The following is a 70984-nucleotide window of genomic DNA, read 5'->3' as shown; positions in this document are numbered from 1 at the left end:
ATCACCACAAGGGCCACATGAGTACATTGGCCCAAGGGCCGCATCACAAACCTTTTCATACGATACAAAAGTATTGTCAAAAATGAAAAAAATGAAGAGTAATACAGTATGCTATTAAAAGTCAATGTATTAACTTTTTTAAAACTGTAATGCGAAAAGTCAGTGCTAATTTTGACATCATTTCATTTTTGGCCACTTAGCTGGCAGCGTTTTGCATCAACCAGAGCATCAATATTTGGTTTCCTCTCAGGGTATCAAACCTATCTCAGTGTTGCTTACAAATCGTACCACATTCCATACAAAAAACGACACTAAGGCCTGGTCTACACTAACCCCCAAATTCGAACTAAGGTACGCAACTTCAGCTACGTGAATAACGTAGCTGAAGTCGACATACCTTAGTTCGAACTTACCGCGGTTCAGACGCGGTCCACACGCGGCAGGCAGGCTCCCCGTCGAGTCCGCGGTACTCCTCTCGCTGAGCTGGAGTACCGCAGTCGACGGCGAGCGCTTCCGGGATCGATTTAGCGCGTCCAGACCAGACGCGATAAATCGAACACGGAAGTTCGATTGCCAGCTGTCGAACTACCGTGGTAGTGTAGACCTGGCCTAAGAGAATGTTAAGACTGCACAGTTAAGCACACGTGCCAAAATCAGGGTTGCACACACAACTTTTTCTCCGCCCCTTTGAGACTATATGTTATCACGTAATCTTTTAATTACAGGGTCACATACTGTTTCTCATATAATATATACACCTCTACTCCGATATAACGCGACCCGATATAACATGAATTCGGATATAACATGAATTCGGATATAACATGAATTCGGATATAACACAGCAGCGCTCCGGGGGGGGGCGGGGCTGCGCACTCCGGCGGATCAAAGCAAGTTCAATATAACGCAGTTTCACCTATAATGCGGTAAGATTTTTTGGCTCCCGAGGACAGCGTTATATCGGGGTAGAGGTGTACCTTTTTTCTACACCCTTAAATTGTATAACATCTTACAGTGATTTTTCTACTGACTTTTATTGCGTTGTGGCCCAATATATGCTTACTAGCAAAGGACTTGCCACTTAGCCACTCAAGTTTATGGTAAGTATGAGTGAGGGTGGGCAAATGTGTGTTGTGATGGGAAGCTGTGTTGATTTGTGCCTGCAAAGCCCCCATTCCACCCCTTCCATGAGGCTCCGCCCCTGCCCCACCTCTTCCCACCCCTTCCCCGCCCCCATTCCAACTCCTTCCCCAAAGCCCCCGCCCCAACTCCGCGCCCTCCCTGCCCCTATTCCAACCCCTTAACCAAATCCCTGCCCTGGCCCCGCCTCTTCCCCTGAGCGCACCGCATCCCCGCTCCTCACCCCTACCTCCTGGAAAGTCCTAAGTGCCGCCAAACAGCTGTTTGGCAGCTGGAAGTGCTGGGAGGAGCGGGCACGCGGCGTGCTCGGGGGCGGGGGGAGCTTGGCAGGCTGCAGGAAATAACTCCGCGGGCCGCATCGCGTGTTTGAGACCCCTGCTCTAATAAGAGAAATTTATTACAGCTAACAGGCCTTCAAAAGAGCTGATTTCAAGTGCTGAAGGAAATATTCCATAACCTTTGTTTGAAGAGTCAGAAATGAGTCACTTGTGTTTTCAACTGCTATGAAATTACTCATCGATGTCTTAAGTTAAAAAGCACTTGGGTTGAGAAACAAATATAAATAGGAATCTGTCGACAAGATAAAGACACAGATGTGGGACTCGAGAGGAAAGCAGTCCTCTACAAAGGAAACTATTCTGTTGACTTGTCTCTCTCAAGAAGATGAATACTTCAAAGAGGCATCATCTTCATGGGCTAGTACCAATTTGCAGGGCATAAATGAGCCGCACAAGTACATTCTTCCCCTCTACATGCTCATGTGTTCCTAGGTAGTATTAATGGAAGTTTCCTGGGTGCCTAGAGATGACACCCCCTGGCCAGTATGTATCTGGGTCAGACTGTGCTGGTCAGACTGGGTTTTGAGCCTGTCTGAGTTGTGTTGCACATTTCTCAATAACTCCCAATAAACAGGGAACACGTTCCAATCACTCCCCAAAGAAGGGCTCTTCACAGGTGGAGTCAGCCACTGATATGGATAGCCCAGCGTCTAGGCTGCTGCAGAAATACATTTTCCACCTTGAAGCCCAGCAACTAAGAGAAAAAAAAAACTAAAAACCTGTTATGTACCTTTCCGAACTGCCGTAACAGCTGTATGAAGGCTCCTTTGCCAAAGGGATTTGTGAGACTGGCGTGGAAAGCAAGTGTCGGATAATCCTGGGAGAGGACTGCAACCCAGCGTTTCTAGAGAGAAAGCACACTGCTGAGCGAGGCGGTTCATGCTACAGACCCAGAAAAACAAGTGCAGCGACTTAGCCTGATCACAGGACTGGGTTTCAAACAATTGATTTGCTAAGGAAACTGCAAATTCAAAGATCTTTGAATTGTTTCTCAAACCCTACAGTAAATGCTTTGTCTTCCATTTTATACATGCAAGACAATTCCCCAAAAATGTTTCATTGCTAGCTAAACCCAATTAGCTGAACAATATAAAACAGGCTAGCTCTTAAGAGGACTAACACTTAGCATACTCGCAAGAAAAAAGCTGAACTGTTACAACCAGCCAGAGGAAGTAGAGAGTTTGTGGCTGGTGACTGTTGATCAGCTAAGCAAAACTTGGAGGCATTTGCAGTGTAACTGCTACTCTGATGGCAGGAAATCCTAGAGGAGCTCCCACTGATCAGTTACATTGTGCCCTGTAGCATGAGGACTGACACTTGCACCAGAGCATAGGCTACAATACCCCCAAAGAAAACCCAAAGCACTGCAGGAAGGACAGTACTTACGGTGGCCCAAGTAGGGACAAGGTCACATTTGTTCAGGACGAAAATGAGATGTTTCCACGGTTTCTCCTTTTTGAGGTAAGATTCGACATGTGGGGAACGAGTCCCGACAGGATCTCTAGCATCAAGAACTTGCACAATAACATCAGACGAATCAATCACCTGAAAATCCATGGAGAGAGAGGAGTTTGGACCCTCAGGCTGAAAGCTAATGCAGCACTTTTAAGGGGAAATGGGCAAGCTAAAAACACTTATATTTTCCCACGCTCCGTGTGCAACTCGCACTATCCCTTCGGTTAGTCAAACCAACTAACATCCAAGGGGTTTACTTTTCCCACTGAAGCCGTGGCGGACAGTGAAGTTACTCTGTGTATATAGACGGTCACTGGCTTCCTGTGTGCAAGGATGATGCTGTGACAGTTTGGTTGCAAACACTCCAGGGAAAGGCTCTAATTAATCACCTTAATAGACAGAATTAAAATGACTCTGCATAAACTAGTAGAGAGTCACTTTGATTTTGTAAAACTCTACACCTAAATGTGGAGCCTACGCCACCTGATCGTGTTCCTTTACTGGCACTGTTTCCAGCAATCAAGTTGAAGAGCAATCGTTTCACAGCAAAAACAACGAGGAGTCCTTGTGGCACCTTCGAGACTAACAAATTTATTTGGGCATAAGCTTTTATGGGCTAGAACTCACTTCATCAGATGCATGAAGCGAAAAATACAGGAGCAGGTATAAATACATGAAAGGATGGGGGTTACTTTACCAAGTGTGAGGTCAGTCTAATGAGATAAATCAATTAACAGCAGGATACCAAGGGAGGAAAAATAACTTTTGAAGTGGTAAGAGAGTGACCCATTACAGACAGTTGACAAGAAGGTGAGAGTAACAGTAGGGAGGCACTAGTAAAACCTTGAATGGAGTACAAACGCACTTCTAGCAGGCAAATTCCAAAATCACTACCACCATTTTATAGGTGATCATGATGCAAAAAATGTTTCTTGAATCAATATTAACACGCAAGAAACAAGGGGGAACGTGCAGTCAGTCAGCTAACCACCTGCAACAGGGAGCAGTCATTATATGGCTTGATTCAGGGCCAAGTGAATTTGTTTCATATCTATTTCTTGCATTTTTGGCACCCATTTAATTGAAATCTGTTCAGGTTGCCTTATCGTTCTCAGCACTTTTACAAGGTCTCTAAGTGGAGAGGTGGCTGTACAGGTTATAAGCTACATTCAGAAACTCAGAGCAAGAAGCAGAAGAGCAACATCACGTTAGTCTAGCAGTAACTAAGAGGATGCACATCTGGTCCTGTTACCGCTATAACCTTGGCTCTTTCCCATTCCTCTAGCAGTCGATGTGACTCAGAGGGAGCTGAAGGTCAGAGCCTTCCAGAGGAAACCCTGCCAAAATACCGGAATTTGATGTTTTAGCCTAAACAACCTTGACATCACTACAGATAAACCATTCAGATGAAGACCCGGGGAAGGTTTGTGCCTTAACCCTGACAGTCACCCACTAGGTTGTATGCTTATGAGATCTCTGTCCCCTTAAGGTAGGGGTTCAAGGTCAGTCTGAGTGAAGACTGTGGGAATCTCTATCCTTTTACACCTTTCTTCTCCCATGTTCCAATTGCTGTTGCACGGTGGTACCCAGACCTCGTGGTTAAGAGAGGTCAAGTTTCAAATTAGACTCTTGAACAGGCTGACGAGAGAACAGGCAGGCAAGCAAAATACCTGCCACCCTTCCTTATAAGGGAAACCATCACCTACTGTATGGTTCCAGTGAGCTTTAACCATAGGAATGCTGGGGGATATGGATCAACGTTCATGTCACGCTCCCCATCAGTGCCCGGGCCGGGGAAGTTAATGATCCAACCTGCGGACCAAGTTTGGTGATAAATTCTAGTCACGTGCCACCTGAGGCATGTTGTACATATGCTAAGAAGAAGAAGGGAATGCTGCTACACCCACACTTGGTTTTTACAGTCCAGCTCCATCAACAAAGGGTCTTCACAGAGCCATCCCAATCACTGTTCTATGGAGTGACTAGTTTGTGCAGGCTGGTGTGCTGCTGCATTTGGCTGAGTGATCACCAATTTCAAATCACCTCCCATGAGCAAGTCGTGGGAATTCAAATGTATGAATCTCTCTCAACCTCTGCATGATTACACTTACTTTGTAAAGCTCACCCCAGATTCGTTTGGACTGTCCCTTCTTGTAGATCTCCTCTCGTGCTTCATCCCTAAGAAGTGGATTATCAAACACATGTCAGCAGCTGAAAGACCTGGAGGATGCATTCTCTGACGCCATCTGCACACACAGGAGATGAGGCCAAAGTGACAAATACTTGGGTTTTACAGTCCTTATCAGCCTAGGAATATGCAGAAGGAATACCCATAAAGCGGTTCCAACAAGATATACCTTTTCATGTGCCTGTATTTGTGCACCTACTGGGCTCCTGTTACTCTCAAGACACCCTTGGTACATATTCAGAGATGTCATGCATCATGAATTACACTTGAAGGTACATGCACATGGAAGCAGCCACTAGGTTAACTATCAGGCACACAGACGGCAAGAGAAAAAATCCAAGTCAAATATTGACCACGTTGGACACCTTAAATAGTCTAGCTCCCCTCAGCCTCTTATTTTCTCTAGGCCCCCCCAAAAGGTGTACAGTACGAGTAGCACAGTGGACATTTTCAAGGGTAAAACTAAAACATGCGTTGCTCTTAGGGAGTTTAAACACTGACTGTAACTAACTCCGCCCAGCTTTTTACCTCACTCCAGTATCTTCCATCACCAGGTCTCGGTCCTTGCCCTGGTCATAGGTCCCTGCGGAGGCCTCAGCGTTCTCCAGAAGAGACTGCACATCACTCGCAGAAAGATTTGGTCTTTTCCTTTGCGATTTGGGGCCAAAGGTCGTTTCAAAAGTTTCTGTGTCAAGAATGTGGACTTTGGAATTCTGAGGGAAGATAGGTTGGTAAAAAGTAATAAAAACATGCTTTAACTTTACCATGGCTCAAAACATACAAAGAGCTGTCACAAGAAGAGTTGTATGCACTATCTGGATGAGTCAAGTTTTTTTTTAACTCCCTTTGAGAAATACAAGAATAGTTGTTTAATAAAAAGGAAAGCAAACACAATTATGTTACACTTGCCAAAGAACTGTGTTTCATTTCTTTTATTATAAACTTAGTCAAATATAATTGAGACTACAATGATGAAAATTAAACTGTTATCTTTGATCAGTCCTTTGTTTTTCTAACAAGTGCACAAATCTCGCCAAATTCACAGATTTTGTCAAGAATAATCATGCTCAAATTCGTAGTTTTTATTTTAGACCAGCTACAAATGCCAACATTTTCTTGGAAATGAATCTACTTCATGGATAAAAACAATCACTTATTTTTTACTGTGCATTTTAGTTTCAGATAACATTTCACTTAATTTAGGTAAAAATTTTATTAGTTGCACATGGAAAGTCTTCATATGAAAACATCTAGCAAGAGTCCAAAATAATAGCTTAGATAAGAGAAACTTGATCCTAACTAAAACTTGATGTGCCTGAAAGAAGGTTATATGCACAGGAATTTTTTACTCTAATTTGAGTTAGGATCTATCACGCAACAGGAGGCAAGCAGAGTGAGACCAGCATCCTCAAGAACTCATTGTCAGGCTGTCACTTGTGCCATCACAAGCACCGGAACCAGAGATTGCATGGGAACAAACTGCCACAGCCATCCTATCCTGGCACTTTAACACAAACTGCTTTAAGGCAAATTTCCTGCCAAAAGAGATTAAGTCCCAATGGATAATACAGACCTTCTTATTGGTTACACGCAGCAAATACACTTGCTTTATTTCATTCATATTAATTTTATACATCTTCCCAATCCCTGGGAAATATTCCAGTGCAGTAACCCACTCAAAGTACTGCTAGCTCCAGTCTGAGTTCACAGTACATCAACTACGAACCACAGAGAATATTCAAGGGCAAACAAGCAGCCTGATGAAAACCCAGAGTCAGGCCTTCTCACTCAGAACACTGAACCATACTCTCACCAATCACCAGACCAAGAAGCCAAACGTTACAACCACCTTTGCCTGCTCATAAGCAGGATTCCAGAGCTACATTTAAACAGGATCATTTTAGAGGTACTGAAAAACAGAATACGGGGTATTGATTTACTCTCTATAGCTGACTGAACATGAGGCAATAACTATGCCTTAATTTCTATTTTGTACTAAGTGGAAAGTTCTTTGAACTTGTTTGATTTGTGTGTCTGGTTAAAAGTCTTCTACTAATAGGAATGTTGCTAGTAACTACTCTGCAAGGCATGGGAAATGTGTCCTACCAAATATCAGGCTATTTCGCTGTTTCGTGAATAGTAGAAATGTCACAGCACAGACAGCTCTGACAAACAGATTTGTTAAAGGAATAAGATTTTGGAGCCACAATGCACAGGAGGGAGTGCTCACCCGGGATGTGTTACTTACAGGTCCATGGCAAGTTAAACAATTAACTCTGTACAACCTCAATAAAATCCAAGCCTTTAGAGACCAAGACCAATTAAGACAAAGATTATCCTAAAGTAGGTGGCTAAGGACTTGTTCCCATCCAAGGGCCCTGTTTACAGGTGAAGAACAAAGGAGTGGTCTAATATATCTAGGGGTGCAGAAAGATGCCCTGGCATCGTTCATCTGGGGAGACAAGCTTATGAAAGGAGGGTCTCAACCATCCTGGCTGAAAAGAGTTGTGATAAGGACTTGTGGTAACCAATACCTTATTAGACAAGAGTACATCTTGTTAGTGAAGTTTAGGCTCTAGAACATGTGTGATTATTTCATTTTATAATTAATCCTTTGTTTCCAATATTTCTGCTTGCTGTCCCTTGAATCTCTGTTCTGTTAAATAAACTTATATTTTGCTTTCTCTATAAAAAAAACTAAGAGCTGTGTGTTAAGCAGAGCTGTGATCCAGAGTGTAACTGGTAAGCTAGGGAATACTGTTCCTTTGGGAAAAGAGGATCTGGGAATTCTGTGAGTGTTCAGTAGATCCGGGGCTGGGAACTCCAGGGGGATGCCCAAAGGACTCATGAGGGGGAGTGTATCTATTGCTAACCTGCAAAGAGACGGCAAACCGTGCATAGGCTGAGAGAAAAGTGCTTGTGTTACCTGTGGCTGGTAGAGTCAGGGAGCTGACCCTGGCAAGCACAGACAAGGCTCCCTCACGCTAAGAGCAGGTGGTAGTGAGGTGCCTCACAGGCCTGGGTATCCCTGGGAAGCGTCACACTCCCAGTTCAAAGTGTAGACATATCGGGAGTCAGCACCAACACTGTCTGCAGCACCCTGTACTCTCCCACCCAAGTCCTGACAGGATGATACACTGCTTAGCTTATAAGACCGGGATAGCAAGCTGCTAGGAAACTTCAGATCACTCAGTGATTCCTTCAGGCTGACACAGTGCCACTAGCAGGCACCCAAGAGAGCTGCATCCATCCTTCCTCTGCCAGAGAAGAGACGGTGACATCGAATGAGGGAATTAAGTCTGCCCCTAGAGGACACCATACAGCTCTTCACCAAACTGAACAGATATAACATGACCATTCATAAATGACTCCAGAAAAGAAACCTAGGAACTAAGGCTCCTGCCCAGAACTATCCTAACAGGTCTTTCCTGTGAGGAAATGAGCGATACTCACATGAGGTCTAATTCGATCATGGAGAAGGGACATCGGCAGCTTGCTTTGCTTCATGACCACTTTGTACGGATCCTTCATAACAGTCTCCATTTCCTCTTGGAATTTCTGCAGAGACGACTGCTTGATCACACGAGTATTTCCTGGTATAGAAAAATAAACATTGCACCTTCACACGTCCCCGCATAGGGCACACACAAACCAAGTGATGCGCTAGAGCTCTGTCTGGAGCTGAAAATACCAGGGAGAAAAATAGATGGTTTCACTGGATAGAGGCACAGTCAAACTTAAACCTTGACTTGCCCACTCCATTCTTTCCTTCCCACCACTTAGAGAGACTTTTAAAAAAGCATCCCCTAGCAACAACACACCCAGTTGTTTATTGGGCAAATGAATGGTACAAAGAGACGGATTATCATTCATATGCCTACAGCACACATCTTCCTCTGCAGCATCTGGTGCTGGCCACTATTGGAGACAGGACACTTGGCTAAATGGACCTCAAGTCTGATCCAGTCTGGCAATTACTACAACCCTTACAATCCTGCCCTGGTCACAAGCCCACTATTACAGATTGGTTTCAACCATCGATTTAGAGCTGTTGCAGCCCTCCTGCTTAAAAGGGTGCTGCTGTGCAGTTGTGTTTCTGTATTAGTATTAGGGAGGCTTTAAATTAATGTGCGGAGAAGAGCGAAAGGGGCAAACTTTGCATCATGCCAATTGTAACGGTGTCTATTTGGGCAATCTTCTTAAACAATAAGACTCAATTGAAAACTCCCTGCTTCAGGGGGCTTCCCTGATCAGAGTCTAAAATGTAAGGGAGATGGTATTCACGAGTTTCAAATATGTTTTGATATTCTATATTCCAATTGAGTGTATGTGTCCCTTCAGCAATATATGGAGCCAGGACCACACAAGCATTCCCAGGGCTCTAAAGGCATCATTGCGTTATGTTGCCTCAGGACAGCAGGGAATCCCAATAGGCAGATGGAATGCTGCACTCTTACAGTGTATGCACAGTGGCCACACACACAAGAGGAGAGAAGCTATGGGAAAATGGGACATCAAAACAAATCCAGTGCCACTGGGGTTGCTCTTGGCATGACAGTTCAGTGCAAGGACCAAGGCACAGATTTATAAAGGAATTTAGGTACCTCTGAAATCCCACCAGGCAGCTATCTGCATCTTCAGGCACCTAAATACCTTTAAAAATCCTGCCCTAAGTATATAAATACTTACTACTGGCTTTTACTGTAGCTTTTCCATAAATATACATTAGAAGTCATAAAACATTAAAGGGACCAAAACCAAGATAGTGGCATGATGTGAACTTTCCTGCATCCCATTCCATCAGTATAGACAACTCAGGTTCTTAACCTTGGCAGGCAAATGTTGCCATGGACAACAGTCAAGGCTTTCCCTATGAGAAGCAAGAGCCTCTGTTCTTTCAGCGGTAAGGAATGTGCTTCCCGCATCAATGGGAAAAGCTAGTTTCTCTTTACACCATAACAGTGGCCAAGATGTGGAAAAGCAATCAGTGATTTTGGAGTCCCAATGTTATGCACCTTCAAGGGGCCAGGTTTTCAGAAAAAGCTGCGAACCCACCCTCTGAAAACTAGGCATCTTTAAGGCATTTCAAGTTGCTCCCCCCAAAATCAATAATCACATTGGAAACGTTTGGCCAACGGATCTTGTGTTCCAGGGAACAGGGACATACTATGCACATCATCCCCTTAGAACATCTGAGTGACCATTATTTTAACCTTGCTGAGTCACGAGATAGAAACACTCACCAAACCATTTAATATTTGGTTCCACTCTTGCCACTGTGCCTGGTGCCACGGTGGACTGGTACTGCAGAGGCCTAATCACTTTACCACGATTGTTTCTACGAGAGAAAAATGAGAGCTTGTGTAAGTACATGAGCAGCAGAGACACACAGCAAGGGTCACAGTTCACTCTTTCCAAGACAATACAAAAACCATGTGGTTTGTCTGAATGAAAGGCCCTAAGCAAACAAACACTGTATACACAAGGGCACTTTTACCAGCAACAGTACTGTTTGGAAGGGCAGAATAACTTGTATAGCTGAGACAACAGGAGGATTTAGGTCAGCCAGCATATCCTCACCCACACTGGAATTTGGCCAAGATGCCAGGGTTATTCTTGCAAACATATCACAGGGCCCTGTGTGACCAGGATCTCAGTCTGCCATCCAAGTACTGACCAGGCCTAAACCGACTCAGTTTACTGAAGAAGGGATATGACCTCAGGCTTTAGGCAATCAGTTTTATTGCACGAGGCATATTTGGATGGAGCCGTTATGTTTGGCAGTATGTGCCAGTGCCAATAGAACGAGCGCACACACATTTGCTCCCTCAGTGAACCTTTCCTCCCACGTAAAGTCTATCACTATAGGTGAACAACTGGAAACAATAACTGCCCATTGGCTCATAATCAGATTAGGAGACATCTGGGTCACCCAGGTGGGGGACAAGAATATAAATCATCAACAAGTCTTTATTGGCATGGCAAGCTATACAAGTGCTGCCAACCCCCATAACACTGAGCAGAGGTTGGTGGTTTGGGAACCACCTAAAAGACCTGGAGGAGACTTAAACTTGCTTCACTGGTGCAGGAGAGTGGTGGCCCTTCACGGCACAGGTCTGCACCCAAAGGTCGACGTAAGGCTGCCACCGGGAAAGCTTTTCTTCTGGACCCAAGTGCATGGGACTGCTGGGATTCCCATTGCCCTGGGTCCCCCACAGCTACAAGCCAGGGGAGGTGCTCAGCTAGCCCCCAGGAGCCAAGAGGCAGCCCACTGTGGAGGGGCCACTCCAGCCCGTGCTCAGGCCCTCGACAGCTGCCAGCCTCACCTGCGCTCCTTCTGCCGGTACATGTTCAGCCGCCGGATGGTCGCCCGGTCCCGCACATTGTGCCCCCCGGCGCCCAGCACCCGATCTAGGGAAACAAGGCAGAGTTAAGGGGGAGGGGAGAAGGGACGGGGCGGCGGACGGAATAGGCGAGGGAAGGTGGTGGGGGAAAGTTGAGGCACAGTGGGTGGGGGGCATGGTCGTGGCCCGGGGGAAGGGTTTTGCGGGGGGGAGGGGGAGGTAGGGAAGGTGGCAGGGGAGGGTCGCAGCACAGCACGGGGGGCGGAGGGTCGGGGTCCAGGGGGAGGGTTTTGTGGGGGAAGGTGGCGGGGGAGAGTTGCAGCGGGGGGGGGGGGCGGAGGGTCGCGGCGCAGCACGGGGGGGGCGGAGGGTCGGGGCCCAGGGGGAGGGTTTGGCGGGGGAGGGTCGCAGCATAGGGGGGACGGGGCCCGGGAAGAGGGTTTGGCGGCGGATGGTCGCAGCACGGGGTGGGGCGGAGTGTCGCAGCCCGGGGGGAGGGTTTTGCGGGGGGGGGGGGGCGCAGAGGGTTAGGGCCCAGGGGGAGGGTACGGAAGGTGGCGGCGGAGGATCGCAGCACGGGGGGAGGGGGGGCGGAGGGTCGGGGTCCAGGGGGAGGGTTTCGTGGGGGAAGGTGGCGGCGGATGGTCGCGGCACGGGGGGTGTGGGTGGGGCGGAGTGTCGCAGCCCGGGGGGAGGGTTTTGCGGGGGGGGGGCGGAGGGTCGGGGCCCAGGGGGAGGGTTTGGCGGGGGAGGGTCGCAGCATAGGGGGGACGGGACCCGGGAGGAGGGTTTGGCGGCGGATGGTCGCAGCACGGGGTGGGGCGGAGGGTCGCAGCCCGGGGGGAGGGTTTTGCGGGGGGGGGGGGCGCAGAGGGTTAGGGCCCAGGGGAGGGTACGGAAGGTGGCGGCGGAGGATCGCAGCACGGGGGGGGGGGGCGGAGGGTCGGGGCCCAGGGGCAGGGTTCGGGGGGGAGGGGACGGGGAAGGTGGCGGGGGAGGGTCGCGGCGCGGCCCGGGGGGGTCGGTACCGGGGTTGGTGCTGGCGCGGGACGGGTTGATGCTGCTCCGGCCCTTGTAGCGGGGCTTCACCATCCTGAGGCCGGGCTCGGCGGGTCGCGGCCGGAGGAGGAGGAGGCGGCGGGGGCAGCGCGGGGTCTCGGGCCGGGGGGTCTCGCGTGTCTCGCAGGGGCCCCACGCGCGGTGGCAAACCCGGAAGCAGCTACACGAGCACTTCCGGCGACGAACGGGACGTGTTTCCGCCGGCTCGCGAGACCAGCCCCGGCTCCCGGTTACCTTGGCAACCCCCCCCCCCGAACCCTGCGGCGTCCGTAGCTGGGCCCCGGGTTGGATCTGACATCGTGACATCACCACGGGCCCTAGTGACACGGGGTGATGACATCACCACCTGGCCTGGCCACACTTGCCATGACATCACCACGGGCCATGGTGACACGGGGTCATGACATCATGACTGTCCCAGGGCAGGTCTACACTACGGACGCTGCGTGCACCTGTGCGGCTTTGCTGAGGCTCTAAGATGGGAGCCCAGCGGCTAGTGCTGTCCACACGGCGGGTTAAGGTCGGTGTCACTACGACACGTGGGGGTGTCGACGTTTCACACTCCTGCGCGACAGAGTTATACCAAAGGAAGCGTGTAGTGTAGACCTGGCCCCAGTCTCTTCTCAGATGGAAGCTGTTCCATACACTCGTTTGTATTGCCCTTCCCTGTACCTTTTCCCATCCTAATAAAGCTTTTGTGAGAGTGGGCAGCCAGAACTGCACACGGTTTTCACAGTGTGGGCGTACAATGCATTTCTATAGTAGCATTGTGGTATTTTCTGTTTTATTATCTATCCCTTTCCTAATCGTTCCGGACATTCTCTTAGCTTTTTTGACTAACTGCACACTGAGCGGATGTTTTCAGTGAATTCTCCACGATGACTCCAAGATCTCTTTCGTGAGTGCTAACAGCTAATTTATACCCTCATAATTTTGTATATAGAGTTGGGATTACCTTTTCCAACGTGCATTACTTTGCATTTATCAACATTGAATTTCATCTGCCATTTTCTTGCCCGGTCACTCAGTCAGACTCTTAAAATCCACAGCAGGCTTCTGTCCAGCCTAAATATGGCTTTGCTCTCAACATCTCTAAGTGCCTTTTACTCTGTTGTTTAGGCATGGTGGCATTTTATGGTCCTCTCACTGTTTTTTGTATTACAGGTCTGTCGCATCTTACGCGCATTTAACATGCTCGAATCCAGCTTTACGCGGTTGGCAAAAACAAACAAAAAACAACAACAAAAGAGAAAAATAACAATTTAAATACTGTTCCTGTAGTGCGGGCGATTCCGCCCGCCATTACACTCAATGTAACTTTGACTCTACGCGGTTTTTGCTTTACGCGCTGACCGCGGAGCGTAACCCCAGCGTAAGATGAGACAGACCTGTAGTTGTATTCCCCTCTCAATATCTACCTATCATCTCTTGTCTTATTCCTGCATTGTAAGGTCTGTGAGGCAGGAGCCCGGAATTGACTTTGTTCTGTGTTTGTACAGTGCCTGGCACAGCGGATCCTGCTCCATGACTGGGTCTCCTAGGTGCTAAAATAATAATAATAATAAAATAATTAATTAATAATAACATTGAATTGCAAAAAGACAGAGGAGTTAAAAGAGTGTCCAGTGCTGGAGATTGGTAAAGACCAATCAAAAAAACAATTGCAAAAATCCATGGAGAGTTCATCCCTTCTTTGAACAGAGGCTAATTTCGTTATGAGTAGAGCTGATGTGAAATCCAGCCAAATCTTTTCATTTTTCCAAATGATATGGTGTATTGTTTCTCTTTCCTTTCAAACTCTCCTGAGCTTGCTGGGTTTATCACCTTCACTTTCTAACTATTTTTAGTTCCAAACAACTGAGCCATTTACTCTTGCTTATTCCAAAGTAGATGTCTACCAGAGCCATTAATCTTCTGATTATACTACATGGAATCAGACAGCCAATCAGATTACTAGATGGCTGATCCTTATTTACTGATCTCAAAACAAATCTTGCAGTCAGCATTTTCCTCCAAGTATTTTTATGAATAACCTGCTTTCTAAACAGACAAAGCAAAGGAACAAAACAATCCTCCAAGCCAATTGAAACACAGCATTTCCTGTAATGTAAAATGAGCACTGACTCCTAATTTGTTACCCTGATTTTGCGCTTTCTTCCTTGGGGTAGCCATGTGATGTCCCGGATGTGAAGTCACTTCAAAGGGAGATGGAGTCACTATATGATGGAATTTATTTGTGAAAATACTTGACTACACAAGATTCCTGTTGCAGAAAAGGATGGCTCCATTTTGGGACCATTACCATTCGACAGGGCCCTGGCCCCTATTCCACACTCAGTCCTTGCTTAGGCAAAACGCTCATTGAAGGTCATGGGAATGGTGCTTGAGTAGCGACTTCAGGATAGGACTGTATACTGGTTTATAGTTCTCTGTGCAAAAGGAAAGGAAAGCCCATGAATCTACTCCCCCACTAGGGTTGCCAGCTTTCTAATTGCAGAAACCCAAACACCCTTGCCCCCCACTCCCCGCCCCTTCCCTGAGGCCAAGCTCCTGTCCTGCCCCTTCTCCAAGGCCCCACCCCGTTCACTCCATCCCCCCTCCCTCTGTCATTCGGTCTCCCCCACTTCACTCACTTTCACCAGGCTGGGGCAGGGGGTTGGGGAGTGGGAAGGGGTGTGGGCTCTGAGCTGGGGGGTGGGACCGAGGGGTTCAGAGTATTGGAGGGGGCTCTGGGCTGGGTTGGGGTGCAGGAGGGCGTGTGGGCTCTGGGAGGGGGGTTGGGTGCGGGAGGGCGCTCAGGGCTGGGTGCGGGAGAGGGTGAGAGGCACTTACCTTGTGTGGCTCCTGGAAGCGACCGGCATGTCCAGCTCCTAGGCTCAGGGGCAGCCAGGCAGCTCTGCGTGCTGCCTCTGCCTGCAAGCACCGCCCCTGCAGCTCCCGTTGGTTCCCAGCCAATGGGAGCTGTGGAGCCGGCGCTCGGGTCGGGGGCAGTACACAGAGACCCCCTGGCCGCCCCTGTGCCTAGCCAAACATGCCAGTTGCTTTCAGGAGCCGCGCAGAGTCAGAGCAGGTAGGGAGCCTGCCTTAGCCCCACTGCGCCTCTGACTGGACTTTTAACCACCTATTAAAATCTCCTGGATTGATTGCAGTAGCCACCAGGAGATTGATGCCGATTCTGGTAGACTCCCGGCCAATCCGGGACATTTGGAAACCATATCCCTCACAGAAAGCCATTCAGGGAGTGACCTCCCCACAGCAGGGCTGGAGGCAATACTTTACCTACTGGATAGGCTAAGCAGGGCAGTCCTTCCCTGGCCTAAAAAGAGGGCGCCACAGTCATCCAAGAGGAATGGAGAGCTGTATTTTCAAGGACACTGGCAATGGAATTTTCATTGTTTTAAAAATTTTGTTTTACCCACAGAAAAATAATAAGAATCCTTAGTCTCAGAGTGAAATCTATCACATCCTGAAATGTCTCCATGCAGACTGTATGCTGGTTTATTATGGTAGCATTGGGCATAGAGGCACCAGTTTGTTGTTGTAGGGATGCCCATGGATGCACTGGTTTGGTATTGTAGTGTTGGTCATGGTGGCACCACCTTGTTATAGCAGTGATGCTCATGGGTTCACTGGCTTGTTAGTGTGGGGTTGTTGGCGATGATTTTTAGAAACAGAATTGATAAGATTGAAGCATGTTTTAAGCAGTCATGTTAAGAATTGCATGAACATTGCAAACAAATGCAAGAAAACAAGTTGGGGTGAATTGTGTATCTAACATCCCTGTATATGTATATAGTCATGTCACTGCCAGATTTTAATAGACATTGGACAAGTTCCTCACCTACTGCCTCAGAGAATCTACCCTTTCCAGGATCAAGCCCTAGCTGAGGTTCTGGCTCCTCATTTCCAAATACTTCTTGTTAGCACTGGAGTGGGAAATGTACTTTATTGGTTTTAGAATTTCTGCTAAGGCACTCTAAAAATGAGACTGTTTGGGTTTTTTTATGACTTGCAGCATTTTGCTTTTTGATATTGTATAGTCCCTGTGGTCTGAGGTACTTTTAATTTTTGAAGTGCTCAGAAGTGATTTGTAAGATGATGTTAATAGCCTCTAATTTTCAGTCTGTTTTGGATAAGCCTAGAATTTCTGGTTTTCTTTTAGCGGAATTATCTGTGCCTTAAGCATTTACAAAACACACACTGATGTGGGAATTAAAAAAATTAATTCCAAATTGTGGATAATTGTTTAAGCTATCAGACTGAAGGCTTATGCAGAAGAGTTTTCCCAGGACTGGTGTGTTTTCTATTAGAGTTGATATCAATCTGTCAAATGATCCTTTTGATTTTCAAACTCTTAGACTAAATAGTTGAGTAATACTTGCCTTCCTTTTCCCCCCTCTTTCCCTCCCTTTTCCTTAGGAAAACACTCTTTTTATTGTTAACTAAAAATCTTGGACTGCTTCCAGAAAATTAATGTCCCTTTCTTTGAAAGAATAGAAAAAGTGAGTTTCATAAATGTAGTGTATGTGATGGAGAACCCCTGATATAAATGCCTGCTGGATCCTGAGGGCATCTGGATTGGTTTGTTGGGGGAATTTCTGCCTTTCAAAGGAGTTGGCACACAGGCCACAAGGCTCTCCCCAGGCTTGAGAATGGGAAGTCCTGTCACTCAAATCCAGATGTACTGAGTGGGCTGCCCACATTCATTCTTCCATTGAGCAGAAAGGGTGAAATACAGGGAGTTTATTGATATTAATGTGCGTTCCTTCTTTCATCTTCAAAGTGCAACATCTTTAAACATCTTTAGACATTTTTAATTTGCATCCAAGAATTTTAAAAATCTGGCTGAGGAGCACACTGGACCATTAACATTGATTTTTGATAAATCTTAGAGCATTGGGGAGGTTCCAGAAGATTGGAAGAAAGCTAATGTTGTGCCAATTTTTAAAAAGGGTAAACGGGAGACCTGGTTAATTATAGACCTCTCAACTTGATATTGATCCCGGGCAACATAATGGAGCGGTTGATATGGGACTCGATTAATAAAGGATTAAAAGAGTTAATGTCATTAATGCAAATCAGCATGGGTTTTGGAAAATAGATCCTGCCAAGCCAATGTAATTTTTTTTTTATGAGATTACACGTTTGGTTGATAAAGGCAAAATTGTTGATTTCATAAACGTAGACTTCTGTAAGGTGTTTGACTTGGTACTGCACAACATTTTGATTAAAAAATTAGAACAATGTAAAATTAACATGGCACGCATTAAATGGATTATAAACTGGCTAACTGATAGGTCTCAAAATATAACTATAAATGGAGAATTGTCATCAAGCTGTTCTATTTCCAGTGGGGTCGCCCGCAGGGATCGGTTCTTGGCCCTACACTATTTAATATTTTTATCAATGATCTGGAAGAAATAATAAAATAATCACTAATAAAATTTGCAGATGACACAAAAATTAGGGGAGTGGTAAATAATGAAGAGGACAGGTCACTGATTCAGAGTGATCTGGATTGCTTGGTAAGCTGGGTGCAAGCGAACAGTATGCATTTTAATACAGCTAAATATAAATGCATACATTTAGGAACAAGAATATCAGTGTGATTGGGTGCCTGCCCGACACTGGGCTCTAAGAGATTAATAGAACCCTACGTAGGCTGCGTAGGAGGCAAGCAGAGAAGGACTGAAGGGAGGAGCCAATCAGGGTCAAGCATTCCCATATAAAAAGGGAGCTGCAGAGCAGAGGAGGGGAGTTCTTTGCTGGGAGTCCAGGGACGAAGATCTGTGTCTCTGGAAGGCTGAGAGAATTGTCAGCACGCTGGATGGAGCAGCGCTGCTAGCAGGGACCGGGGGAGTGAGAGACAGCTCCTGGCTGGCTGCTGGGATTTGGAGGTTGAGGCCCTGAGGGAAGGATGCTGGGGCCACAAGGAAGTGGCCAGACAATTTTCTGCAGTAGCCACTAAGGGAAGTGGCTGAACAGTGGACTGCCGGTCCCCCGGAAGGGGGGAGCACAGTGGGTGGCACAACCGGAGATTAATGGTGACCAGATACTCAACACAATTAATATTAACAACATGGAGGAAGGAACACAAACCAAAATAGGGAAGGAACATGTTAAAGAATATTTAGATAAGTTGGATTCAAGTTGGCAGGGGTGGATGAAATTCATCCTAGGGTACATAAGGAAGTAGCTGAAGCAATTTTGGAACCATTAGCAATTATCTTTGAGAACTCATGGAGGACAGATGAGGTTTCAGAGGACTGGAGAAAGACAAATATAGTACTTGTTTTTAAAAAGGGGAACAAAGAGGACCTGGGGAGTTATAGACCAATTAGCCTAACTTTGGTACCTGGAAAGATACTGGAACAAATTATTAAACCATCAGTTTGTAAGCACCTAACGGACAATAGAACTGTAGGGAAGAGCCAGCATGGATATGTCAGGAACAAATCATGCCAAACCAACCTATTTTCCTTCTTTACTGGCCTAATGGATGGGGAGAAGAAATTGACATTATTTATCTTGATTTTAGTTAGGCTTTTTGACACAGTCCCACATGCCGTTCAAACTAGAGAAATGTGGTCTAGACTAAATTACTATAAGGTGGGTGCACAACTGGTTGAAAGACCGTACTCAAAAGAGTAGTTATCAATGGTTCACTGTCAAACTGGGTAGGCGTAGCTAGTGGGGTTCCACAGTGGTCAGTTCTGGGTCTGGTACTATTCAATATTTTCATGAATGACTTGGAAAATGGAATGGAGAGTATGCTTATAAAATTTGCAGATGACACCAAGCTGGGAGGGGTTGCAAACAGTTTGAAAGAAAAAGATCTGGGTGTTACGGTGGATCGAAAATTGAATATGAGTCAAAAATGTGATGCAGTTGGAAAAAAGGCTAATATCATTCTGGGGTGTATTAACAGGCGTGTCGTATATAAGACAGAGGAGGTAATTGTCCTGCTTTACTCAGCACTGATGAGGCCTGAGCTGCTCTATTGGGTCCAGTTCTGGGTGCCACACTTTAGGAAACGTGTAGACAAATTGGAGAGAGTCCAGAGGGAAACAACAAAAAAGATAAAAGATTTAGAAAAACTGGCCTATGAGGAAAGGTTAAAAAATGGGCATGTTTATTCTTGAGAAAAGAAGACTGAGGGGGAACCTGGTAACAGTCTTCAAATATGTTAGGGCTGTTATAAAGAGGACAGTGATCAATTTTTCTTCATGTCCACTGAAAGTAGGACAAGAAGTAATGGTTTAATCAGCTGCAAGGAGCTTTTGGTTAGCTATTAGAAATAACTTTCTAACTGTAAGGGTAGTAACGCACTGGAATAAGCTTCCAAGGGAGACTGTGGAATCACCGTCATTGGCGGTTTTTTAGGTACAGGTTGGACAGTTTATAAGGGATGGTCTAGGTTTACTTGGTCCTGCCTGAGCACAGGGGGCTGACTTGCTGACTTCTCAAGGTTCCTTCCAGCCCTACATTTCTATGATTCTAGGATGTTCTAAGGGGGTTGGTTAAGTTATTCTTACCATATTGTTAGGAACTGGAGTCGTCATTCTTTTTGGCAAGCATCGTCTGCAATCGATGACCTCCATCTTTCTTCAAGTTTTCAATGATCAAGGAGCAAATCAAGGAGAAAGTCTCTTTCTGAGACTTGACTCTATTCAGAGCACTTTTTCAGAGTGGTGTGGAGCTACTGTATTTGTTGTTAGTTTAATGCTGCTAGGATAAGGGCAACACCAGCCCGGAGACTCCATTCACTGCACTGATCCCCACAGAATACCAGGGCAGATTTACGTTTCAGTATTAGTCTTCAAGGTCCTCCAAGGTGGCACAAGAGATCTCAGATACTTCACCACAACCTCTCCTGATGACACTGTCCCGCTGATGAAGTTGTCATCCTCTAGGGTGAAGCTTGTGGAGGGAGACAGGGAGACAGGGCTTTCTTGGCACATGGCCCAGGGTTTGGTGATTCCTTAACAGAGGAATAAGAAAGACCCCAGATCTCACTGCCGTTGATTTATCCTTCCCACAGCTGCAACTCAAATCAACAAAGAAAAGAGAGCAGGAGGAAGAGGAGAGGGAAAAGGGAGGTGACGGTAAGAAAACAGGGAGAAGGAAGAGAATGAGCAGTGATTGACTTTAATGGCACCCATGGGTGCACAATACCTTGCAGGATTGAGTCCTCTGAGAGCAGGGTGCTTGTCAGACTCAACCCCCTGCAGTTCTCTTAGATTTATAGGGCCTGACTGACCACTGCGTCATTCCGTTGAAGGCCATGGAGTTATGGCAGCGTTGTGAATCAGGCCAATGATCTCTATCATATGTATAAAGTATTTATTAGGAATCTGGAATATAAAGCATTTACACATAAATATTCTCTCTGAAAATAAAGTAAGACAGGGAGATTTTGTGATCTGAATTTATTAGGCATAAAATGTGATTTATTCTCCAGAAAGCTGTGCATATCATGTGCTGCATTTTATCTTCTAGCAGTCCGTGTCCAGTGATTTTGCATACAATTTGTCCATGTGCAAGATGGATGACACACAAGAATCTAGCCAAGCTGCTTTGCACTGGTTGTAAATAATACTATATAATCTACCTACAACCCCCAGACTACTATTTGTTCTCAGCAGGGCTCTGCTGCTCTTCAGATACCAGTGGGGTGCTGGCAGGCTGTTCTGCCTGAACTGTAGAGTGGTATTCAGCTGGGTACAGTATATTATCCTGTATATAAATACCATCAGAATGATTTATTTGGGATGACTGGTTGTATAAAGTTGGGATTTCTGTCATTTAAATGGAGATTTAAAAAAAAAGAGTTCAGTTTTACCTTCCCTTTCTGTGAGGTCCATTGATTTAATAAAATCTGTCAATATCAGCCAAATCTCCTCTCAGCTCTCCTTCAACAACGTAACCCAAATAATAGCATCAAAGAGCACCTAGGCCACCATCCGAATATCCTTCCTTTAATCAAAGCCAGGACCTCTTCTGAGTGAAAAATCATTTTAATGTAAACATGAACTAAAACATGTATACATTCCCTCCATTTCTATGGGAGTAGAAGGTTAGTAAATTATTATTTGAGGATTCTGTGTGTGCACATTTTAAACCTAACTGTGGCAGGTGAAAATCTGGATTTATATTAAACATGGAGGGTGAAAGCATAATACTTACAACCAGTCTGTGTTTGGTGAGATGGGTCTGTCTCGGCGCCTAAATCTCAGCAAATGAGCTAGAAATTAAACAATTTCAAAACTGAGGGTTGTAGAGTGGTGATATTTTGTTCCTTCTCCGTTGCTCTAGTTCCATCAGAACTGGGAAAAAATTACCCAACTGCTAAGCAAAATATCTGGAAGCTATGCATGCAGATTTTGAAAAGAAAACTACCATTGACTTGACGTGAGTAAAAGTGTTTTTGTCTCACTAATTTAAACAAAGACATCTCTGTCCAAAGGAGCTTTCAACAATGTCCATGAATCAATCTAATCTAATCTATCTATCTATAGCACAGAACACTCCTCCAATTCCATAAAAGTTTGGGTGGAGGTGTGGGACATGAATTCACACAGCTTTAGAATCCAGAGGTAATAATAGTGTTGTTTTACAGGTAGCCATACAGATACCTGAAGCATTAATCTGCCTGGAATTGTGGAGAATGAACTGCTTCATAAGAGATGTTTTGTCCTTTCTGTAAATATTTTTGAACCACTTGTTTGAGACACACCCTGATTTTTGTGAACGATATGTGAACAAAAATTACCAGCCCCACAGCCTGCTAAGACGCATGTTTTATGGGGATGCCATGTAGAGAACACCACACAGATTTTGTATTGTAAAGGGAAAGAAAGCACATAGGTGGCGGAACTAGGGGAGCTGGGGGTGCTGCAGCACCCACTGACTTGAAGTGGTTTCCAGCATATACAGGGTTTACAGTTTGGTTCAATGGCTCTCAGCACCCCCACTGTACAAATGGTTCCAGCACCACTGAGAGAGCATTAACGTGCAACTGAACTGAGATGAATGAAGCCCTCCTAAAAAATTCCAAAATTGGGACCAGTCGCACCCCCAAGCATTCCCCAGGTGTTTGAGCCCAGGCGCCTCTTCTTGGAAACATGTTGGCTAAAGGCAAAATGCTTTTAAATCCCCAAACACAAACCAGCTCTCTGGGGGTGTCAATGAACATGCAAAACACATGGGGGAAAATCATGAACATTTTCAAAAATTTTAGAAAAAAATTTCCTGTCAAAGTTTTCTAAAAGAATGGATTTAAAAAAAAAATCACATTTTTTTTACTGAAAAATTTCAAAACTAAATGTTTTTGTTTTGTGTTTTTCCATTTTGCTGCTGAAACAGGGAGAGAGAGAGGAAAAAATCTAAAAAAACCCCAAAATGTCACAAAATGAACTTCTTTTGCAAAATTTTCAGGTTAAAAAAAAGGCCATTGAAGAATTTCGACTAGCTCTAAGTGGATCCAAACCAAACTTCAGGTGGCAACGCTGCCTAGATGCACCTGGCACTAATGGTGACCCCCCCCTCCCTGCACTAGCTATGGAGCAGACGGATCCGAGTGACATTTGTGTCGAAAGTTTTGAGGGTCAGACACCTCTATTGAAGTATTGCTTTGACAGGAAAAGCCGCCATTTCCAACCCAACCCAGCAGAGAGGACTGGAAACCTTTGCCAACAGCCCTCGCTAATGACTGAGGGTCCCACTGCAAGTTAACAAATTTGGAGTGAAAATCCTCCCTGGCACAGGTTTCGCACAAGGACCGTGCACACTTAAGATGTCAAAACAGGGCTGAAGTGGAACTGAAGTGTTGCCTAGACTTTGCACTCCTCCTCTGAAATAACACGCAACTGACAAACAAACATGACAACAACAGCAAATCAAAGATGCCGCAGCACCACATGTGCCTGGTTGATTTATCTTGATGTGCAGCTGAGTTTTTAAATATGGAGGCTAATATTGGATATTCTGTACTGTAGGGAATCCTGAATGGTAACAGTCAGGAATATAATGATCATTAATCGTTAATGCCCTCTCTCTCTGCTCTTCAGTCTTTGCTGAGGAGTGGATTGGGGCCCTGGGGATGGGGGTGGAAATTAGCAAAGTGAGACTCCCGAAAGGGTTACTGGATATTGCTGATGAGCAGCTGGAGGGAAAAAGGTCCATGTTAGGTGCAAAGCCGCAATACAAACAGGCTACTTATCTCACAGCTTGCTGACAACAGAAAATAAAGCGAGATCCAGTCTTTCAACTGGGGAGGTCTCCTCCAGGATTCATCTAAACATGATCTATAAACAGTTGAAAAGACGAGTTTTGAGAACCTCTCGCGCTCTCTGCCTGGTATGCTGCTCATTTATCATTGTGCTGAAATGGAATCCCCTCGAAAAGATCTAACGGCTGCTTGTTTACTTAAATACAAAGTGGATGATGGGCCCAAAGGCCCTGCTGTCAGCACGGCAGGCACAGAGAGCTTGGTGCAGTTCTGGAACTGGGACAACTATACGGCTCCCACATTCTGAACCCTGCCAAAACGGCACTAGAGCAGGTGGGCCAAAAAGAGAATTCCAGTAGCTTTTCCTAGAATTGCAACTGCATGGACTTGTGTTTCCGAAATACAACCAGCACTCTTCCCAGCTAGCCGGCAGGACGAGCATGTGAGGAGATGCAGCCAGTTGCATCAGGTGGCCATGTGGGACCTCAGAAGGCATCAGCACATTACGTGTCGGGGGCAGTTCTCCCCCAGTGCATGTACCCCTGAGAAGCACTGGTTGCTTTCGCACTCTGCCACAGCCAGGAAGCAGAGCAGGGACAAAAGAGGTGTAATATTAATGGTAATAACCAAAAACCTGCTGAGTGCTAGGGATCAGCGTGGGGAGGGGGGCTGGACAGCTCACCCTGATCCCCCTTGGGGGCAGGACAGCTTGCCCCTGACACCCCCGGGAGGGTGGGCAGTTTTGCCCAGGATACTGCCCTGTGGGGCAGGGCAGCTCGCCTGGGCCCATCCCTTGGGAGCAGTGATTTGGGCTGGATCTTAAATGGATGAAGAAGGGTCTGCAAATATCTACACCAAGGGATGCACACTTTGAAAGATAAGACCTGTGGGGCAAGTAGAATTCATTACTTACCGGTATGCTGCACCAGCTAAAGGGGGGCATGTGACCTCCCCATGTGACCCCCCACGTGACTCCTCACATGACCCCCAGCCTGGGGCCCCGTGCTCTCCCCTTCCCCTCCACATGCTTCATCCCACGTTACCTGGGGGAGTGCTCTGTCCTCCTCCCGCTGCGCCGGAGACTTCTGAACTGCAGGGCTCTCCGGAACCGCAGGGCTGAAAGGTGCAGAACGTGAGGCGGCCCCACACCGGCAGCTCCTCCGGCGTGGCTGTACCGCCCCCAGCCCTGTCCTCCGGCGGGGCTGCCTACAGACCCCAGACAGGAGACGCTAGACGCAGCTGCGTGGAAGGGCTAGGGGCAGCACAGCCGCGTTGGAGGAGCTGCCGGTGTAGGGCCGCCATTCTGCTCCTCCTGTGTCCTTCCAGTACGGCGGACCGGCTATAAATAGCTTACTGGTACAGCGTCCCGGACCGGACCTCCCTACTTGCACCGCTGGATAAGACTGAGTACTATGCAGCCTCATTACAGTGCTTTGGGTAAAATCCACCCTGGACACAGCGGCTGCACAGAGTGTGGCTGCTTCAGTCTCTGGGAAGCCCTGTGCTGCACAGTGGTGAATTTCACCCAGGGGATTAAATCTTTGCTAAGAAGTGGGGAGACCTAGAGAGTGCTGGTGCTAATCTGGATGTAAAGGTTCTGCACCCTTTCCCCCCTGCAGAGACTGAAGTGCACGGCTTTTCTCTATGAGGTTTGGGAAGAGTCTGGACAAAGGGACCAGCACCTTCCTCAGTTCAGCACAGAATCCTTTCAGCTGCGACTGTCGTCAGAATCGCAGCGTCAAACAACCTGTGGTTGGCTGTAACCTCTCATTTTCTCAACTTGCTGCATGATGGGAAATTCCCGACAGGGCTTACTGAGCACAGACAGGGATTGTGAAAGTGAAGGACAACTGATTTGTGGCTAGGATGCAGCTGGCAACATTTTCTGAGATTTTCTTAAAGCTCTTATGAGTTTTCCTTCTGCAAGCGAGGCCCTGCCCCACGGGCCAGCAGCCTCTGCGGGGGCTGAGCCATAAACCACACGCTTGGAAATTTGGTTGTCATTTTGTTGGATTTTTTTTTTAATTTGAAATAAATTTTTGAAGCCATTTCAGGGCAGACATCTCTGACCTCTCCTCACAAAGGTTTAACATATATTCTCTTACAGCTTAAAACACAAAATAAAGGAAGGGGGAATAGAAACAGGCCACTGCCTTTGCACGATTCCAGATCCTTTGATTTGGAATAGTAGCAAATCAGTTCTAGTCTCTGGCTGAAGCTGCGTTATGCTGGGGTTTACATGGCTGACTTCTATTTGAGACATTTAATCAGGAATATCTGCATCACTGCCCTCCACTCTGGTCACACTTTCTCCCCAGCTTCCCATTGTAAAGTCCTTGGCATTTAAGCTTCATCTCTTATATTTTCTTACTCCTCTTCTTAGAAGTTTGCGCTTTGCAGTCTGTGTTGCGTATGTGTGTGGTCTCTGTCAGTCTTTATGTGTATGTGTAGTTTCTGTGTCTGTCCGTCTATCTTTCTGATTGTGTATGTTGTGTAGCAGTGCTCCGGTTCGATAAAGCTTTCATATACATAGCAGCAATGAACTCTTGCCATCATGTGACTGTAAAGGGGCAGCTATTGAGCAGGGCTAGCAGGAGTCATGGGGACCACAGTCCCTCTCTGCTGGCCTTTCCTTTTCTTGGTGCCAGATTTGGCATCTTTGGTGTCTTTCTGGTTTCTGTTTCCATTCGTGTTATCTCGCTTTTCTTGCTCTTCCTTTCTCTTCCTTTTTCCTGAAACCAAGCAAAGGAGCAAAAATGAGACTATTGAATGGAATGCTGGCTGATCACAAAGCTGAGCACTGCCACTGCCTTGGGACCAGCGGGCACGCTGGCCCCAATGGCTAGTGAGTGCTGCCATTGACTAGTGATTAGCTGGCACGCTGGCCCCAATGGCTAGTGAGTGCTGCCATTGACTAGTGATTAGCTGGCACGCTGGCCCCAATGGCTAGTGAGTGCTGCCATTGACTAGTGATTAGCTGGCACGCTGGCCCCAATGGCTAGTGAGTGCTGCCATTGACTAGTGATTAGCTGGCATGCTGGCCCCAATGGCTAGTGAGTGCTGCCATTGACTAGTGATTGGCTGGCACGCTGGCCCCAATGGCTAGTGAGTGCTGCCATTGACTAGTGATTGGCTGGCACGCTGGCCCCAATGGCTAGTGAGTGCTGCCATTGACTAGTCATTGGCTGGCATGCTGGCCCCAATGGCTAGTGAGTGCTGACATTGCCTCGTGACCAGCTGGCATGCTGCAGGCCTGTGTTTCTCCTGCTCTCTGAGGAATTAGGGTGGTTGAAGTGCCCTCCCATGAGCTCGGTATTATTTGTGTTCACAGAAGGGGTGAGATGACTGAAATTTGAATTTGGTTTTGTAATTTTCCATCCCTGACAGGGCATTCAGAGCCGGCATTTCCTGGTGTTACAGGCCAGACTCCTTAGCATGATTGGAAAATTCACTTTGTGCATTTGAGAGCCACTAAACTCAACGCCTGCCTTTTCCCCTCTGCTCCTTATTGTCTTCTGCCTGCACGGTTAGGCACTATCCAGAACTGGGCTCCCCAAAGCAGCCAGCACAAGTGCAGTCCTAATGCAATCAGGAGGGGAATGAACAAGCCACCAGCCTCCATGAGTTCACAAGTCCAGTGACTGTGAACACTATTTTTCATTGATGGGAAGGAAATAGCCTCGTGTTCAGAGAAAGGGAATCCACTGGGAACAGCAAAGAAAACACAGCAATCTGCAAAGGGGACTAGAGAGGAAGAATACCCCAACCATCGCATTGTAAGTTGGCTACGAGCTCCAGCCCTTTGCTGGTCTGTCTTGGTGTGTTCTCTATTTCCAGTGAAGAAGCTAATGGAATAAGAATGCCAACATACAGCAGACACGGCAAGCTGTGTCCAGGGACGACTTTTTAAGCTTGATCCTATTAGAAGTAACCGCTCAGTGGCTCATTCTGTTTTTACAGCCAGGTGTTCTTTCTAGTTGTCGTGTTGCACACCAGCCCCGAAAGGCTTTTGGCAGGGCTGCGTTCCTATGAAAGGCAAACTGGACACACGCTGTAAAGAGCAAGGCTAGACGCTCAGTGCCTCATGACATTGCATGAAACACATCACAGCTGCTCACACCTGTCGGTTCGGGCTGTGGCAAGGAGGATCAGGCAGCACAGACGTGTCTGTCCTGTGGAGGTGCAGCACAAAGCAGGGCCTATTTGGGGGCTGGAAGGCCCAGCCGGTCTCAACCCCGGACCTACAGAGCTGCCAGGCAGTGGAGCATCTCCAGGATGCCACCCAGTCTGCGCTCCACTGCCCATGACCCGCTGAGGACACAGACCGGGGGAAGTCCCTCCTCAAGGGGTCTGACATGGGGCAGCCTGATGGTTCCTGATTGGCTCCCCGCCCTATATAAACCCAAGGAGCATTCCAGGAAGTCCAGGCAACAGCACCATTCCTGCCAGCACCATTCCTGCCCCTGGCTCCTGAGTGCCTGGCCTTGCCCTCAGCTTGATTTGGACTTCGCCTTCGGACTCGGAGCCTGAAACAGGATTCTGACTCTCGGTATCAACCCCAGCCTGGAACCTGACTACGAACTCTTCTGCTACTCCCAGCCCCAGGTTTTCCCCTGCTCTGACCCTGGGTCTCGACTGCCCTTGTCAGGTTCCTGACAGGGCCTTGTTTGTTACACCCTGCAGTGAAACGAAATGTGAATGCCAAGCAAACAGAACGTGTCCCCAAAGGGAGAGGGTGAAATGCCCTGGCATCAGCTCACCTTCAGGGCACTGGTTCTTCTGCACGGTGCATCTCCGGAGCTCTGTCGTGGCAGGACACATGGACACATCTCCAGAGGGAGCCTGCAGAACCTTCCGCGATCGCTCTTCGTTGCCTTTCTTGAAGCCACACAGCTTCCTTTTCTTGGCGCACGGGCCCCAGGGGCCCCACTCGCTCAGTTCACATTGTGCTGCCAACAGCAAGAGAGTCAGGAGGAAACTACTTTCCCCAGTGCCCCCAACACGTCCCTGGAGTCCTTCCCCTCCCCCGTGCCACCCAGCATCCCAGAGAGATGTCTGTCTCCCCCAGAGCTGCCTCCGGCGAGGTGCAATACTCCCACACACCCCAGCCCAGCCAGAGCTCTAGGGCGGAGCCTCCGGCATTATTCAGACACTTAAACAATGGGGGAAAATCTATTGTGAAGGGAATTTTCCGGGCTTGTTGCGAGACGCTTGGGGTTCAAACGCCAGTTCCGGGCTGCACCACAATGGGCTGTGGCAATCAAGGGCAGGGACTGCGTAACAAGTCAGTGCCTGAGGAGAAGGCTCTGACTGCACCTCGTCTCAGCCAGACGGCTCAGTGCATCACTCCCTAGGGGACAGCTCCCCCAGGCCAGTTCTCTGCTCCACCAGCCCAGCAGGGTCCCGGGGGCCCAGCAGGGGAATGGGAAGCCTCGCTTCGAACATGCTGAGCCTGGACCCTCGGAGCGCATCACATCTGCCTCTCCTAGAACAAGTCACCACGGTCCCTTCCTGTTTTTATACTCGCTCGTCTCCTAGACTCACGTGGCCTTTCCCTTTTGGCAACCCCGGACGTGGGTCACTACGGACCTCGCCCACATGAAGCTGGGTGCCAACAACGGGCGCATCTGCACGTTTTGATGTTTGCCTAACCCAAATAACCCCATGGCTCTGGCCTGCATTCTGCCGCACCCCGCACACCTCCCGAACGTCCCTCGTTTTGAGGGACCCCACCCCGCCTGGCCCCCAACGTCCCCGCATTGCACACAAACACGGTGCTCCCTCATTTTCACTGCCGAAAATTATTTACTTTACAAACAAAGACTGGTGAGACTGAGGAGCCATTTGCACGAAGGGAGGGGAGCCTGCCGCAGTTTAAGTTTCCTGCACAGATAATTTTTGTGTGTGCTCATTTGGGGACTTTGTCACCCACTGCACCCCACATCTGGGCCTTTAGCAGGGCAGAGGTGTGCTCCCCCTGCCCCTTCCTGAGGCTGTTATATCCTTGAGTCCATCATTTAGCTCGTGAGTCTCAGCAGCAGGTGTTTTCGGAGAAACAATGAACAAACAATGAAGCGGGACAGTGTGCTGTAGGATCCCAGAAGGTTGAGTATCTGGCTGTACTTTCACTCATTAGAATGCTGCTGCAGCTAGCCTTGTCCCCTGCAGGGTTTATTGACATCTTCCAAACCACAACTATGCTTTAAAGCAACCGACACAGAAAACCGATCACGCATTTTGCAACTAAATATTAAATTACCAAGGGCGGAGAGCTTCCTGCAGAGTTAAGCCCCTGACTGTTTGTTGTTGTTTTTTGTTTTTTTGCAGATGCAAATATGCAACCACTGAAGAACAAATGAAGAGGCAGATTCTTGTTTGCCTGGCTTTGCACAGCACAGCAGGGATGCGGGCAGGGGGGTTCAGGTGCATGTCTTACAGGGAAAATCTGTCTCCAGGCAGGAAAGGTCACATGTACACTCTGGGTTTCCTGGGAGGAAAGACTATAGTGCCCCCAGATTTACTGGGATGTTCTCATAGGAAAGAGAAAAGCTTTTCAACAACATCAGCTGGAATTTCTTGGCTCTTGCCGAACCTTTCAGGTACCTCCAGGTCATCTAGACAGCACCTGCTGAGCTGCTGCTTGCTACATTCACATACAGGTAGAGTCTATACTCGCTGGGCTGCCCACTCTGGCACCCTAGCACGTCACTGCTGTTCCTGGGACGTCACTGAAATACAGCAGGTGGGATGGAGGAGCAGCAGCGAGAGCAGGCAGGTGTTAATATGCTGTTGCATACAGACAGGCAGCTAGGGTGACCAGACAGCAAATGTGAAAAATTGGGACGGGGGGGTGGGGGGGGTAATAGGAGCCTATATAAGAAAAAGACCCAAAAATCGGGACTGTCCCTATAAAATCAGGACATCTGGTCACCCTACAGGCAGCACAAATCTGAGCCTGCAGAATGCTGCAAGACCTGGCAGACAAATCAATCGCTATAACAGCTTTAATGCCACTTACCAGGACTGCTGCACTCCATAGTGCCATTGGCAGCAGAGTAGCCTTCTGGGCAGGTGGAATAACATCTCCCTTTGTGCAAGTACAAACCTTCCTTACATTTTGTGCAAAAGTTTCGGCTGAAACAGGCCTCACAGTTCTCAATTTTGCATTCTGGGGAGGAAAAAGGAAAAAAACAGCCACATAGTTTGAATTCTACCCCCAGGGCCAAAATCAGCAGATCCATGGATATGATTGAAAAGCAACTCCCGGCAGGCTTCTGTGGCCTTTATGTACAGAAAGTGGAAAGTGTGTATTGCGGTCAAGTTACTTTTCAAGGCAGAGACTGGGCACCATCTGCTGGAGAGGGAAAAGGAAGAGTGGAGCTGTGCAAAGGGGAGGTCTAGATACCCCACTAGAAAGCCCTCCTGGCCCCCTGGAATCTGCAGACAGCCAGTGTATGTCTCTGAGCACTCTGCCAGGCCTGGCTGTGCTACCAAGAAGGAAACTGGTTTCCTTCTGCCATTGCCCCTTCTTGGAAGATAGAGCTGCTCTGCTGAAGTTATCACATAATCAGGTTGGACTCATGTTCAGTTTGACAATCAGCCAAAATGGAAGAACACAAGGAGCTGAGTCCGGTTTCGGTCACTCCTTACGCAGCTGCGGTGTGGGCTACAGAAGCTGGCTGTGGTGCCAGGTTCTACAAAGCTGCTAATGAAATGACCCCAGGATTGTCCGTAGGTCCAATTCACTCACTGGCGTTTCAGTTGGCCCAGCCCCTTGCAATAGAAGACAGACAGACCCAGGCCAAAGACCCAATTCATTATGGACGGGCAGACGAAGGAAAAGGTGGCATCTGTGGCACTGGTTCCCCAGATACCGCACAAGATCCTGGAAGTAAGAGCATGCCCACCTCAAGACCCAAATCCAGGTGGGTACCCACGCCTGCAGCTATACCTGGGTTACCTTGCGAGGACAGCTATGACACCAGTATGTTAGCATCACTTTGACCCGGTGGATAAGCCAGACCATTCACACAACAAAACAAGAAGTCTCTAATTCTTTCTGTTTGACAGTTCACCTCCCCCCCCCAGCCTGCCCCATGCCCATCTTATAAAGACCCATTATAGCAACCTGACCCTGGCTGATGGGCCCGTGAGGACATTTTGTCTGTCACTGGCTGAGGCTCTCAGTGGTTTAAGCACATTTTGTTCCCAACCTACGTTGGGCCAGATGCTCAGTTGGTGTAACTGGGTGTAGCTCCATTGACTTGAGCAGAGTTGCACCAATTTACACTCTCTTGCAGTGGCTCTGAGCCACATTTCTGCACTTCCCACCTAATTTCTACCATTTCCTGTTCCTAACAAGAATGACTGCAGTCAGCTCCTAGCCTAGGTCCCTGGGGACCCTGACTAAAGACAAAGAAGCCAAAACGCAAGTCAAAAGTTGAGAGGAGGGGCTGATGTCCAAGCTAACAGATGCCAGACAGGCTTTTCAGGCCATCGTTAGGTCAATGTCCACTGATTTCTCTCTCTCTGCAGGACAATCTGTGTGTGCTCTTTCCAACCTTAGGTAAACTCACTTCACTACTTCCAGTGACCCTGGCGTGGCAGGAGTCATTAGGTGGCACTGGGAAAGCTTATGGCGCATGCTGCTGCTTCTTAATCTGTTTCAAATCAACCCCGATGGGACATTGCATTTGTGGGTGGAAACGCAGCCACCTCTGCAGGGGAGATAATTACATTCCCATCTCAGGTGCAAAACAGGATACATCTCTCTTCTGCTCTCATGCCTTACTCAGGGCTGCAAGCAGCAAGTCACAAAGGGATCCCTTTCTGTGGGTATTCTCTGGGCAAGTCACTTTCCCTCTCTGTGCCTTAGTTCCCCCATCCATATAATGGGGATATTACCACCTATCCACCTCCTGGGGGCAGGCAAGGGTTAACTCACTGCAAGCCTTGGATGAGAGGACCTATAAGTGCAGAGCATTGTTTTGTATCTTTCTCTCTCCCAGGCCCTGGCACTTACTGATGCACTTGTTCATGTCTGGATTGCGAACACCGAAGTACCCCAGCGGACAGGATGGCAGGCAGATCCCGATCTGTCGGATGTCATTCCTCTCCAGCAGTATGAAGAGTTTGGGGGAACATTTCAGGCACCCGTTGAACTCAGAGCACAGGTCACAGCCTTTCGCACAGCCATGACTCACCTCGGTACTGACTGAAAAGGCAAGAGAGATACCCGCAGATTAACACACACATCGCAGAGCAGCAAGATTGTCCAGGGGAACTGGTTGCAACAACAGCAGCTTGTTACACGGCCCACTCTCGCGCTGGCTGCGATCTGCTATTCAGGTTTATAAAACATGTTCACGGGGTTAGTGGAATCAGCCCTTGTGGCCAAGTGTCTGCAAGACACAATCTACCCCTGCCCGAATCTGGGCCCTTTGTCGGACTCAGCAGAGAGTCCCTGGGCTGGATCGGCAAGAAGACTGAGCCCTCCTCCAGGTCAGCACTCCTCTCTCCAGCTGGCAAGGGGCAGCACATGTGGGAAACTGCCCCTTCCCAAGACAAGTAGGGCAGCCCAGCTGGCATGGAATTCCTGCAGGGTGGGTCTGGCACAGGGTTCGATAATGAACCGATTATCGAACAAGCGATTCGGAATTCTTTGCAAGAAAAATGATCAGGCTTCAAAATGGACAAAATGGCTCAGGCCTGAGCTAAGCTGGTCGCTCAAAGCCTAACCTCCCAGCCCCCATTTCCGGGCCCCCCTTTGTCTCTGTCTCCTATTTCTCCCTCACTTCAACCTTTTCTTTGCAGTTCAGCAGGCCGGGTGTGCACCTCCCTGGCCAAACGGGAGTGTTCCCTAGCTCCAGCTTGAGATCTGCCCAGTCTCTGTGGTGAAGCGAGTGTAGTCGCGCCGCCAGCTCTGCGAGAGCTCTCTCGCAGCGCTGTATGTACTCCACCTCTCCGAGGGGAATAGCTTGCAGCGCTGCGAGCGAGCGTGCAGCGCTACAGGCTCTGATTACACTGGCGCTTTACAGCGCTGTACTCGCTGCGCTCGGGGGAGGGCGTTTTCACACCCCTGAGCGCAGCAAGTTGCAGCGCTGTACAGTGCCAGTGTAGCCAAGGCCTAAGTGTGACATCGCACTATGGATGGAGCCTTGGCCGCACCAACATGTGGACAACAGGGGAAATGTAGCAGAATTATGATTAAATGATGGGAGAGGAGGATGTTCCAGTGGGTGTCAGCAGGCACAAATCTGCCCAACACAGGAGTTATCAGAAAGGAGAGATTACAGGAAAACCCTTCGCTATCCGTGTCACTGAGCTAACCCAATCTGTCTTCTGTTTGGTGAAACCCGCCTTGTATCAGCCTGTCAAACCACAACCTTTCAACACCCCAAGCCAACCTTCACCAGAGCTGCACCTCCTTGGCCAAATGCAACCCCATACCAGTGAGAATGTAACCTGCAAAGTGCAAGCCCATCAGTAATTTGGTCAGGATTCAATGCTAAACTTCCAATGGATAATAGAGGATGGGACACTCTGGAAGGCAAGAGAAGCCCCCTGAGATGAGGGAATCAGGCAGAGTCCTATTGTCCCATCTATCCTGATGTTCCTTCTAAGCAGACGTTACTGTTGCTGAGTCAGGGATGGGGTGGAGAGGATGGAGTGTGAGCACTGACACATGCCCGGAGATATACTGGTTTAGGTACATGCCTCTGGAGAACCCAGATTCAAATCCCAGCAGGAGATAAACTGGGTCCACCTCGCTGCAACGTTCATGTGTCTGTAGGACAAAACTACTGGCTACTTTGGCCATTTCCACTGAGGAGGAGAACCAGGACTCGGCCTAGCAGGAGCTGCTGCAGTCAGGCTGCTGGTGCATGAGCAGAACTGGGGCGGAGGGGTGGGGGACATGGGTTTGAACGCAGAGCATGCTGCAGCTCAGGGTGGAGGTACATCAGCAGAGCCGGACAGGGAACGCTTGGACAGGCTCTCCTCCCTGTTGTAGCTTCTCATTTGAAATTCGCCCCAAAGGCTCCCATTTTAACTGGGACTGACTCTGCCCAGGTTTTGTGCTGGACCGTTCTCAGAGTCACGAGACATCCTTTCTGCCAGAAAGGTGGCCCAGCTCACGCTGGCTCCAGAAGAACATTTGAAATCTCCAATTCCAAAAGCCCCTGTGATGAGAGCTGAGTGTTTCTTGCCAGCAAGCAGCCCTGTGTCTTTGGGCCTAATAGCTCACGCATCACCCCATGGGAGATGGCACTAATGTTCCTGCAGCTTTGAGACGGTTTATTGCGGTGGTGAAATGCTCCCTAGCCCTGGCTCTTAGGTAAGAACGGACCCTTTGCTGGCCAATCAGCACCATCATAGAAAAAAATCCCTCTCTCAGGAGACCTGCCATGAATATTTGATGCAATGAGTGAGCTCATGGCCCAGCTTCAACGCTGCCCAGAGAAAGTGAGTCAAACCCAGATAAATAATTGATTGCTCCTGTGGCCATTACAAGCACTGTTGTGCTTTGTGGCCAAGGCACATCTGTTCCTGAGGCCCCTTCCAAGCCTGGCCTGCATCTTCCTCAATGGGACCCAAGCATCTGTCCATGCAGCAAGATGGAGCAAACTCCTTGAGCTAATGCTGCGCAGCATTCTCGGGAGCCCCGCTGCCCTGCTCAGCACTGGCCTTCATATGTGCTACTGTGAGAAAAACATATTTGGCCTTGAGAAGGTAACGGTTGCAAAACTCCTCTGTGTCCAACTTGCAGCACAAGGGAAAGAGACCTCAAGGATTCCCCGTTCTTGCCCATCCTTCCAACCCAGGAGGGCTGCATGCACAGCTCACACCAGAGCCTATCCCATGATGCTCCAGTACAGGCACCCAGACACCACATTACTGAGTGCTCGATAAATACCCGGATTAGATATTTAGAGAGATGGGCTCTCTCCTTCCCTGCCCCCTTCCCCCAGGCTGAGCAGGCTAGAAGAGATGACCAAGGAGCAAGTGATTTGAACTTGCAGCCCGGCATTGCACAGCCACTATTCTCAGCCTTATTTCAGATGCAACTGCAGCAATATCTGGGACCAGTGCGATTGCTTAATACCCAGAAGAGATGGTATCTCGCACTCTGTCTTGGACCATACTGATGCATAGCTGGATGGAATCACGTGCCCAAATCTACTTGGGTGGGGAGGGAGCGGGGCTGTCGCACACCTGGTCTGGTTGGTTTGGTTGCTCTGAGCATGGAGATAAATATCATGAAAACAACAACAGCAATTTGGCCCAGCATCCAAAACCTGTAATAAACCCTGAATAAAAAACTCACTGGCTCCCCCACCAAAGCGCTTCCACCAGCCCCGCCCAGCGACTCCATCTCCCGCTCAGAAATAACACCAGGGCTGGCTTTGGCTACCACTCCTAGAGCAGCCGCAGGGGAATGCATCTCTGCAGATCCCTGGTCACGCTCCTGAACTGGTCTGGGAGTATGTGCCTGCAGCGGGCTGAAGTGGGGAGGGTCACATGACTGGCTCGGCTTACTGCCTGGCTCCTGGAGCAACTCACTCAGCCCAGAGTCACATGCCCTCATCCACCTGCAGCCATATACCGTACAGGGAGGTAGCCAGGTCAGCCGAGGACCATCCTCCCTGGTCAGCAGGGTCCTGCCCTAGATAAGCTGGGCTCACATGTCTGCAGACTCCAAAAGGGGAAACCCTGATGTGTCCAGAAAAAGGGAAATCTTCCAAATACCTCTCCACTCTGCTTGGAGCTGGTTCAGGTCCCAAACCTCCTATATATGTCAGTTACATCAGGCGACAGGGAGATTTTACTACCCCCCAAACTGAGACCAGTTCTGAGGCCCTAACCTCAGGCCAAGAAAAATGTCCACTTTCATGTTTGAACATCTGCTGCTTCTAATTATCATACAAAACTCTGCTTTGTTTTGAAACTAATAACATTTTTTGCAGGCTAGAATGCAGGTTATTTTTATCAGTTAATTATGTAAGCATTGTCTGTGTTTATAGAACGTCTACATCTTTTTGTATTTTAAATACTGCATTTATTATACCTCAAAAGCAAGCACTGGAACGACAGAATCTTTAAATTCCAGGCTAGTAACTGAGCGGCAAGGACTTGGATTCGCAAAGGAAAAGAAAAACCTCACTCTTGCTTCCAGAGCAATTTGCCAACCCCGTAAATCGCTTCAGTAACTTATCAGAACCACGCAGCTGCTGATGGCATTTGTTCTGTTTGGGCTACGGAGGCTGTTCTAAGCACATAAAATGAAACAGAAATCGGAGCAGATTCCTGATTCAACAGAACAAATTCTAATTACTGGTCAGGACTGAATTCTTGCTAACTCTGGGACTTGGCCCCTCCCCGTTTTAGGGACAAGTTCCCCCTTGGATTGGTGCAGGGGCTCCCACTGAGCTGCATGAGAGGGAGCCATGGGGGAGCGCATGGAGCAGAATCTGGCCCCTACCTGCAGAGAGGGGATGCAGCAGATTTCATTCTGTCATTGTGCCTGCTCAGGCAGGACAGGAATTTTGCACTGTTTTGTGAAACTTTTTCCCTGTGGTTAGAGCAGCCCCGCTGATCTGTACAGGGGTGGCTGTGCTGACGCACAGGGGCTCCCTTTAAGCAGGGTGACACCTCCCCTCTTGCTTCCCTGCCTCTCAGCAGAGCAGTGGAGCTGCATTGCCCACTCGGGCAGAGAACCACCTTCATTTTGACCCTTTTAGCAACGAGCCCACCCTGTAACCAGGTATCAGGCTGAAGGAGCCTGTATGTAACCAGGTATCAGGCTGTAGGAGCCTGTATGTAACCAGGTATCCGACTGTAGGAGCCTGTATGTAACCAGGTATCCGACTGTAGGAGCCTGTATGTAACCAGGTATCAGGCTGAAGGAGCCTGTATGTAACCAGGTATCCGACTGTAGGAGCCTGTATGTAACCAGGTATCAGGCTGAAGGAGCCTGTATGTAACCAGGTGTCAGACTGTCAGGTAACCAGGTATCATTCTTGCCTTACGGAACTGTTTCTTAAAGACCCAGGTAAGCTTCTGGAGGGAGGAGGTGGATGAGTCGGGATAGCCCATCCCCTCTGTCTGTGCTGGATTAGGAACGGAATGGGGACACACCACTGACAGCAAAATCTCTCGTTTGCTGCTTGTCCTTCATGGCTACAGAGCGGTGCTGCTGCTGCACCAGGTTCCTCAGAGGAGCTCCCAAGGAGGCAGGAGCGTGGGACAAGCCCGAGGAAGCAGGTGGAATCCCTGGGTGCAGGCGCTGGAGGCTCAGTCTCTAGGACAGGACCCAGAAGGCTGAATGGCAGCACCCGTTCTCTGGCCGCATCGCCCTCTGCGCTGCCCAACTGGGGGTGCTTCAGGAAGCTCAACCTGTCTGTTCCCCCAGCTGAGCCGCCTGGCTTAGCGGCTGAAAGGGGAGCTAATTCCCAGCTCGGCTGGCAGCATGGCGACCCTGCCGAGCCCTTCCTGAGAGATTACAGCTTGCATTCAGCCAGATCTCACTCATGCAAGAGAGGCACTGGCACACGGAGCTCCAGGGGCAGTGCCCTGGGCCGGCTCTGCTCCCATGGGACACCAAGTCCCAGGCTCTCTGTAACAGGGAGATCACTGTCCTGCCCCTTCCCTTCTCGGAGGGGGAAATGCTACTTCTGTCAGAACATGACCGATGCGGAGGAGCACACGGTTCGGACAGACACATCCCTTGGGGAGAGTTTATTAAAGGGGATGCTCTATATTCTAGTAAAGAGGAGAAGATAGAAGTTGATAAAGTACAGGTAGGAACTGAAGAGAAAGAGTCAAAGAAAAAGAGTCCTGTTCAGTCACATCACATGAAGGCAGACAACTAAATATTGACATGTTTTATAACTGCTTGGATACAAATGCAAGAAGTCTAAATACTAAGATGGGTGAATTTGAGTGTCTGGTATTAAATGAGGATATTGATATAACAGGCATCACAGAATCTTGGTGGAACGATGCTAATCAATGGCACATGGTAATACCCGAGTACAAAAGACACAGGAATGACAGAGTAGGTCGTGCTGGAGGGGCCTGGCATTATATGTGAAGGAAGCATAGAGTCAACTATAGTAAAAAAAAAAAAAAAGAATCAAACTCTACCATAGAATCTTTATGTATAGTAATTCCAAGCTTGAATAATAAGAGTCTAGCAACAGAAATGTACTATCAACCACCTGACCAGGATGGTGACGTTGATTGTGAAACACTCAGGGAGATTAGAGAGGCTACAAAAACCCATTAATAATGGGGGATTTCAACTATCCCCATATCGTCTGGATACATGTCACCTCAGGACGGAATGCAGAGATAAAATTTCTGGACTCCTTTAACATCTGCTTCTTGGAGCAGCTAGTCCTGGAACCCACAAGGGGAGAGGCAATTCTTGATTTAGTCCTAAGTGGTGCACAGGATCTGGTTCAAGAGGTGAATATAGTCGAACCGCTCAGTAATAGTGACCATAATTTAGTTAAATTTAATACCCTTGTGGGGGGAAAATAACTCAGAAACCCACCAGGTAGCATTTAACTTCAAAAAGGGGAACTAGACAAAAATGAGGAGGCTAATTACACGGAAATTGAAAGGAACAATCACAAGAGTAAAATGCCTGCAAGCTGCATGGAAATTATTTAAAAAACACCATCATAGAGGCTCAAACTATATGTATACCCCAAATAAAAAAAAAAACAGTAAGAGGGCCCAAAAATGCCCCCATGACTAAACAACAGAGTGAGGGCACGTCTAAACTGGCAAAGTTACAGCGCTGGCAGTTACAGCACTGCTCAGATAGCGCCGAAGGAAAACCGCTGTTGTGAGTTCACACTGACAGCTGCCTGCACAATAGCATGTTCACACTTGCGGCCCTTGCGGCGCTATTTGGAGTGGTGCATTCTGGCCAGCTATCCCACAGAGCACCTCTTTCTCTTTTGCCACTAAGACTTGTGGGAAGGCGGAAGGGGTCACGGGTGTGGAAGCAGAGAATGACCTGTGGATGGCTTTGCACAAATTGTGGATGGCTTTGCACAAATGAATCACCAATGCCCTGTGATTCATTGCTTCGCATCCCAGCAATCCCTGTGCTTCCGTCCGCATTTGGCACCATCTTTCAACGGTTTGTGTACTGCGTGCCCTGCCCTGCCTCTTCTGGCTGCAGGAATGGATCCCGAGCTGTTGACAAGAATGCTGTTCGCACTGACCAACATGTCACGAGAGGCAGTGGAGTTATTCCTTAAAGGCAAGAGGAGTGTGACATTGATCTCTCCACACGTAGTAGCTATGACACGAGAATGCTTGTGGCATTCACGGAGGTGCTGACCACAGTGGAACGCTGCTTTTGGGCTCGGGAAACAAGCACTGAGTGGTGGGATCACATCATGATGCATGTCTGGGATGACGAGAAGTGGCTGCAGAACTTTCTCATGAGGAAAGCCACATTCATGGGACTGTGTGATGAGCTCGCCCCAGCCCTGCGGCACAAGGACACAAGAATGAGAGCTGCCCTGCCATTGGAGAAGCGCGTGGTGATTGCACTGTGGAAGCTGGCTACTCCAGACTGCTACCGATCAGTCGCTAACCAGGTCGGAGTGGGAAAGTCGACCATTGGACTCATGTTGATGCAAGTGTGTAGGGCCATTAATCGCATCCTGCTCCAAAAGACCGTGACTCTGGGCAACGTGCGTGAGATTGTGGATGGCTTTGCACAAATGGGTTTCCCTAACTGCGGAGGGGCAAAAGATGGGACACACATTCCAATTCTGGCACCAGACCACCTAGCCACCGAGTACATTAATCGCAAGAGCTATTTCTCAATGGTTCTCCAGGCGCTTGTGGATCACCGTGGGCATTTCACAGACGTTAACGCAGGCTGGTCCGGAAAGGTGCATGACGCAGGCAGCTTTCGGAACAGTGGCCTGTTCAAGAAGCTGCAAGCAGGGACTTTCTTCCCGGACTAGAAGATCACCGTAGGGGAAGTCGAAATGCCTATTGTGATCCTCGGAGACCCCGCCTACCCCTTAATGTCGTGGCTCATGAAGCCATACATGGGGCAACCTGACAGCAGCAAGGAGCGGTTCAACAACAGGCGGAGCAAGTGCAGAATGGCTGTGGAGTGTGCATTTGGCCATTTAAAAGTCCGCTGGCGATGCCTGTATGGGAAGCTGGACCTGGCCGATGACAATATTCCTATGCTTATAGCCGCGTGCTGTACGCTCCATAATATTTGTGAAGGGAAGGGTGAAAGCTTCACTCAGGGCTGGACCGCAGAGGCTCAGCACCTGGAGGCTGAGTTTGAACAGCCAGAGACCAGGGCTATTAGAGGGGCACAGCATGGGGCCATAAGGATCAGGGATTCCTTGAGGCAGCAATTTGAAGCTGAAGGCCACTAATATTTGTTGCTATGCTCGGGATTGCAGTGCTTGTAATGCTAGGAGGTGATTGGTGCACATGATGCAAGAAGGGGCCTTAACATAATTGTATGTTGCTTTGCAGTGCTCTTTTTGCTTTCACTTAATAGAATAAAGATTGCTTTCAAGCAAACACAATTATTTTATTGAAAGACAACAATCAGAGGAGAAAGTCAAATGAAAAAATTCATCAGCAGGGAGAGGGATGGGGGAATGGAAGGTCTCAAGAGGAGGAGGGGTCCCGGGACGGCTACAGATTTGTGTATGTCCGGGGATCATACCCAACCTTCTCCTTTGGAGTACGATGCAGCGGGTGCTGTACTTCAGCAGGGCCAAACTGCAGAGGGCTGGGTGTTGAGTGCAGTGGGTAGTGGGAGGCCACACTGCTGGACTGTGAGGAGGGAGGAGTGGAATGCTGCAGGTAGAGACTGGAGCCAGGAGGTTGATAAGAGTGTGTTGGTAGGGGGGAGGATGGCACCTGGGAATGAGTTTTGTGACAGTGGCTGCAGGGGAGGGCGGGCGCGGAGCTGCTCGGTTTGAAGAGCTAGTATCTCCTGGAGCGTATCCGCTTGTCGCTCCATAACTGTTAAGAGCTGCTCCGTGGCTTCTTTCTGGTGTGCCGCGTTCTCCTTTCGTTCCCTCTTCTCGCTGTCCCGCCTTCAATTCCTTTTTCTCGGCAGCGGATTGCATCATAACCTCACGCAAAAAGTCCTCCTTAGTTCTTCTTGGACGCTTTCTAATTCTTCACAACCATTCTGCTGCCAGTAAGGGAGGCTGGCCTCCCAAGGTCATCTCTGTGAAGTTTAAATGCAACATTTTACAGAAGCAGTATTGTTTGCAACACAGACAACACTGTTTCAGTCCTTTAAAACCCAGCGAGTACTCACACACCTGACACTAACTGGCTGACCCCAGGCAAGCACACATGAGCCACAAGACCCCCAAAATGGTGAGTAGCTGCAGGGGCAGGGGAAATCACTATATACCGGGCACGTGGCTCTTGGGCACTTGGGGAGAGCCAGCACTGTAGGGTGGGTCTGATAATCATTCCTATCCCCACACTTTCCACAGGAGGTGATCATTATGGAAGATATCTTGCTGCTGAGGGTGAGCAGGGAATCAAGAGAGGGTCTTCTCCAAGCCTGCAGCTTCCGCCCTGGCCCCTATGCAGCTCGCCTGTGTGCAGCTATGGTGTCCCCCCCGCCCCTCCTGTGACGGCACAGTGGCACAGGAAAGTTACCGTTAATGGGGCAAGAAACAAAGCAGCTTTGCCAAGGAACCCGCAGGAGCGGATTGCCCAGTATCTCTACGAGAGTTTCCCGGAGATCTCTGAGGGAGATTCCCGTGAAGTGAGGGAGTCAATCAACAGCCTGTTCCGCCGCTCAGACTAGGCATGTGGTGGGAGACCAGCCTGCTTTCTGCAACCCTCCTGCCCCAGCAACTCGCTTCAGCGATTCCCAAAATCAGATCCACTTACCAGGGGCCTCCTCTCCTGTTTGCACTTTGCCAAGATCCGACTGCTGTGACTGGCTAGCCTCCTCCGGGGTAGAAAAGAGCTCCTGGCTGCATGCATCTCTGACCTCCGAGAGATCCTCTGCGTCTGGTTCCCGCTTCACATCCTCATCCAAGATTGCCTCCTCCTGGCTCGGTCCACTCTCGACTGACAACGAAGCCACCGAAGTATCCACAGGGACCTTCGCAGTGGAGGTGGGGTCACCATCGAGTATCACGTCCAGCTCTTTGTAGAACCGGCAGCTCATGGGCGCAGCACCGGAGCGGTGGTTTGCCTCCCGCGCCTTGTGGTAGGCGTTCCGCAGCTCCTTCACTTTGACCCTGCACTGCAATGTGTCCCAGTCACGGCCCCTTTCTATCCTGCATCGTAACATCTGTCCATAGGTATCATAATTCCTACGGCTGGAGCGCAGCTGGGACTGCAGAGCCTCCTCTCCCCAAATGCTGATGAGGTCCAGCAGCTCGGCATTGCTCCCAGCGGGAGATCGCCTGGTGCGTGGAGCAGGCATGGCCACCTGGAAAGATGTGCTGAGACCACTGCATGTGTCACCGAGCAAACAGGAAGGGGATTCCAAATCTGCAAAGGAATGTACGGGGTGGGGCTGCCGTTTGGTCACCTGAGGGCAGGGCAGTAGAGTTCAAACCGATGGCCAGAGAGGTGAGAACAGGCATTGTAGGACACCTCCCAGAGGCCAGTCGCAGCTCTGTAATCACCATGGTGTCTGCACTGGTACTGCAGGGCTGTAGCCCCGGCGCAGAAAGCTGTACGCCTCTCGTCGGGGTGGTTTTTTAGAGTGCTGCATCTGCGCAGTTTCTGCGCACTAAGTGGCTTGGCAGTGTGTAACCGCGGGAGTTACAGCACTCAAAGCTGCTTTACTGAGCACAAAGTGTAGACGGGGCCTAAAAGGGGTGGTCAGAGACAAAAAGACATCTTTGAAAAACTGGAAGTCAGATCCTACTGAGAAAAACCAAAAGGAATTTAAACTCTGGCAAATCAAGTGTAGAAGTATAATTAGCCAGGCCAAGAAAGAATTTGAAGAGCAACTAGCAAAAGACACAAAAACTAGTTGCAAAATATTTTTAAGTAGGGTGACCAGATGTCCCGATTTTATAGGAACTGTCCCGATTTTGGGGTCTTTTTCTTATATAGGTTCCTATTACCCCCCACCCCCGTCCTGATTTTTCACCCTTGCTGTCTGGTCACCCTATTTTTAAGTACATCAGAATCAGGAAGCCTGCCAGACAATCAGTGGGGCCACTGAACAATCGAGGTGCTAAAGGAGCAATCAAGGAAAACAAGGCAGTTGCAGAGAAGCTAAATGAATTCTTAGCATCGGTTTTCACTGGAGAGAATGAGTGGGAGAATTCCATATCTGATCCATTCTTTTTAGGTGACAGATCTGAGGAACTGTCCCAGGCTGAAGTGTCAATAGAGGAGGCTTTGGAACACATTGATAAATTCGGCCCTACTGGGTCAGACCAAAGTCTGTCTATCTCAGTATCCTGTCTACCGACAGTGGCCAATGCCAGGTGCCCCAGAGGGAATGAACAGAACAGATAATCATCAAGTGATCCAGTAGTAAGTCACTAGGACTACATGGTATTCACCCAAGAGTTCTGAAGGAACTCACATATGAAATTGCAGAACTACTAACTGTGGTATGTAACCTGTCACTTAAATCAGTCTCTGGACCAGATGACTGGCGGACAGCTAATGTAACGCCAATTTTTAAAAAAGGCTCCAGAAGCAATTCTGGCAATTACAGGCCAGTAAGCCTGACTTCAGTACCAGACAAATTGGTTGAAACTATAATAAAGAACAAAATTATCAGACATGTAGATGAACATGATATGTTGTGGAAGAGTCAACACAGCTTATACAAATGGAAATTATGCCTCATCGATCTGTTAGAAATCTTTGAGGGTGTCAGACAAACGTGGGCCAGGGTGAACCAGAGGATATAGTCTACTTGGACTTTCAGAAAGCGTTTGACAAGGTCCCTCACCAAAGGTGCTTAAACAAGGTAGGCAGTCATGGGATAAGAGGGAAGGTTCTCTCATGGATAAATAGCTGGTTAAAGATAGGAAACAAAGGGGTAGGAACAAATGGTCAGTTTTCACAGTGGAGAAAGGTAAATAGCGGTGTCCCCAAGGCTCTGTACTGAGACCAGTGCTATTTAACATATTTGTAAATGATCTGGAAGAAGGGTGGCAAAGATTGCAGATGATACAAAATTACTCAAGGTAGTTAAGTAAAAAGCTGATTGCAAAGAATTACAAAGGGATCTCACAAAACTGGGTGACTGGGCAACAAAATGATAGATAAAATTCAATGCTGATAAATGCAACACTGGAAAACATAATTCCAACTATACATATAAAATGCTGGGGTCTAAATTAGCTGTTACCACTCAGGAAAGAGATCTTTGAGTCATCATGGATAATTCACTGCAAACATCTGCTCGATATGTAGCAGCAGTGAAAATGCCAAAAGAATGTTAGGAACCATTAGGAAAGGGATAGATAATAAGACAGAAAATATCATATTGCCTCTATATAAATCCATGGTACGTCCACACCTTGAACACTGCTTGCAGTTCTGGTTGCCCTATCGCCGAAAGGATATATTGGGATTGGGAAAAGGGCAACAAAAATGATTAAGGATGTGGAGCAGCTTTCTTATGGGGGGAGATTAAAAAGACTGGCACAGTTCAGCTTAGAAAAGAGACGGCTACGGAGGAGAGGGGATATGATAGATCAGGAATGGTGTGGAGAAAGTCAATAAGGAAGTGCTGTTTACCCCTTCCAGTAATACAAGAACCTGGGGTCACCCATGGAAATTAATAGGCAGCTGGTTCAAAACTTCTTCACGCAATACACAGTCAACCTGTGGAACTCCTTGCCAAGGTTATGTTGTGAAGCCAAAAGTATAACTGGGTTCAAAAAAGAACTACATAAGTTCATGGAGGATAGGACTAGACGACAGGGGATGGATCACTCGATAAGATGGCTTGTTCTGCTCATTCCCTCTGAAGCATCTGCCATCAGCCACTGTCAGAAGACCGGCACTGGGTTAGATGGGCCATTGGTCTGACTCAGCCTGGCTGTTTGTATGTAACAAGGCAGAATGGGAAGGGCTGTGGTGAGCTCTCGGAGAAGGGGAGCGCACGGCTCCCTGGCTTTCCCACTCCTGGCAGCTTTAACGTCTCAGGAGTGCTCCAGCGTGTCCCACAGTTTCCTCAGTGCTGCCCCGTCAGGGCAGCAACCTCTCTAAGCACCGCCTCTTGCCATATCGCGTCCACACGCAGCAGGAACAGGATCCGCACACTGCCCCGACGCAGGGTGGGCTGGCAGCGACCATCAGACGGGAAGGGGCCAGGAGGGCAAGGCTTGATGTACAGCTTCCCAGGTGCTTTATGGATTGGCAGGAGGGGCCAGCGAGTGCTAGTCAGGGAGAAAGGAGGTGGGGAGGAGAGAGGAAGACAAGAGGGGGCATTGGGCCAAATTCCTCCTTGCTGTAACTCTACTGATGCCCCTGAAGTTGCACCAGAGATTAATATATTCTGGGGTAAAGTCCTCCAGGCCAGATGGCTTCCCGCCTCAGCTATACACGCACTGCCCATCACCACGCTTCGTGCATTATGTACAGGCACCGGGGGGGGTGGGGGGGGAGAACAATTTTTACAGTGGGAGTACTGCTGATGGAAACCATGTATTTGGTGTTTGGCGGGGGTGGGGTGCGTCAGTCCCCCCCCCCCCCCAGCCCCCTAGTTCCAGCACTACTGGCAGACACTGCGTGGCTCATTCCAGCGGCACAGGAAGGGTGTCACTGCAATGCCAGGGACGATAGGTTTACTCTGCCCCAGGGCCCACGGGAGTCGCGAGCTCGACACCGTGGCAGATATTGCCTTGCTGTGGTGCTGATGGATGGCCCCCTAGCTAAGATTGTAATTGAGACCCATTTGGGACTCGTAATTTAGAACATTAACCATGAGAGCACATCTTCCCTGGAGCAAGCGACTGCTGCAGGCCTCCCTTAGGACTCACAGACACACACTAGTTGGACCAGTTTAACGTAAATCAGTTAAAAAGCCAGTGTAGTAAAACTGGTGCAAACCCCTGTGTGGATGCTCTTACATCAGTTTAAAACTGGAGATATCAGTTGACTTGCACCTGCACACTTCCTGATGCTGCTGAAGTGATCTGAGAGTGTCCACACACATCAGTTTAAAATGCACTGTTAGTTAAACCGGAGCAATTCTGTGCAGAGAGATGGCTGTAAAGCAATAACCAACTCCAGCTAAATCAAACAGCAGCCCCTTTCATGCCACGCTGACTTGCACCAAAATAACGAACTGGGGTTTAAGTCACCCCCCTTTGTTATTTCCATGCAAGTTTGTGTACAGACCAGGCCTCAGCCCCTGTGAGATGCAGGCTCAGCTGTTAACCCCCCCTTGAGAGGCAGGATAAGTACTGCTGAGTCACGCTGGCAGGTGGGCCCAATTGACTTTCACCAGGCTCTAAAGAGGGTGCGGCCTGGCTCACTGGGCTTGAGACAAGCAGAGGGTTTTTGCAGGAAGGGCTGAGGGTGACCTACAGTCTCCGGGATCTGCCAATCTCAGGCAGGAAGTTTAGGCTGAAATGCTCTTATTGCTTTGAGTTACCAGCACAGCCCGTCCTTGGAAAGCTTGGTCACTAGCTCCGAGTCTGTGTGCTTTGTTAAAGAGGGGGCAGGGGCTTGGCCCATTCATAATTCCTGGAGCGGAAACTTCCTTTTTCAGTTTCCTGGGTGCACTCGCCAGCCCTCAGCGCAGTGAATTTTCCTGATTCACCTGCAGCCCCTGTGGCTATTCTACTCCATGCACCTGCCTCTGTTCTCTTCCACACACTCTGTAGCCACCGCAGGCTCTCACGGGCCACACCTGCCTCTCCTGCTCCCGGGCCTAGACGCTGCAGGTTCCTTAATGGAAATCTGGAACAGGGCTGCAGGTTGTTACAAACCCAGAGCCCATTAGGTCTCCCTTGAGCTACGAGCTGGGGGCCAGCTTTGGGGAACATAAGATCACCGTGTTCCTGGAGAGTCGGAGGAACCAGTTCCTGCTCCGTGCTCAGTAAGGGACGGGGGAACCGTCAGTCCAGCCAGTAGAAAAGCTGGGTGCAGAGGAAGCAAACTTAGGAAATGTTCCCTATCTGACAGCAAGAGAAAGGGGCGTATCTTTCCAGCCAGGCTCCTTGTGGGATTTGTTAGGCACTGACCTGGAAAGACACAACAGCCCCAGCCCCTGCCCTGAGGAGCTTACACAGTCAGGGACTGAGCCACATGTCAAACCGTTACCTTATGCCTTGGGCGTGGTAACAATCCCACGCTACCCCCCCCTTCTGCACTGCTTACCCTGCGCCAGCTTCTCCCTAAACAGCTGCTCCTCCCCTGCCCTTTGGGTGCCTGCGAACAACAGGGGCATGTTACGCACAGACAGTGACATTCTGCATCGCGAGAGGGAGTCAGAGAAGAAAAGCATTTCATACATACTTCGTCTTTGCCTCTTGCCCTTCACCACCTTGCTGCTGCCTGTCAGATCCATCAAGCTTAGAAAAACCACCACCAGAAACAGTCCAAGCTGCATAGTAACTTCCCAGTGCCTAGACTGCAGGGTGATCGAGAGTCCGTTCCACAGCGTGGTGTCTGGGTTTGCTCCTGCTAGTGTGTCTTGGGCTGGATCAGGACTGAAAGTCTGTACACGATGCCTGGTACGGGACCATATCCGCACACCATAATATCAGCCACAGAAAACTTAGGTAGTAGGTAACATGAGTCTACCTTCAACCCCATAAGGAGCACCGGAGCGTGGATCTAGTCCCATCTGGGGGCTCCCACGCCGTGAGCGTTAGCTGCTTGTAGCTTCCAAACGCCCCCACACAAACTGGAAGGGAAAAGGAACAGATTAACCTTATGGAATAATCAATGTTATTTTACGTCTCGTGCATAAACTGCTCAGCGGGACGCTGCGAGAATTGATATACAAGTGCAGGATGAAATAGCAGGCCGGGAGGAATAACAACATCACAGAGCCCTGGAAGGGCAGAAAGGGGCGGGGTCAGGCAGCAGATCTGCAGGGAGGAGATTGACAGGTAAAATTACTTCACAGACATATCTGGAAGTTCCTGTTTGCTTAAAAACTAATAGCAACCTATTTCCTTTGAGAACGTTAACATGACTGAGTGTAGTTTTTACATTGAATAAGGGCTGGCCTATTTCTAGCTAGAATGTACTTAAAGTGCTGCCAGTCCCGATCACTGCTCGTCTGACGGCGACCAACTTGTAGGCTGCCAGCTTCAGAGATGTCTCCAGTCAAGTGGGCCTCATTGAATGTCTAGTGACTTAAGCAGCTATTGATGTGATTGTAGCTACTGAGATTTCATGCTGTGCGTAGGGACAGTGCTGCTCATCCTCCCTCGCACAGACTAGATACGATTGTCCCAGGTCAGAACCACAAGCCAAAATTTCCTGCACAACAAAATTTAAAAAAGCCCCTGGAAATAGCAAAATGACTCTTCTGGCACGTGTCAGTCAGCTTTGCCCAGGACAAGGCACAGGCCCCACGTTTTCCCAGCCTTAAAACATTGTCATTACCTGGAAAGTGTCCTAGATCATCCATTTTTTATAAATCGGAAATAATTGATAAATTCACCAAACCATGCGCAGGAGTTGTCATTTTAGGGCTGTCTCCTGCCTTCGCTCTGCTGCTACTGTAGATCCAGCCAGCAGAGGAAGCCCAAGTTAATTAACAAAGACTATTCTCACAGCTGTGCTGACGTCACTGCAATGAACAGTGATGTACCAGTCAGGAAGCAATGGTGGCATGTGCGGATGGACAAATCAGGGCAAGAGCAACTCCGACAAAAAGCAAATTGTTCTGTGCCATTGTTCTAGGGGGGTAAAGAGAAATGAGAGAAAATGTCTGTGTATAGGGTGACCAGATGTCCCCATTTTATAGGGACAGTCCCGATTTTTGGGTCTTTTTCTTATATAGGTACCTATTACCCCCACCCGCATCCCGATTTTTCACATTTGCTGTCTGGTCACCCTATCTGTGTGTGTGACAATGTCCCTATAGGAGAAAAGGGTGCCAGCAATGTCTGTAATAGGGGATTGGAAGTCAGGGCCCCTGGGTTCTCATCTGCCTCCGCCACTCATTTGCTGTGTAACCTCTGAACAAATCTCTTACTTCTTTGTGCCCCATTTCTTCTATCTGTAAAATGGACTTAATATATTACTACTTGTATTACAGTGATGCTCAACCAAGTACAGGCCCCCCTTGAGCTACTGGTGCACACACATATTGTAAGAGACAGCCCCTACCCCAAAGACCTTACAACCTAAATAGACAAGGCAGAATTATTATTCCTGTTTTGCAGCTGGGTAATTGAGGCACGGAGCGATTAAGTGACTTGCCCAAGGTCACACAGGGGTCTGTGACAATGACGCCTGATGTCCTTGGTCCTGGACCAGTGCCTTAACCACAAGACACTTTTCCACTCCAGTAATACTGATGTGCCCTAGAGCAGATTAATTCATTCATATTTGTAACACTCTCAGGAACATGGGAATTGCCAGACTGGATCAGACTCTGGGTCCATCTAGGCCTTGTGTCCTGCCTCTGACAGGGGCCACACCAGCTGCTTCAGAGGAAGGGGTAAGAAACCTGCAGTAGCAGGTGTGGGATAATTTGCCCTCATGAAGGTCCCTAACTCCTAATAGTTAGAGATTGGTTTAAGCCCTGAAGCCTGGAGTTTTATCTCCCTTCCAATACCCTTCTTTCAGCACTAACCATAATGATTCTGGACATTCCTGCCGTCCAGGTAAATGCCTAATTGCGCATTGAAGCTTGTTAAGTTTCTAGTCTCAGCGGCATCCTGTGGCAGCGAGTTCCATGGTCTAACTGAAGATCTGGATGACCCTTGAACAAAAGATGTTGAAAAAGAACAACATGTTTTCATGATAAAAGCCGTTTCCTTCCAGCTTTAGCACGACACTTCCCAGAATGAGCAATGACGGATAAAAGGGGGAAGCTTCAGGATTTGAGGTGTGATCAACAGCTACAGAGTTTGCAAACAAACCTAGCAACCGTGCAGAACTGGCAGCGTTGGCCTGGACTCCAGACATATGCGCACTGCCACGACAGTGCAGCCAAGGGAACAATGTGCTGCTTCGCTTTGGGAATGATCGAGGAGGTGATTTTTCTGTGTATTGTGTGTCTGGGAGGAAGCGAGACATCCCGGCTAAATAGAAAACTCTGACACAGCTCTTCTGGCAATGCAAAACCCCACCAACTGCAGCCATTGTGTGGGAATAAAGGGGACAACATTCATGCTGTGAGGTCAAATGAAACAGAAAATGATTTTAATCCCTTTAAAATAACTCTGCATCGCCGATGCTCCCAGGGCCAGTCTAGATGGGTCTGGAACTCAGTGGGGGCTGCAGTAAGACCCCCACATAGCTGGAAATGGGCTTGTGCTGATTCTAAACCGCTAGGAGCTTGGCACGGAGAGCGTCCCCACCTCCCATGGTACCAGGATCTCTCACACGCTGAGGGGAAGGGGCTTTCTGCAGAGTTTGTACACTGAGAACCCAGGTGCTTGGCTGGCGTAAATTGGTGCAGCTCCATCTGCACCAGCTGAGGATCTGGCCGTAGGCCTCCAAAATGAGTCTGCAAACAGTTCAAGCCACGTGCCATGCTGCTAATCTCAGCTATGCAGCAATCTGCCGGTGCCTCCTACAGTTCAGCGTGGCAGCCTCTCTCTCCCTCCGCGGGTCAGCCGGGAGCAGCCAGCGGGCTGTTTACAGCGCTCAGACTTTGGCTTCAGACCAGCACTTGCAAACCCAGCATCGAATCCCACTAGCATGCAGGTACCAACCAGCGACAGTCGGCCAGGGGAAGAGGGCTGGACAGATCTTGCAAACCTGTGCTGGCATTATCTATAGGAGGGGGTCATCGCTCTGGTTCCCCACCCCAGGGACTTCTCCTGGGAACTTGGCTTGGCTTGGAGACACACTGGCTGACGAAGAGGATTCTGATGGTCATTCCTGTCACTGCCTCCCGGCCCATCACCACAGTAGCCAAGAGCTTAGAGAAACTGTATCTCCACTGCACTCCTCTGGGCATTAAACCCACTACTTTAAAGTATCACTTCTTGTGCAATCCCGCTCCCGTTACCCCAGGCCGGCTTTGGCGTGCAGAGAATCCACAGCCCTGCTAGTTCCTCTAGGCCAGCCCAGTGCATTTCCTAGTCTTTTGTCCCAGCCCAGGCAATGAGGTTTTCGTCCACGATCTTGAGACCTGAGCCAAAGCCCAGTGCAGTCGGTGGAAGTGCCTCAGGGCCTTTGAGAACAGTTCTGGGCCCGCTGAAGTCCTTTACCCGCCTCTTACTCCCTGTGGCTTAGCCTGCCTCTAGCTGGAAGGAACAGATACACTCTTACGCAGCAGCTGAGGGTGAGAATGCGCCTCAGGGCCAGTGCTGGGGAATATTCAACTCCACTGCTGAATACAGGCCCCATGGCCAAGAAGAATTCTGGGCTAGCTGCTCTGGGTACTCAGCATGAGAGGAAGGAAAGAGGTCTCTGGCGATGCCCAGGATGGGGGAGATCCCCCTTGGCAGAGGGCCAGGGCAGGGCCAGCACTGAACAGAGGAGCTGGATTCAGGAAAGTGTGCCCCTCCCCTGCTCTAAGAGTGTAACAACCCTGAGCACTCGCTGGCAGTAGGATTTGAACCCAGCACCAAACTACAGGCCTCTACCACTTGAGCTGAAGGAGTAAGTCCTGTTAGCTGGCGGCGGTAATAGACCATCATCCTCTAATGGACCAGCCGCTAGAGGGGGACATGACCCCTATCTTGCCCATGTGTTGCGACAGCACATCTCCGATTGAGGTGTTCATGCTAAAATGGAAAGCTAAGGGCTGCTTTGGTTGCAGCACAATGCTGAGGCCTGTGAACTATTTCTCACACGCCGGGCAAAGGGTCATTCCATCCTCCTAGCCTCGTGACTTTGAGCTTCACCACGGCCCTGCTGTGGCCCCCCGAAAGCTGCAGCAGCACCCAGAGGGGGTTCAAAGAAATAGTCACTCGGGTAAACACCAACTTGTGCTGTGCTTTCAAGGCTGTTTGCTGCAGGCTGCTTTATAAACATTGTCAAGTGCTTCAGTGAGGCCGAGGAGTGTTTCCCAACGTGGGGATGTGTGCTGGGGAGGCGCGATCCCCTTCCCCCTGGCCCGGACTGACACACACACGAAGAGAGGGCGTGCACGGTCACGTGGCGCAGCGTGGACATCCAGCTCTGGAGCAGAGGAGGATTGTGGCTGAGTTTGGGCCCTTCTGCAGCAAAGTGCACGTCCTATACACTTGTCCTAATCTGCAATCACCTTCCCAGCTGCTTGGGGGTGAGCAGCAGCCAGCAGCTCCCAACACCTGCAGCCAGGCGCTTCCCAGGCCCAAAGCTTTGGACTGGTCCGAGTGTTCTCATTTTACTCCATAGGGCCCAGGCAAGGTTCACAGAGCTCATCGGAGAGGCAGAGTTTAGCCTGGATTTGGACCCACCTAGTACCCCACCTCCCCGGGCTCTGCTCTCGCCAGAGGGAGTCACTGAGGCACCATAGGAGGGAGGCAGAGCTAGCAAAGGCAGCAAAAATATTCTCCTCTAAACAAGTGTCTGCAGCTCCAGGACAGGATCCCATCGGCCACAGGCGGCTCTTGGGGAGCCTCCACCGGCGACACAGTGAGGCCAGGAGCATGGCTACGGGGGGTGTCGGGGACGTAGTCTTCTCTGGACACACACGGCAGGGTTTGCACTGGAGCAACAGGCAGCCAGGCTCTTATTACAGACTAGACAACACTGACTTGTGAATAGGGCAAGAGCAGCACAATATTGCCTGACGGTTACAACCGCCCCGTGTTTGTGACTAAAGCTAGATGGCATTCACTGCAAGGAGCATTTTTGCTCCAATTCCTCGACATCTGCACTGGCTTCCAGCTGCAATTCTGCGCGTTGCCTTTGATCTAGAAAGCCTTGTGTGGCTTGGGACCTGAATGTGAAGCCCACCAATCTCCCCACGTGCACCCCGCTGCTGAGGAGTTCATGGTAACATCTGCAGGCCAGAGACAGGGAATTCGCGGAGAGGGGAGAGGGCTGGACCCTGGGATGCATTTCCCTTGCTGCTCCAACAGACTCTGAGATTCAGGAGAAACATGAAATGTAGTTTCCAAAACTCACCCTCAGACTACAGCAGGGTGGAGGAGTTGCAACAAGCAATGAATCTGGCATGTCCTGCCTTCTTCTCCCCCTGCAGATGGGGTCTGATTCTCCCAAAGGAACTCCTGGTGCAAAATCAGTCGCCGAACAATTTCTGCAGACCATTCTCAGCCCACAAGCCGTTCATTGCAGTGGTTAGTTAATTTGTGCCAGGTCAGAGCCCAGCACCTCTGGGCCTGGCAGGTCAGAGCCCGGCACCTCTGGGCCTGGCAGGTCAGAGCCCGGCACCTCTGGGCCTGGCAGTTCACAGCCCCGGCACCTCTGGGGCTGGCAGTTCAGAGCCTCTGGGCTTGCCATGTCAGTTATGACAGTAAAAAAATTGCTTGAGCCCTGGCACCTCTTTCATTACAAATAAAGCACTGGTTCATTGCATGTGTTCAGTATTTGAAATTCCAGCACCATTCTTTTTGATTGGACACACTGGTCATATGGTAGCTTTCCTTTTGCTGATTATAGCAGGTTTCTGGTTCAAATAGTCATGATTATGAATTCAAAATTGGCTTCTGATAACCGTCTCCAGTCCTTCTGCAGAATTCACTGTCTAGGCAAACATTCCCAGCTGTAAACACAGCTGCTAGAACTTTCACAGGGAAAACTCCCTGCACGCAGAGGGCTGGGCCAGCATCATGTCTGTGCACCACTTACATCCCACTTAAACCCTCCAGTTGGGGCTTCTGCCGTGCAAAGGCCTTGGAGTTTCACATGGAAAGCAACCTCGGAGGGTGCCAACACACTCGAAGCAAATTCCTTTCATGTTCCATGTTCTACCCCAGACAAAACCTCAGAAGCCAGGGGTGGCTGCTGGCCCAGCAGAGCAAGTGAGTTTGTGTCCTGGCTGGAGGTGGGGCATGCCGAGATATTTAGGTAAAATTTGCCTTCTCTGCAGACACTCCCGAGATTTTAAAGCTAGAAGGGGGCTAGCCTGACCTCCTGTGTAACTACATCTCAAATGCACAGGAGAAATCAGAAACAGATTCCAGTGTTCCCCGAAGGCTCCAGCCTAGACTCTTGAGGTGCTTTCATCTTTCACACAGAGAAAGGGGAAAGTGAATGGATGGGGCAGGAGGACCTGTTCCCAGCTCTTCCTCCCAATCTCGGGCCATGAAATACGATTCTTCAAGCTATTGAAGACATCAGTCAAGCTCAGGTTGCTGCAAACTATTCCCAGTCTAAATATTAGCAGGGTGGTAAGAGATTTATTCCGTTTTCCCTTCGGCGGGGAGAATTTAGGGTAACCTGAATTGCTCTGTGTTCATTTGTGGAGAGACTTGTCCTAGCATCCAAGATGACAGCAAGCCTTCTTGTTTGCAATTCTGTCAGGATAAATTGGTACTTGGGAGCCCCATTCAAACCAAAAAATGTAAACCATCTGGATAATTCACCATTAGCCTCCTCCACATGAGGTGAGATAGACCAACATGATCTGCCTGGAAGATTGCAGAAATAACCCATAATAACCAAATTGCTGATATATTGCTCCTTGCTAAACATATCCAGCTATCCGTAATGTAAACGGGATCTCCTGAAGGTTTACTGAGTCGGGGAGAGAAGGACCAGATGCTTGTGTGAGGACTGGAGACAGGACAAAGGAGATAATATTCCAATGGCAGCGGCGTACGACCCCCTGTGAAGTCCTGCCCGCTCGCAAGCACAAACCCTGCCTGCTGGCTACATGATAAGAATGTTTGGGGGAGGGGAAGCTGGCATCAGGGCTTGGAGCTGGGTGAATAATCTGTCATTTGTAATGCACAATTTATCTGATGAATTTCACTGCGTTAGCTCTTTGCACAAAGGGCAGATTTCTGGAATTTATTCATTCTTCCGAGTTATTTCCCAAATGGTTTCACTGCCGCTTTGCTGCAGGAATTCAAAAGCTGAGCTGTTTTGATTGGGTGTGTAGGTGACACAGTATGGCTCTTTCCCGGCTGCACTGCTGTAATGCTTACGGTCAGGTTTGCAGCGTAAATACTCACCATTACACATTCAGAATTTGTTTTCCACTAATATTTTGCAACACTGATTTAAAATTCACTGTTCCGGTGAAAATTCTTGCCTGTACAGCTCACCGGCTGGCTGTGACATTTATAGAAAGGGAACACAGTCCAGGAAAATCAAATGACTATTTGCTAGAAACAATGTGTGAAATTCATCTCATGCAGAGAGGGGCCAGCACGATGCATGTCGGACACATGACAGAGCCGACGCCAACCTAGAGCACCAGCCTGCTGAGTGCCCCTTTGCTCACTCTCTACAGCACCCCAGGCTTTGGGGTTTGAAGTGGGGCGTGGGCCCAGGGTCGGTGCCTCTCCAAGTATTCATTTGATTTTTGTTTTTAAACAAATGTGCTTTGGCCATCGCTACTCCCCTCCCTCCCCCCCCAGCACTGCACAGCTTGCCAGGTGCATGATGGGCTTTTCTGCTCTTCCTCTGAAGCAATAGGCACTGCACTGGCGAAGGCTAGAGGCAGGCACCAGACTAGAGAGGCCTGCATGGTGAATTCAATGTTCCTAAGACCTCCTCTACACGTAAACTTGCACCAAAGTAACCAGCTCAGACCTTTGCTGTTTGGGGCCAGGCTGTAGCAGGCTAATGCCTTGGGAGGTGTTTGCTTTGCCATGTGTCTGACAGGACTCTCCACTTTGCGGTCTCGGTCCTGTTTACTTTGCACCCTTCTCATGCCTGCTTGCATTGCTGCCCCCTGGTCCTGACAGCTGGTCAGCCTATTGGAGTAGACCGAACCCACTTCAGCATGTTCAGACGAGCTGTCGCCCGTTGCCTGACACACCCCGATCAGGGTTGCAGGGGAGAATGAGTTCCGATGGGCAGCCAGACAGGTAGGTCGAAGACGGACACTGATGGAGCTTTCTGCATCATACTGGGTTAAATCCCCGGTTCAGAGCCTTGGCAAAAGACTGCAGCATGTCTCACAAGTGTCCCAGAGGACAAACCACCAGGGCCCTGTGCTCCAGCCTTGTGCACAGGCACAGGCAGGATTTGTGCTGTCGTCCTGGTTTGGCAGTGGGGTGCCTCACTCACTGTGCACAGCTGTGAATGACACACAAGCCGCTAGGCAGGGGACAGTCTGGCCCATCATTTTCACCCTAAATTTGCCTCCATGCTCTATAGCACAAGTGTCTGTGTCTCCACTTGTGAAGTATTTAGATTGGATGCCTCAGACCATGCTATTAGCCCGTCAGGCTGCAGACTGTGAGCCCCCTGGATTTTCTGTTTCTTTTTACAGCCACTTTTACAATGGGGTCCTGAACTGTGAATAGGGCCTGGACGTGCTACTGTCAGATACTCATAATAATAATTAATGAGGCAGGTGGTCCTACGCTATTGCAACACAAGGACAGTCCCTCACACCTGTAATGCAAAGAACAACACACTTTCCCATGAGACAGACCTGGGTATTATGGGACATGTGGCCCCCATCCCATGCTCCAGACCCGCGCTGCAAACCCTGCACAGAAAGCGAGAAGTAGCATGGGATTTGCTGATGAAGCCTCGCCATCTTTTGACAGGCTGGCAGCTCTCCCTGGTACAGAACAGCCACTGGTCCCTGCCCACAGCCAGCCAGCGTCTTGCACAAGCTTTTGGCACATAATAGAATCAAGAATCTAAACACTTGGGAAGCGGATGGGTCTGCAGCTCAGGGCTAGATTAGAGCAACACTGTGCCTGCGTGGAGTCCTGCACGCCTAGCAGCTGTGCGGTTGGATACCGGGAGAGCGGCGTTGCCTACGCAGCCATTCCTGCTCAAGAAAGCAGAGCTTGTCGCTCTTATTTTTATGATGCTTGTCGTCTAATGTTGGCTCCACCTGTCCCCTGCTACAAACCTAGAGCAGCAGCCCTATTCTATCCGACATGATTTTCCAGCCACCTAGAGGCCAAGCAATAGAGTGAACTCGAGCCAGTTAGCCCAGCCCCGTGGTCAGGGAACTATTTACATTACTGCAGGAGTAATGCTGCTGTGAAGCCGGGGTAAAAGAGAGGAGAACGGGGCCCTCGGAGCCAGCGCCTCGTGGCCCAGGCACTGGCAGTTCTGCTCAGAGACTAGAGCTTGCCCCTCTTTGCATGTCGCATGCCAAACCCTCTGTGATGCAGCCACTGTCAGTCACCTTCTGCAGGCATTAGAAGTGACATCTCAGTAACCCAGAAATGATACAAGAACACTGCATCTCTGGGAACTTCACAGCTCTGTTAGCGTCTGTTCTGGGGCCAGACTTTTTATGACCTCCACTCCAGATGGTATGAATCCATTTGGAAACAAAAGTAGTTGCAGTAGGTTACAGAGAACTAACTGCTGGATGTGCAGCATCTGCCACTCAGGGCCTGTCTGTCTCAGAGGCCCCGTGCCTTCTGCCATCCCTGGCACCCACCCCTTGCTACAGAACCGTGCACCTGGTTGTGAAGAACACTTTCCAAACATGGACCAAGTGTCAAAGGAGGTGGTGGTGTCTGCCTGAGTCTGCAGACTGCCTGAAACACTGGGCCAAATTCTCCATTAGTGTAAACTGGCCCATCTTCAAAAGTGTCTCCTCCTACTTTCAGCTTGCTAGGAAATTCTCCTCTGCTCCCACCCACGTGTTTGTCAGGTTCCAGTAACTGACGGCACGTGAGCCTGACACGGGGCCACTTGACCCTGCACAGACTCTGCTTTAGTAGCTCAGAGGAGTGGGACCTGTCCCACTCGGTTCAGAAACCTAAAGACAACGGTGTAAATGTTAACGTCGCTGGCTGCTTCGCTGCTCATCCAAGCAGGAAGATCCAGATAACGTTATGCAGACAGCCCTCAGTACACGAGATCCACAGATTAGTACAGGCTGCTCCAGCTCTGTCACATGGGCCTTTCCCAACTCATCCTAAAGGGCTGCTCCAACTACACAGGAGAGGAGAGAAGGAGCGAGATGCAATTCAAATGTTGACATGTACGTATGTTGTACGGGGATTACGCCATCAAATGTCCATTCTGCATCTATCTGCAGCAGCTCCGCTGAGGAGACCCACTCTGATGAGATGTGCAGTCCATGGGGCCACGAGGAAAGGGTCTGAACTGTGATGTTACTGGTGCTTGTTCGAATGTTTCAATCATGGGATGACATTCAAAGGGCGAGGTCATGCACTTAGGGTCTCACAGTAAGAATTTCTGCTACGAGCTGGGAGCTCATCAGTTGGAAGCGACAGAGGAGGAGGGAGAACTGGGGGTGTGGGTGAAGCACAGGATGAGTGTGAGCCACCAAAATGATGTGGCTGTGGCAAAGGCAAAGGTGACCCTAGAATGTATCAGGCAAGGCATTTCCAGCAGAGATAGAGACGAATTAGTACCATTGGACAAGGCCCTGGTGAGACCTCAGCTGGAGTCCTGTGTGCAGGTTCAAGAAAGATGAATTCAGACTGGAACTGGTGCAGAGACGGGCTACGAAGCTGATCAGGAGAATGAAGAGCCTGTCTTTGAGAGGAGACTGGAAGAGCTCGGCTTGTTTAGTCTAACATAAAGAAGGCTGAGAGGGGATCTGACTGCTATAAATACATCGGGGATAAATACCAGGGAGGGCGAAGAGCTATTGAAGCTACAGGACAATGCTGGCACAGAACAAATGGGAATAAACTGGCCATGAACAAATTCAGGCTGGAAATTAGAAGGTTTCTAACCACCAGAGTAGTGGAGGTTCTGGAACAGCCTCCAAGCAGGAGTTATGGGGGCAAACAACAATTAGTTTTAGGAGAGAGCTGGACAAATGTATGCGTGTGATTGTATGACAGGTTGCTTGTGACGGTGGGGACCAGGACTCAACAGTCCTGGGGCTCACAGTTTACATCTTATGTTCCTAAAAGCTCATGCTTCAGGGTTTCAGGTAGCCAGCTGCAGGGGTCAGGAAGAGATATCCCCCCCCCCCAGTGTATTCTGGGTTTTTCTTTTAACTCCTTTTTCTGATGCATTGGGGTGGCCATGGCTAGAGATGGCACTGAGCATTCTCCCTCTCAGGTGCTTGCCTGGCTGGTTCTTGCTCACATGCTCAGGGTCTCACTGACTGCCACATGTGGGGCTGGGAAGGAATTTCCCCCCAGGTCACGTAGGCAGTGACCTGGGGTGGTATTGTGGGTTTTGTTGTTGTTGTTGCCTTCCTCTGCAGCTGGGGTGCGGGTCACTTGCCAGGATTATCTGGGTGTCTCTCACTTAATTGTCTCCCTGCCATTGAGGGGGCCTCGCGCCCTGGTGCACTTCGGTCCCTCCTCATCTCTCCTCATGGCACAGAACAGTCCAGTCTCCTGAGGGCTGTGATACTTTGGGCTCATTTCAGTAGTTGGCTTTAGTGTGCAGGTGCAGGCCTGACACATACAGGAGGTCCAAGTAGCTGAGCTGGTCCCGTCTGGCCTTAAACTCTATGCCTAGCACAAATGTAGCCCGTTGCATTCCTAGGCCCTGATGTGCTTTACAAAGCTGGGTAGCTTCCATTATCCCCATTTTATGGATGGAGAAACAGAGACATACCGACGGCCACCCAGCAAGTTGGTGGCAGAGCTGGAGCTAGAAGTCAGGCCTCCTGCATCTCCCGCTTCTGCTCCATCTCGCAGCCAGGGCGGCCTTCCCACCCATACTTGGAGCTGCTTGTGTGATGCTCCCAGCCAGTTACCAGGAGCAGCAAAGCCCAGCTATTACACACTTACAAATCTCGTCGGGAAGGTCAACTAATCATCGGAGAGATTTGGTGTGGACAGGAGAATCTTTTTCTGCCAACGGTGCCTAGTCCTCAGCATCGTGAAATAAACCTACTTCATAAATACAGATTAAAATAAATCTTCACAAGTTAAACAAAGTAAAACGCCAGCCTTGCAGGCAGTGATTCAGCCTGTGTTTATATTACACCAGCTCCGTTTTGCTTTGCCTTTCCCTCCCATTAAAAATGTGCAATGAGGTTACTTGGAGACAGTGAGGGGTAGCTGTTAGAAGGTTTGCTTGGAGGGGTGGGGTGAGGCAGGTGATCTGGCTTCTAGCTCTGAAGCTGCCACTGAATTGCTAGTTCCCCCCGGGACAAGTCACTTTTCCTCTCTGAGCCTCAGTTTCCCCATCTGGAGAACCAGGTGAGCGCTAACACTCGCACAAGGGAAGTGCTCTGTGATGCTCCAGTGAAGAGTGCCACGTATGTTCATCGTTGGATCACTTAACCACCAGAGCGTGCCTGGCATGCCTCTGGCCAGCGAGCATCCGTCCACATACACACTCAAAGCCACTTTGTTCTGCTTAATCCCTCAGGCAATAAAAATCAGAGGCGTTAAGTCAAATGTCCTAACCAGAAGGCCTTTATTTGATATTATATTTCAGAGCCAAAGTTCTGCCAAAACCATAAACCATCAAGCTAAGCACTGAAAAAAATAAAAAACCTGGCAGCAGAATTCTCCGCAGCATTGTTGAGGTTTGAGTTTGAGTCCTTCCGCCGGCTTCTGCAAAGCACTCACATCAGCTCTGCTGGGAGCCTAGCAACAGGGACTGTGTCTAGAACAGACTCCTGCCTGCCAGAGGTCCCACCTGCCCCTTGCCACCGCCTTGCTTGGCTACATTACCACGTCACTTTCACATCCACCCATCATTCTGAGCTGGGCCCCAGATTCTCTCTCCAGGCTGTATCCTGCAGCTCATGTTGTCACCACCTATCCGCACTGGGTGGAGATACCATTGCGCTGGTTAGACTGACGAGGAAGAATGCTCTTGCGGTAAAGGTGCTAGACTGGGCCTCAGTACACCTGGATTCAGTCCTTGGTTCTGCCACAGAGTCACCATGTGACCTAGGGCAAGTCACTTATTCTTATCTGTGAAAAGGGGGTGATCATAGAATCATAGACTATCAGGGTTGGAAGGGACCTCAGGAGGTCATCTAGTCCAACCCCCTACTCAAAGCAGGACCAATCCCCAGACAGATTTTTGCCCCAGATCCCTAAATGGCCCCCTCAAGGATTGAGCTCACAACCCTGGGTTTAACAGGCCAATGCTCAAACCACTGAGCTATCCATCCCCCCCTTGATAATACTCTATTTCTTTCACCCTCAGTCTGCCTGGTCTATTTAGACTATAAGCTCTTGAGAGCAGAGACTGTCTCTCACTAGGTGTCTATACAGCCCCTAGTACACAGTATGCCTCTAGGTACTACTAAAATATTAATCAGAGTCATTACTACACGTACCAGTGCTCCAGGATCGCCTGTGGTGCAACACATTATAAACCAACACCTAAGGTAGGAAACTTCCCACCCATAGAAGACTCTCATCATCTTCTCAGTTTGCTTCTGTGAAAGACACTCTATAGTGAAAGAGGCCACCTCCAAGAGCAAACCCACCAAGTACAACAGGTGTTAACCCTCATGGGAATCCAAAAGGGAGCCTGAAGTTCTGGGCGTGATGACGAGGTCAGGTGCGTGTGTGAGTGAGGGAGAGACACAACACCTGCGTTACTTCTGCACCTTAGTGTGCCTTCTGGCGTCATTATAAATGCACAGGAGGCATCACATCAGGCACTGCTACATTAAATGGGATTGGGAGCAGATTAGGAGTGTATCTGGGGATTTTGTTTGGGACAGGTCCAATGCAAACATTCCTTAATTTCCCCCAGGGGTTTTTTGCACAGTAGAACTTTACATTGCATTGTCCCTGGGTTCAGTAATGCACTTACAAAATGCAAACTAAAGATGAAAAGCAGAGGTCCAGATGAGGGAGCGAAGACTCAGAAGAGGTGTTTCCAGCTGCGTTTTCAGAGCAGACCAAGGTGGGGCTAAATGTGCGGCTGTTCCCTTAGAAGCACCCTCTGAATATTTCTGCTAACCTCAGTCACTGAAAGCCAGGATTGCCTCCCTCACAAATACTTAGCAGAGTTAAAGACAGAGAGACAAGAGGAGAGGCACCTGCCCACACTGCATGAGGACAGAACCCCTCACTCTTCCTCTGTGACCCTCAGAGAACTAGTGCAAAGCCCTAAACAATTCTGAGCAAACTGCCGAAGGCTGCAGGCTGGTCGACACATGAACGAGCGCCTCTTTGGTTAAGCCGCAGCAAGCCCCTGTTCTTTCGGTTTAAGAGCATCCACACAGCAGTTTGCATCCATTTAATTAAATTGCTTTACATTCACACCAAGCCTCCATGGCTTAGGCCAGGCGTCCATTCGGAGCATTTTGCCAGTAGAGCAACATCTGTAGGCTACGCTGGCAGAGCGCTCCTAGTGTGAACACCGCTTATACCACAGAACTGCCCCTTTGCTGGTATAGCTTATTCCACCCCCCTGTGCAAAATAAATGAAAAGCGCATCTTTGCTGCTAGAGCTGTGTCTGCGTTATGGCCTTTTGGTAGCACAGCTGTGCTGGTTAAAACTCACATCTCCTCATGCCTCTGACCAACAGAGCTGCCAGGGCTGGCAAAAGTTTGCAGTATAGACCTGCCCTGAGAGAAGCCAGCGTGAGTGAAAAGCTGATGTGCGAATCGCTCTGTGCAGAACAGGGGTGAAACACGGGCTCAGAGTCCCAGGGCAGCATGCAGCGCTGTCTGTGCAGAGGATGGAAGCCCCATGCAAAGGAAGCATCTGCTAAACACAAGATTCCTAAAAGGATTCCCAGCACTCTTGCCGCCCTGTCTAAATGTCACACTGGCTTCAAAATCTGAACCCTGCAGAGCCCCAGAGTCCTGCACTGCCCCTCAGAAGCAGATGGAAAAACAAGACTGGGAAAAATCAAGAGATACCCCAGCTTTGTTTGGGACAGGACAAGGAGGTTGGGGGGTGGAGGTCTTGTGCTCTCCCTGATCAAGGTGTTCCAGCAAGTTTAGCTGTGAACTAATTTGCAGTCTGTCTTCTTGGGGGAATTCTACTGCTGCCACTTGAACAGAGGGACCCGGGGGACTGGGCTGTGGCTGGGTCAGGGACAGGAGAGATGCAGGGAGGACTCCAGCAGCACAAGCCTGGGGTGTGCCGCCGGGCTGCCCCCAAAACCTGGCACTGCTCAGCTGCTCACACAACCTGCCCGGGTTGGTCTGTAATGCGAGGCTTTCTCCAGCAGACACAGGCCAAGTCCGGCATGTAAAAGCAACTTGGGGAAGCTAAAATCAGAAGGTGTCATCCCCAGGAGCTGTCAGCTGGGGCTGTCTGAACCAGGGATACTTGGCAACACCTGATTATTCTGTCTGTTTCTACTACAGGATTCGCCTTAACCGTACCCCAAAGAAGGGCATCTCTCCGGGCCAGGGCTATCTCCAGATCCCTGGCTGAGGGCAGGGAGTCGAGCTGGGAGCAGACTTGGCAGGGGAGAACCTTGCCCTTCTCGAGAGCATATTTTGCTCCCTGTTTGGTTTTTCTCTCTCCCTGCCCCATCCCTGCTTTCTCCCTGTCTGGTGTTCCTTTTACATCCCCGTACGGGGAGGGGGTGTCGGGGGGGGGGGGAGCTGAGGTCTGTCTGAGTGCAAATCTGTGCAGCCTTTTACATGCACTGGTATTTGACACGGAGGCAGGATGGTCCTGTGCTCAGGTGTTAGCCTAGGCTGGAGAAGAGGCAGGTTCAGTTCCCTGCTCTGCTGCAGACGTCCGATGTGACTTTGGGCAAATCCCTGTCTCTCTGTGGCTCCGTTTCCCCTGCGCTGCCTCACCGGGGTGCTGAGGATAGACCCGGTAAATATTCCGACGTGCTCAGATGCTATGGTGCCAGGTCCCAGATAAATACCTGAGACTGACCGAAATAACGGGAACCCCCCAGGAACCTTCATCTCTCAGTGCAAGCTGGCTGTCTCCCAGGGGTCTCAGCTGTGAACAGTCCCACCCTAGGCACCTGTTGTTGCACCCCTGAGCAGTACGTACTCCTGGGAGTTGTCCCGCTGAGTGCATGGATCCCTAGGCAGGAGACAAAGCGTTGCTCAGCTCTGTGCCCAACAGTGCTGGGCAGAGAGAGAACGCTCAGTGCCCGCAGAGCCTGCCTCTGCTGGCAGGACAGTACTTTACATGCCTACCTCTCCCAAGTGATGCGTCTCCCTAGGGCACTGCTCTCCATCATGAGGGAGGTGCAAAGGACCCCATAGCCCTGACTTTGCAGGAGACAACAGGAATCTGCGGGACAGAAAGTCCCCAAACTCCCAGCGTTCTGCCCTCTCCCAGCTATAGGCAGATGGCACCGAGAGCCCTCTGTGCCCTGAGGTGCTCCCCACAGAGCGGGCTTTTTTCTCCACACTCCGACCTTTCATTAAACAAAGCAAACCCAAACATCAGCGGCCAGCCCCTCTGGTTGTGGGAACACCCCCGAGTGCAGAGCCCAGTGCCTCGTTATCCCACCGGTTTGACAGCCAAACAGGGAGACAGCAGCTCTTCCCAACGGGTGAACTCCCCCTGCACATCAGCAAGGGGTGTTAACTCGGATGTCTAATTACTACCAGCATCACTTGTAATCGTTTCCACGCTGCTACCCCTGTGAGAAACAGCCAGTCAACACACTTACCGGGTGCTGTGGAGGTACCTGCTATGCACAGATGGCCCCTTCGTTTGCAAGGAGGCTGAATTATCGTTGGCAATTTAAATATGCAAATAGTTTCCTACTCAGTTAGCTATCCTCCTGATTGTTCAGGTAACCACAGTGCTTGCTCCTGTCTTTGACAGTCAGGGTGGAACTGGTAGTGGTGGTACGGCCAGTTACGAAGTACTAGACTCCTGCGCTGCAGCTGGTGGGGTTTTGTGGCTGGTCCAGTAGCAGCAGCTCACTTTAATATCCTAATCCAGGGGTTCTCAAACTGGGGGTCGGGACCCCTCAGGGGGTCGCGAGGTTATTACATGGGGGGGTTGCGAGCTGTCACCCTCCATCCCAAACCCCGCTTTGCCTCCAGCATTTATAATGGTGTTAAATATATTAAAAAGTGGTTTTAGTGTATAAGGGGGGGTGGCACTCAGAGGCTTGCTGTGTGAAAGGGGTCACCCGTACAAAAATCTGAGAACCCCTGTCCTAATACATATTTCTGAATAACTCTCCTTGTGTCCTACACTAAGATCTGGCATGTAACATACAAGCAGAGAACAGAAATAACCCACCTTCCCCGTAACACTTCTCCCGGTTTGGTGGTTGGAGCACTGAGGAAATCCCCACAGAGTTTGCTGTAATTCTTCACAGCTTTCCATTGTCCTAATTCATTAGCCATATTGCAGGAGGCAAACCCACAAGTCAGAAGCCGACAAGGCTCACACTCCTAGCTAACAGCCTGCATTGCGAAAGCTTAATCTAAACAAACATGCATTGTGAAATCCTTACCTCCGAGTTGTCAGTCACTCATGACGGCTGAAGAGACTCTACTAGTTTCTCAGTTTTAAAATACCGCAAGAACAATCACAAAAATCCTCTGTTCCTCCAGGGAAAGTTACACGCGAGTTTCTGTCAAAAAAACAAACAAACAAAAAACCATCCCTGCGAGCTCACGGGGAAGTCTGGTGCAACAGGGCTTCTGGGGGTTCTTTGGCTGGTTGGTTTTGAGGCAGATTTCGAATAGCCTCACAAACTCTGCGGAGAGAAACAAACCCTTCTGGGATGTGCAGGATTTCAGCTCGTAAAGATTGCCCAGGCTAGTTTTTACTCCATCAGCCCACACTGCTCCCTGTGTATGTGATCATATCAGAGCAATTGGCACATTAATAACGCCTGCTCGCAAGGCCGCAGACTCCATCCCCATTCAAGGAATATGGTTGTGGGTTGTTGTTGTTTTTTAAATTATTATCATTACCAGAGTATCCAGCTTTGTAAAAGCATCCAGTGCAAACTCCAGCATGAGGGAATTCCACCCTACTAGTACCACCTCCTAAGACAATATCCAGCCAAAATATTGTGACTGTTGCAAAACCCGGACTGGAGCTCACCAAAGGACCATCCAATGTAACATCCAGAGCCAACAGGGTCTTAGTAAGTCCCTGCAGGGTGACATAACATAGGGTTCTTTGTAGTCTGTTTGATTTATGACCGTTAATTCTGATTCATTACTTACATTTCAGTGGTAACTGGCATATGAAGTCTTTAGCAGTCACTACTGCATCTGTTAATAAACACAACAAATATTAAAAGCAGCTTGTTACCCTCTCGAGAGGAGACGAGACTAAGCAGACGAGCGTTAAAGCCTCGTTATTTTTCAGTCTGTAACTGTGCTGCAGGAGGAAATATTCATGCTTAGGAAGTTAAATAATGATTTTCCTAGGAAAACAACCTGCTATGGCTGGGAGCTGTGCTCTGAGACCTGCTGTCCCTGATTCCTAATCTGCACCAGTCGCTGCCTTTCCTCCAGTCCTGCCCAGCTGCTTGATCCCCTTGCTTTCCTCTCATGAACTTGGACATGTGGAGAAGGTCAATGGCTAACCTCTACTTTGCATCATGAATTAATTCAAACCTGTTAGGAAAACGCAGGAAGCACAAGTGATAGAGGAACCCCCGAGATCACAGACAATCAGCTTTCCCACCCTCTGTTTCTGCATTGCGCATGGGTCTGCTCCCAGCGTAGCCCATGGTAAATGTCCCCTTGGCTTTGATGGCAGCAGGTCATGCCTAAGGTTGTGCCATGGAGTAATGATGTGTCACAGCATGACTGGCAGTCACACCATGCTAGGCTGCGTGAGCCCATCAGATCCACAGGGCTGGGCCTGTCTGGCCCAGGAATGGGAGCTCTCCAAGAACACACAAACTGGAAGCCCTGGTAATTTGTGCTCATTAAAATTCTCATGTTAGATGTTATCTCCTGGGCCCAGGCCAACTTTCAAATCGGGCAACTGCATTCTGCATCCCTAACGTCTCCGTACCCTTTCCCTTCGATACAGAATTCTTCTCCGGTCCCTCTGCGACACTGCGGTGCTGCGCTGCGACAGACGCTGGGTTCCCACCCAACAAGTGGCTGCGTTTCAGCAGTGGGGAAGTGATCCATCTATCTAGAAAATGTCTGTCGAACACTTTAGGACCCTTTGGGATCAGAGATATTCTTACTGCCATCACTGCTGTCCTGACGCCACACTGTCACGGTGACATGTCAACGTCACAGCCCAGCGCAATGTCCCGTGTTTGGGGATGCTCTCTGTGTTATACAAAATGACTTAAATGACCCGCCCAGTCTTTAAAAGAAACCTAGCAGCCATAAAGCACCAGCCCTCCCCTCCCACCCCCTCAGCCAGCAGATTAACATGAGCTGACGAGCCGGACAGGTTCTTTGTTTCATGCTGACGGAGTGCAGCCCTGGCAGCAGCTCCCCGATCCTCTGGCCCTGGTGGCAGTTGGTTCAAACCCCCAGCCTGACCCAGTGCTGCTATTTCTAAACCACACAACGTTCTACACGAGAACCAGTGCTCGTTTGTTTCCCTGGCACCAGCGAGGTGATATGGCCGGCGGAGCTGGGACTCCCCCTGCATGTCCATTCTTCCTTCCCTGCCCCGCACACACAGAGCCCGCCAGCAGCATGAGGCTGGGAGAGTGATTCGGAGTGGAGTCCGATACCTCCGGGAGCTGTAGTGCTGCAAGAAGTGCTGCTCTCGGAGAACAGAGTCCCCCACATGGCAGCCACAAACGTCCTTGCCTGCGTTGTGTGCTGCTGGGGACCCCCCCCGGCAGGACAGTCCCCCTGGCTTTGCAGAGCTGGGGCGCTCCGCCTGCGTTGCACCATTGCAGTCAATGGCCTGAAAAGGGAGCAAGGCCCAGGGGAAGCAGGCCCTAAGTCTGCTCCAGCAGAGGGCAGCGTCCAGTGAATCAGCTCAAGCTCCAGCGGTGACCCACACCTGCTGTATGACGCTCCAGGGACTCACAATACAGCAAAGCTCTTGTGGGGGAATCGTCCCGTTGCAGAGGGCCTAGGGCCTGGGCACCACTTTAGTTCCACTTCAGCCTCAGAGCGTGTCCTGCAGCCGCTGCTTACGGCACTGAGCGAAACTGTCCGACTGCCACCTTGTGCCCCACCCACCCCGTCGGTTGCTTGTATCCACCTGCTATTTCTCACCTTACATTAAACTGTCCACTCTTCGGGGCAGGGAGGGTCTCCTGTTCGATGTGTTTGTGCAGCGCCAAGCACAGCAGGGCCCCAATCCCTGACCGCAATACAAATAGCAATAAATAATAGCTACCATGGTCTGCGTGGACAAGACACTGGCGATGGGAGCCATACGAGACAGAGATTCTGAGGCAAGGGATGAGTCACCAGAGGGTGCTGTTACACATGCTCTTCCAAGTTCTTTTCCTTTGCATGTGAGCAAATGTTCAGACTTGGGAAGACACGTCGTGTTGCTGTTAATTTTTGCTATGCAAGGTTCAGTGTAGAGGGGGTGAGTTCAGAGGCCGGAGCAGTGCAAGGAGCTAGAGAATTTGTTCTACCTTGATCTCTAACTGGAGCCAATTCCTGAGGTGGAGCAACCATCTGGGAACCAGGCACTGGTGTTGAGCTGAGTTTCCAGGCAGAAGGGATTCCCTGCATGCTGTTTGTGATCATCGCTGTTCCAGGACAGGTGCTTGCAAGGCGCAATGGTCCAGAAACTGTTGTAAACGTGAGTGGCACTTAATGCTGTGTCTGTACCATCCTCCTTTTATCTGCTGCTCCCTTTTCAGTTCTCTCCAATGGGACTGCAAGGAGGCCTTGAGTGCGGGGTATCCATGGAGGAGCCGCCTCCCAGAGGCCTTTGTCCATGTGACTGACTTCCTCTCTAGAACTGCCTGGAGGTAGCACCTCAGCCCTGGGTATCAGCAGCATCAGAGTCACAGATTCATATTCATAGAGTTTAAAGCCAGAAGGGACCTTTAGTTCCTTCAGTCTGAGTCCTATACAGCCCAGGCCAGAACATTTCGCCTATGCTCCCGGGACTGAGCCCAATAACTTGTGTCTGACTAAAGCAAGGGAGGGGAACCTATGGCCCGTGGGCCGGATCCGGCCTGCTACTTCATTTCAACCATCCTGCAGCAAGTCTCCACGCCGCGGGCTGATAGCCCCGAGCCTCGGTGCCCCCCCCCATGGGGCTGGAGCCACGAGTGCCAGCTCGCCAGGTTGTCAGAAGTCCGGTCGGCTCCAGGCAGCTCCTGGCAGTGACCGGCATGTCCGGCCCCTAGGTGCAGGGGCGATGTGGGAAACTCCATGCGCTGCCCCCGCCCGCAGCGCCAGCTCCGCAGCTCTCATTGGCCAGGAACCGCAGCCAATGGGAGCTGTGGGGGCGGCGCCTGTGGACACAGGCAGCACGCCCCGCACAGAGCTCCCGGGCCCCTCCACCTAGGGCGGCCACTTCTGAGAGCAGCGCGGAGCCCTGGCAGGCAGACAGCCTGCCTTAGCCCTGCTGTGCCACTGACCGGGCCCCGCCTGAGGTAAGTGCTGCCCTGCCGGAGCCGCACCCCGAACTCCATGTGCCAGGTCGGAACCCCCTCCCGCACCCTAACTCTCTCCCAGACCCCACACCCAGCCCACATCCCCTGCCCCATGTCGAATCCCCCCCGCACCCTAACTCCCTCCCAGACCCCGCACCCCCACCCCAATGCCCTGCTCCAGGTCGGAACCCCCCACACACCCTAACTCCCTCCCAGACGTCCCACCCCCACCCCAACCCCCAGCCTTCACCTCCTCCCACACCCAGAACCCCCTGCCCCAGGTCGGAACCTCCTCCCGCACCCTAACTCCCTCCCAGACCCCGCACCAGAGCCCACACCCCCAGCCCCAGGCTTCACCTCCTCCCACACCCGGAACCCCTCATTTCTGGCCCCACCCCAGACCGTAGGGGAAGCCCCGAGCCTCTGTGCCCCACCCCACGGGGCTGTGTGTGGCCCTTGACTGATTTTTTCTGTGGGTCAGTGGCCCCTGATAGAAAAAAGGTTCCCCACCCCTGGACTAAAGCATCATCCAAGAAGGCAGCCAGCCTGGATCTGAGGGCACCAATAGATGGGGGATCCACCCCCTTCCTCAGGAGTTTGTTTCTCCATGGCTTAGATTCATTCAGTCACATTTGTCATTGAAGGGGAAGCCCC

At 49.7% G+C, this 70984-nt stretch overlaps 2 protein-coding genes across 3 annotated transcripts in view; both read right to left on the bottom strand.

Moving 5' to 3' along the window:
* The window catches only part of GNL2 (G protein nucleolar 2), a 16343-nt gene extending 7735 nt beyond the window's left edge, over nt 1–8608 (bottom strand). The window contains exons 1-5 of the mRNA XM_065421674.1: nt 8575–8608; nt 5650–5834; nt 5045–5111; nt 2865–3023; nt 2209–2322 (exon numbers count right to left, since the gene is read on the bottom strand). Of these exons, the coding sequence (XP_065277746.1) occupies nt 2209–2322; nt 2865–3023; nt 5045–5111; nt 5650–5834; nt 8575–8607 (558 nt within the window). The 5' untranslated portion in view covers nt 8608. The remainder of the gene's footprint in view (nt 1–2208; nt 2323–2864; nt 3024–5044; nt 5112–5649; nt 5835–8574) is intronic.
* Nucleotides 8609–26328: 17720 nt separating this feature from the next.
* On the bottom strand, nt 26329–48334 carry RSPO1 (R-spondin 1). 2 transcript variants are annotated; one of them, XM_065421798.1, is made up of 6 exons: nt 48241–48334; nt 48103–48153; nt 32777–32968; nt 30773–30922; nt 28515–28703; nt 26329–26486 (listed from the first exon to the last, which is right to left on the bottom strand). In XM_065421798.1, the coding sequence occupies exons 1-6, from the start codon at nt 48332–48334 to the stop codon at nt 26329–26331; spliced, it is 834 nt and encodes a 277-aa protein (XP_065277870.1). The 2 variants fall into 2 exon arrangements, with proteins under 2 accessions (XP_065277870.1, XP_065277871.1); XM_065421799.1 differs by lacking the exon at nt 48103–48153.
* Between the last annotated feature and the right edge of the window lie 22650 nt (nt 48335–70984).

Source organism: Emys orbicularis, chromosome 23, assembly GCF_028017835.1.
Source record: "Emys orbicularis isolate rEmyOrb1 chromosome 23, rEmyOrb1.hap1, whole genome shotgun sequence".
Classification (NCBI taxonomy): Eukaryota; Metazoa; Chordata; order Testudines; family Emydidae; genus Emys; species Emys orbicularis.
This window is presented reverse-complemented; position numbering and strand designations above follow the sequence as displayed.

What these genes read in the sequence shown, in the direction of transcription:
- RSPO1 (XM_065421798.1), bottom strand. Translation starts at nt 48,334, where the DNA reads ATGCAGCTTGGACTGTTTCTGGTGGTGGTTTTTCTAAGCTTGATGGAT. An exon ending in GGGCAAGAGGCAAAGACGAA is followed by an intron (nt 48,154 to 48,240) that starts GTATGTATGAAA and finishes TGTTGTTCGCAG; the next exon opens with GCACCCAAAGGGCAGGGGAG. An exon ending in TATGGAGTGCAGCAGTCCTG is followed by an intron (nt 28,704 to 30,772) that starts GTAAGTGGCATT and finishes TGCTGTTGGCAG; the next exon opens with CACAATGTGAACTGAGCGAG.